Raw genomic sequence first — 72089 nt, forward strand, 5'->3', positions numbered from 1 at the left:
CAGATAAAAGCCCAGCTTGATTTCGGCACTGTAAGACCCTAAGCAAAGAACCTGGTTAAGTCTACGTGTACTTCTTACCTACAGAACTATGAACTAATAAATAGGTGATGTTTTAATTCACTGCATTTATAGTCATGTGTTATACAACAATAAGAAATAACAAATGCACAATGTATCCTCTTGGTACGTATGTTAGCTATCTCTTATGCCCTATTCTTAGTCAATGTTTAGTCCTATCATTTTTGTGGCAATCAGATTTGCATAGGTATAACCTCACAGCTCCTTTTCTCAACTACTTGCCTCTCACTTTCAGAATCAGGCTACCTCTGAAACTGGTGTTGCATGCTTATGGGAACAGGCTTAGTAGTCATTCATGTGCAACCTGGGGGTAAAAGGGACTTATAAGGCACCCTTGATTATTGGGGCAGGAGGCAGACGTAAAATGTTCTTCAACTTTTATTATCTAGTGATTAACCTATGATATGCTCTGTGGCTTATTAAAAGGTCCCTACAGGATGGTCTCAGTTGCACAGATTTTTGACCACTCAACAATGTATCCTTTTATTGATTCATTGTCAGTTACCTAGTCCAGATCTCTGGAACCATTGACCAAAATCAACAACCTTTAGGAACCCCCTACTTTCAGAGTCTAATTTCAGCTAAGGCAGTGGGAAATGAGCAATGACTCCTTTCCATGCCTCCTTTAGGCACTGGTTTCTTTCTTTTGGGAATGCAGAATAATCTCATTTTATTATATTCATTGACATTTTGGAACTGCCATTATTTTATATATTTCAATCATAGTATTTGAGTATTTAGTATTAGAAGCTGCTAAATATGTCAGCTCAGATTTTTTGTACCCGCATGATTTGAACAACATAAATTACATTACAGACTTCCTGATACCATTTCATTTTTCTATTTTAGTATACTAAATATTCCTGAACACATAGCTTTATTTGAATAATTTTTTGAATCAGTGTGTATGCATGTGAGTATAGACAAATGCATGTTGTTAATTGTTCCCTGATCAATCAAACTGAGTTCAAAAGTTTATATGCTATTTTTTAAAAGCAGTCTTTTAGGTTCTTTGTTGATATGTCTTTACATGATTATCTAAAGAGTAAAAAAAACACTATTTATATGTTCTATTGTAACTTCTCTATTTTCATCATCCTAATTGGCCAGTATGTTGGAAGCCTATAGGGTTTAACTGTATTTCAAACATCCCAATTTGTAGCAGACACTGTTGGTTACCCACAAAACAGACATACCCCAGGGTCCCTTCTGAGATCCAGAGGGAAAATTCGGCTTAGCCTAAATCAACAATGGCATTTTCATTACCTTTGTCTATTAGTCTGTTCTCACACTGCCATAAAGAACTACCTGAGACTGGGTAATTTATGAAGAAAACAGGATTAATTGACTCACAACTCTACAAGATCAAAAGGAATCTTGACTGGCAGGCCCCAGGAGACTTATGATTATGGCAGAAGGCAAAGGGGAAGTAAGCACATCTTACCATGGTGAAGCAGGAGAGGGAGAGAGAATGGGAAGTGCCACAAACTTTTAAACCATCAGATCTCATGAGAACTCACTCAGTATCATGAGAACTGCAAGGGGGAAATCTGCCCCCATGATCCAATCAACTTCTACCAGGCCCCTCCTCCGACACTTGGGGATTACAATTTGAGACGAGATTTGGGTGGGGAAACAGGACCAAACCATATCAAGTTGCCAGGTATATAATTTGGTATTTGACACAAATTTTACCAGTAGAAGGTAAGAGCACATCAGCCAGGAAGCTTCTAGGAAAATATCCTGCTCTTGAGCCCTGGACATAAGTAAAGGATTCCCCTTTTAGTATTTCTTTGAGTGGGATTGTTTAAAATTTTTAATTAAGAGACTTTATTTTTTAGACTACTTTTAGGTTTACAGAAAAATTGAGCAGAGAATATACAGAATTCCCATATACTCTTCTTTTCTCCTCTCCTGCATACTTTATGCTAAGGCTCATTCGTTGTTTTATACATTCTATGTGTTTTGACAAATGTATGGCATATACCCACCATTACAGGATCACCCAGAATAATTTCAGGGACTGAAAAATCTCCTGTATTCCACCTGTTTGTCACGCCTTTGCTCTCTTTTCCTGAGCCCCTTGCAACCACTGATGTTTCCGGTCTTGCCTTTCCCAGAATGTCATATAGTTGGAATTATATAGTACATTGTTTTTCAAGCTTAGTAATATGAATTTAAGGTTCCTTTATGTCTTTTGTGTGGCCTCATGACTCATTTCTTTTTATTACTGAATAACATTCCATTGTATAGATGGAACACAGTTTATCCATTCACCTATTGATTGGCATCTTGGTTGCTTCCACGTTTGGCAGCTATGAATAAAACTGCTATAAACTTTGACATGAAGGTTTTTGTGTGAATATAAGTTTTCAGCTCATTTCGGTAAATACCAAGGAACACGATTGCTAGACTGTATGATAAAGGTATGTTTAGTTTTGTAGGAAACTTTTAAACTGTCTTACAATGTGATTGTACCATTTTGCATTCCCACCAGCAATGAATGAGAGTACCTGTTGCATAACATCCTCACCAACATTTAATATTGTTAGTGTTTTGGATTTTAGTCATTCAAATAGGAATGTAGTGGTATCTCTTTGTTCTTATAACTTGCTCTTTCCTGATGACATAAGATGAATATCTTTTCATAAGTTTATTTTGTGTGTATATGTATATATAACATAGAAAATATATATGTATAAGGTGTCATATATAAGGTGTCTGTTCTTATATTTAATATTTTAATTCTGTTATTCATTTTCCTATTGTTGAATTTTAATAGTTCTTTGTGTATAAGTCCTTTAGCAGATGTATATTTTGCAAAAACCTTCTCTCAGTCTCCTTTTATGGAACAGGTTTTAATTTTAATAAATTATAACTCATCATTTAATTTTCTTTCATGGATCGTGTTTGTTATGAGAATAACTTAGAATTGTAATGTCCCCTCCTTCCCCAAACTGGAAAGGTGCTGAGAGATCAAAGAATGGCTTGGGTAAGTCTGGTTTGATGAGTAGATGAGTTTATTAGGACTTACATATAGGGCACTCCTGGATAATGGTAGGACAGCTCTAGACATCTATGCCACCTCCCTTCTCTAAACTGTTTTTGAGCTAATTTCCTGGCTCTTTGTTTATTGTGTTTTAACAATGAAACTGTTTTCCTTGGTAGGTTCTCAGATACTCTCCAGGATGTTTAGGTTCTCAGGGACACCTGTCCACACCTGGGCACCATTGCCTTGGTTCACTGTATAGCCTTCAGGGTTCAGGCAAAGGACACACATCTGTAAATAAGCTAGTCAGGAGCCCATCACACTACAGTGATTTTAGTGTTTTCTCTAAATGCTCATTGCCAAACCCAAGGCCACCTAGATTTTCTCCCACGTTGTCTTCTAGGAGTCTTGAAGTTAGGGAGTGCCAGTTCTCTAACTTTAATTTTCCCCTTCAATACCATGTTGGCTATTTTGGGTCTTCTGTCTTTCCATATAGACTTTCAAATCAGTTTGTTGATATTTCCAAAATAAATTGCTGGAATTTTAATTGGGATTGTGTTGAACCTACAGATGAAGTTTAGAAGAACTGACATTTTAACAATATTTAGCATTCTCCTATTTTAAACATAAAATATTGTCTATTTCCTTATAATAAATCTTCTTTGATTTTAAAGTAGGTTTTTAAAAATACTTTTGCAGCTCCTTACTTTGTGAGCTAGGTATTATTCATGATAAGTGCAGGAATCTGTCACCCTGGACATTCGAAATTTAGCCCAGGCTTCTGGTTCCATGACTAGTATATAGACTGAATTTTTATTTTTATTTAATTCTTACAAGTATCAGTGATATAACAGGGAGAGAGCTGATTGCACTAACCCTTTCTACTATACTCTCTAGTCCCAAGACCATACTTCCTCTGAACTCTTCACTTGACTGCATTTTGAGATTCATCAGGTCATTGATTGTGTTAAAATTCTTCACATTCATAGTTTTCTTGACAGTCTGATGGATTCACTTGTTCCTCACATTAGCAGTCTTTGCTACAGTGAATGAGAAAAGGAGGAAGGGAGGAAGTGTGAAAAGGTAAGCTTGAGAGTGAAAGGTCTCTGGCACCTGTGTGTGGGTTGTTATTTACATTCTAAGCACACTTCTGCAAGCTTAGTAATATTCACCATTTTGCAGTATGCCATGAAATTAACTAATGGAGAAACATTTTATGAGCATCCTCATTGAGATTCACAGACTTAACCCAAAAAACAAATAAACAACAAGAACAGCAACAACAACAAAAAACCACTAGAGACCATCAGCAATATCCCTAATAAAATAAAATAAAAGAGTTTATGAAGGTTGAGAATAATTTTACTCTTACACAGGCATAAACTTTCTATTTCAAATAAGTGATAAATAATTTTTTAAAAAGACAATGTTCATAATGTTTTCGTGGGTTGGATTAGAATTCTATTTCATGTCAGCTCTGCTTGTGAATGATGTCATTTATTGGTAAACATTTCCAAGATATTATTACATTGACAAGGAAAACAGGTCAGATATGAGTTGTCTTCCTTGATACCAGTAATCAGGTTTGAAATATATTAAAAATTGTCTCAGTTTGAGGTTTAATTTAGGATTACTTTTCTTTCTGTGTATCAAACAGGATTATTAGTTTTCTGGAGAACAGTATATATATGTCCATATAACCAGATGAATCTTCTGTGTTTGTTCCATATACCGCAGAAAAACAAGTTCATTGACAAACTGTGTAAAATGTGCAAACATGGACAATTTTGCCCAGTCTCACCTCTCTACTGGACCAATGAAATTCTCCTAGTTGCCAACTCTATACAAGCCCTGTCTGGGCAGAATTGTTCCTAATAATCCTTGTCTGAAATTAAGTACCCCGTGGCCTAATCCTGCATGATAAAACTTTCTAAAACCCAAGTACTCAAGTTACTCCAGAATTTCATGTGAATAAATTCATCTGATCAGTGGCAAGTTTCTAATGAATTCAATTTGATGTTTGATCCCTACAGATTTTCCAGTGGTCTTTGAGGACAATTTGGCATTAATTATAAATATGCCATTATATGATTTTTACACTATTTTATCTTGCAACTTTGTAGTTTTAAGAGGCTTAGAAAAATTTTATTGATGGTATAAGGTTTTATGTTTTAAAATTTTACTGCTACTCAGCATTCCATAATATTACTAGTATAATTTATTGACCAATTTCCCTACTGGGTTTATCTGTTCTCAGGCTAATGCCACTTTTTATAATATCTATACTTTATAAAATAGCTTGAGAACTGATAACTGTTCTACTTATTTAAAAAATTGTTTCTTCAATTTTTTTCTTTTACTCTTCTGTGAAAAGCTTGTTAAATTTTAAGAAAATCTTGTCATGATTTGGATTCAGATTGTATTGCATTATAGATAAATTTAGGAAAAATAGTTTTTTAACATTGAACCTTCCCATCTAGTAACAAATTCATATTATCTTTATGCAATTCTACTTATGTATTTAGAGTGAGTCTTGAGAGAAAGAAAGTTATCAATACCATCAGTTTCAGTATTGAGTGAAAGATGTAGAAAATAAAAAAATCAGCAACAAAAGCCAAAATTGACAAATGGGATCTAATTAAACTAAAGAGCTTCTGCACAGCAAAAGAAACTACCATCAGAGTGAACAGGCAACCAACAAAATGGGAGAAAATTTTTACACTCTACCCATCTGACAAAGGGCTAATATCCAGAATCTACAAAGAACTTAAACAAATTTACAAGAAAAATCAAACAATCCCATCAAAAAGTGGGGGAAGGATATGAACAGACACTTCTAAAAAGAAGACATTTATGTAGCCAATAGACACATGAAAAAAATGCTCATCATCACTGGCCGTCAGAGAAATGCAAATCAAAACCACAACGAGATACCATCTCACACTAGTTAGAATGGTGATCATTAAAAAGTCAGGAAACAACAGGTGCTGGAGAGGATGTGGAGAAATAAGAACACTTTTACACTGTTGGTGGGACTGTAAACTAGTTCAACCATTGTGGAAGACGGTGTGGCGATTCCTCAAGGATCTACAACTAGAAATACCATTTGACCCAGCTATCCCATTACTGGGTATACCCAAAGGATTATAAATTATGCTGCTATAAAGACACATGCACATGTGTGTTTATTGCGGCTCTATTCACAATAGCAAAGACTTGGAACCAACCCAAATGTCCATCAATGATAGACTGGATTAAGAAAATGTGGCACATATACACCATGGAATACTATGCAGCCATAAAAAAGGATGAGTTCATGTCCTTTGTAGGGACATGGATGAAGCTGGAAACCATCATTCTCAGCAAATTATCACAAGGACAGAAAACCAAACACCGCATATTCTCACTCATAGGTGGGAATTGAACAATAAGAACACTTGGACACAGGGTGGGGAACATCACACACCTGGGCCTGTCATGGGGTGGGGGGGAGGGGAGAGGGATAACATTAGGAGATATATCTAATGTAAATGACAAGTTGACCAGTGCAGCACACCAACATGGCACACGTATACATATGTAACAAACCTGCACATTGTGCGCATGTACCCTAGAACTTAAAGTATAATAAAAAGAAGAAAATAAAAAAATCCAGAAAATAAATAAAGGCTATACAATGTATTAATCTTTAAATAAAAAACATATGTATTTATTAAGAGTCTACTTGTTAAGTTTATTTTTGGATATATATAGAGAGAGATATGTGGATTTTACCAATATGTTCTTTAAAATTTATTTTTAGGTAGTGAAATTTTAGGTTATTTTAATTTTTCTACTCATTGTTTCAATTTTTGAAATCATTGTAATTAGAATATTTTGTATAATACAGAATCATAAAACTATCTTATATTATACTCAATGTTAATGAATAAATAATTTTTTATATTATCAAAATGGCCATATTGCCCAAAGCAATTTACAGATTCAATGCTGTTCCTATCAAACTGCTAATGACATTTTTCACAGAATTAGAAAAAACTATTTTATAATTCATAGGGAACCAAAAAAGAGCTCAAATAGCCAAGGCAACCATAAGCAGAAAAAACAAAGCTAGAGACATCACGTCACCCAAGTTCAACTATACTACAAGGATACAGCAATCAAAACAGCATGTTACTGGTACAAAAACATACAGGTAAACTAATGGAACAGAATAGAAAGCCCAGAAATAATGCCATATACCTACAACCATCTGATCTGACAAAGTTAACAAAAACAAGCAATGGAGAATGGACTCCGTATTCAATAGGTGGTCCTGGGATAACTGGCTAGCCATATGCAGAGGAGGGAAGCTGGACCCATTCCTTATACCGTATATAAAAATCAATCCAACATGAGTTGATTAGACTTAAATCTAAAACCAAATACTATACAAACCCTGGAAGATAACCTGGGTGATACCATTCTGGACATAGGACCCAGCAAAGACTTCATGACAAAGATGCCAAAAGCAATTTCAACAAAAACAAAAATTGACAAATGAGACCTAGTTAAACTAAAGAGGTTCTGCATAGTGAAAGAAATTATCAACAGAGTAAAGAGACAACCTACAGAATGAGAGAAAATATTTTCAAACTATGCATCTCACAGAGGTATTTTATCTGGAATCTATAAATAACTTAAACAAATTTACAAGCAAAGAACAAACAACCCCATTGAAAAGTGGGCAAAGGACATGTACAGATCCTTTTCAAAAGAAGACATACACGAGGCCAACAAGCATATGCAAAAATGCTCAACATCACTAATCATTAGAGAAATGCAATTTAAAATGACAATGATGTACCATCTCACACCAGTCAGAATGGCTGCTATTAAAAAGTCAAAAAATAACAGATGCTGGAGAAGTTATGGAGAGAAGGGAATGCTAATGCACTGCTGGTGGGAATGTAAACTAGTTTAGCCATTTTGGTAAGTAGTTTGGCAATTTCTCAAAGAACTTAAAACAGAACTACCATTCACCCCAGCAATCCCATTATTGGGTATATACTCAAAGGACTATAAATTATTCTACCATAAAGACATAGGCATGCTTATATTTATCACAGCACTATTCACAATAGCAAAGACAAGGAATCAACCTAAATTACCCATCAATGGTAGACTGGATAAAGAAAATATGATACATATACACCATACAATACTATGCAGCCATAAAAGAGAATGATATCATGCTTTTTGCAGCAAAATGGATGGAACTGAAGGCCATTATCCTAACCAAACTAATGCAGAAACAGAAAAACAAATACCACATGTTCTTACTTAGAAGTGGAAGCTAAATATTGAGTACATATGGACTCAAAGAAGGGAACAACAAATACCAGGGCCTAGTTGAGGGTGGAGGTTGGGAGGAGGGACAGGATTGAAAAACTACCTATCAGGTACTATGCTTATTACCTAGGTAATTCACATGTTGGAACTTAATTCTCAATATGATAGTATTAAGAGATGTGGCCTTTAGGAGTGATTAAGTCTTGAGCAGGGAACCCTCATGAATGGAATTAGTATTCTCACAAAGGAGACGTGAAGAGCCTCCTTTCTCCTTCTGATATCTCAGTATACAAAGAAGATGCCATCTAGGAAGAATGAGTCCTCATCAGACACCATATCAGCTGGCATCTTGACCTTAAACTTACCAGATTCTAGAACTGTGAGCAATAAATTTCTGTTGTTTATACATTACACTGGTTAAGGCATTTTGTCTTAGCAGCCTGTGTAGACAAAGACAGGTACTACTTCAATAGCAAAGGAATTATCTCTTTCTTCAAAGTTTGCTAAAACTCACCTGTAAAATATCCTTGTCCTGGCACCTTTTTAAGAGGTGTATACTCGACTTTTCTTTCAATATCTTCAAAAAATTTAAGCCATTCACTTTTTTTTATTTTTTGAGGGAACTTTGATCATTTAATTTTTTGAAAAATAGATGACTAATCCAGGTTGATGGTTGTCAACTCGGGCAACCCACAGAGGATGTCTAGAGTGTACGAGAGTATTTTTGACTTTCACAATAACTAGGTAGACTCACTAGATACCAGTAATGTATAGAAGGCCCAGTAAACATGATCCAATATATTGGACAGCCTTTACACAAACTAACAAAATAATCCTCAAAATTGCACCTATGAGAAACATAAACCTAATAATGGAGATTCACTGGTGTAATGATGTACATAATATTCTTTCATATGTTGAAATAGGTATCATTTAAATGTCTTTATTATTCCTTTTCAACATCTTAATAAGACTTGCAAAGATTTTTCAGACCACCACTACAGTCAAGATACAGAGCAGTTTCATCACAAGTACAGACTCCTCTATTGCTCTACTGCTTTTTAACCAACCATTGGCAGCCATTAAGCTGTTCTTTATCTGTATTATTTTCTCACTTCAAGATTTATATAAGTGAAACCATACAGTCCATACTTTTGTATTGGCTTTATGTTTCATTCCACATAATTCCCTTACAATGCATTCAAATTGTTGTGTTCATTTTTTTACATCACCGAGTATTACATTCTGTTTAGCCATTCACAAATTGAAGAGCATTAGTTGTGCATAGTTTTGGCTATTATGAATGAAAACACATGTAAAGATTATTGTGTTTTCTTATCTCCAGGACACCACCATGAAAATGTATGTACAGATTATCGTGTTTTCTTATCTCTGGGATAAATGTTCAAGAGTGCAATTGCTGGATAGTATGATAAGGAAGTGTTTGGATTGTAAGAAGTCACATATTACTTTCCAGAGTGGCTGAATTATTTTACATTCCCACCAGAATTGTTCAAGTGATCTGTTTTTTCTTCATTATTGCTAGCATTTGGTTTTGTCATTATTTTTAAAGTTACCTATATAGAAGCACATTGATACCTCATTGTGGTTTTAATTTGCATTTATCTAATGACTAATGATGTTGAAGTCTTTTAATGTATTTGTTTCTCATCTGTATATTCTCCTCAATGAAATTTCTTCTATCTTTTGACAAATTTTGTCAAATAAACATTTGTTTTTATTTTTTATACTCTAGATAGAAGTCTTTTTTTGCATATAGGTTTTTGTAAATATTTGCTCCAGGACTAAAGTTTGTCTTTTCAATCTATAAACAGACTATTTCACAAAGCAAAAGTTTTTAATTTGTCTGAGGTCCAGCTTATCGTTTTACTTTTATAAATTGTGCTTTCAGTGTTAAGCCTAAACACTACACCTAACCCCAGATTATGAATATTGCCTTCAGTATTTCTTAAACATTTTATAATTATACATTAAGTCTTTGATCCATGGGAATTAATTTTGTATAAGGTGTGAGGTTTAGATAAATCCTTATATTTTTGGCCTAGGTATGCCAATCTGTCCCAGCACCGTTTTCTGGAAAGGCTATTTTTTCCTCCATTGAATTGTTTTTGTATCATTGTAAAAAAAAATTGAACATATTTTTGTGGTTCTATTTTTAAGATCTCTGTCATGTTTTATGGACCTATGTGTCTATCCCTTCTCCAATACTACACTGTCTTAACTACTGTAACTATGTAGCAAATGTTAACATCAGAGAAAGCAACTTCTCCAATTTTGTTCTGTTTTTAAAATTTATTTTATTTTATGCTGTATGGCTTTCCAAATTATTACAGGTTTGTATAGTCTACAAAAAAACCTGACATTTTGATAGATATTGCATTAAAACTAGAAAAAAAAATGACTAGTAATTATTATTTTTCTATGTTGAGTCTTCCAATCCATAAACGTGATATGTTTCTCCACTTTTTTGATTTTTAAAAAATTTTCTTCAACATCATTTTGTGATTTTCAGGATGCACATTTACATGTTTTGTTAGATATTCACCTATCATTTCATATTCTGTGGAGACGCTGTAAATGGTATTCAAGTTTTTATTTGATTTCCACATGTTTGTTAATATATAGAAGCGTGATTGATTTTTTTATGTTGATCCTGCATCCTGTGACCTTGATAAAGTCACTTTTTAGCTCCAGATGTATATTTAGCAGATTCCGTTGAATTTCCTATGTAGATAATCATGACATCTATAAATATGAATGTTTTATTCCTTTTTATTATCTTTATGCTTCTTCTTTTCCTTGCCTTTTTGAACTGGCTAAAACACCCAGTACTATGTTAAATAAGAATGGCAAGATTGGACATCATTTCTTTGTTCATGATCTTAGAAGGAAAGCATTTGGTCTTTCACCACTAGATATCAGGTAAGCTGTAGGCTTTTGTAGGTGCCTTTCATCAAACTGAGGAAATTATCTTCTATTCTTAGTTTTTAAGAGATGTTATTGTATATGGGTAATGACAGCTAACATTTTTTGTCTCCTTTTTAACATGATTGTGTTGTGTTTTTCTCTTTTTTAATCATTATGGTAAATATTGTTGATTATTTTTCTATGTTAAATGAGTATTCATTCCTGCAACAAACCCTAGGTGGTCATGATGTAAATTATTGCCTTATTTTGCTGGACTTGTGGATGTTGGTATATATTTTCATAAGACATATATCTGCTGTTTCCTGATTTTTATAGTGTTTTTATCTGGTATGGTATGAGGGTAATGCGGCCTTATGACATTATTTAAGAAATCTTCAATACCTTCTATTTTCTGAAAGATTTCAGATTGAACTAATTTCATTTCTTGCTAAACAGTGTGATAAAATCCACCACTGAATATAGTCCAACATCTGGAACAAAAGTTTATTTTTTTGGAAGATTTTAGTTACAGGAACTATAGTGATATTCTTTACCTCTGAACATTAATAATGTGATTTTTTTCTTGATAAGTCTGGCTAATGCTTGATTATTGTATTGATCATTTCAAATAAACAGCTTTGTGCATTCTATACTGTTTGCTCATTTCCTATTTTATTAATGCTATGATCTGAACATGTCCCCCCAGATTCGTGTGTTGGAAACTTAATTCCCAACGCAAAAGTGTTAGAAGATGTTTAGGTCGTGAGCAATCCATCCTCACGAATGGATTTATGCCCTTATAAAAAGAGGGCTGTAGGAGTGGGTTGGTTCTCTCTTGACCTCCTTCCATGTGAGAACACAGCAAAAACAAACGAACAGACAAAATCCCTTATCAGATCTCGGACTTCACAGCCTTCAGAACTGTGGGAAAATAAGTTGATGTTTTGTGTAAATTATCCAGTTCCAGGTATTCTGTTATAGGAGCACAAAACAGACTATAACAATTTCTATTCTTATTTTCAGTATTTTTTCTATTGAATTTAGGATTTTTCTCTTGTATTTCTAGTGTCGTAACATAGACTCAGATTTTGATTTTAGTCTATTTCATTCCAAGTGCTAGGTTAGTTACATCTCACAAAATATAATATTTTCTGTGGTAAATTTTATTTTATTAGAAATATTTTCAAATTTTGATTACAATTTCATCTTTCACTATTAAGTATTTAGGAGAATATTGTTTAGACTGCAAATATTTGGGGATTTTTCTGGAAATTATTTGATTTTCAATGTCTAACGTAATTTCATTTTAGCCATTTTCCTAAGATAATATCCTTTTATGATTTTTAACTTAGTAAATATATCATGACTTGTTTTATGTACCAAAATCTTGTCCATTTTGGTGAATATTCCTGTGCATTTTGAACGAATGCCTACTCTGCTATTTTAGGGTGTAGTGTTTTATAAACGCCAACCTGATTAAGATGGTTATGTTGTTCAAGTCCTCTAAATACCTACTGATTTTATGTATATTGATTCTATCAATTACTGAGATAAGAGTTGAAACAAATTTCAACTCATATTTCAATTTCAAACATATTTGCTGACTAATATATTTCTCTTATTAATTTAGTCCATTTTTGCTTCAGGTATTTTGGACATCTGTTACTAAGTTCATACATATTAAGGAACACCATATCAAGTTGATGACTTTACTCTTTTTTTAATATTTTCTTTTTGAGACAGAATCTCACTCTGTTGCTCAGGCTGGAGTGCAGTGGTGTGAACATGGCTCACTGCATTCTTAACCTCCTGAACTCAAGTGATCCTCCTGCCTTAGCCTCCCATGCAGCTGGGACCACAGGCATGCGATATATATATATCTAATATATATATGTATTCCATATATGTATGGAATATTACTGAGGAAAAAGAGAAACGTATATATATAAATGAGGAAAATCATATATATATCAATCTGTATATATATAGATGATCTGTATATATACAGAATGATATATATCTATATACAGCATATATGTATATATCTAGGTTGATATATATCAATATATATACACAACGTATATATATGCATATATACACAACATATATACATATATACACACACACACACACACACACACATATATATATATATACAGATTGATACCACTTCACAAATGTGGGTTTGGGTCATCTTGCCAAGAAAAAAACCACGACCAATGGAGGTGTATACCAAGTACAAAGGGAATACAACATTGGCAGTAGAAGATGATGATTAATAAATATCAGCTATGACCACATAACCGGTTCCAGAAATGGAGACTATAATTGTCACCAGCTTTTCTTCCAATTTTGTTATGAGTATGTTTGTGTATTCATGTATAAGAAATTTTTTGTTTTCTCTCTTTTATTGTCTTACCATGTAACATAAGATGCATTAACTTTACATCATAGTAATGAAGCTACTGGATGTCAAAGAAAAGAGTGAACATCACTCAAAGATTTTGCATCCTCACTTTGCTGGATTATGGTGCCTAGTTGTTTAGTCAAGCGTAAGTCTGGTGTTGATGTGAAGGTATTTTTCAAACGAGATTAACTTTTAAATAGCAGACTTTGAGTAAAGCAGTTTACCCTCTATAATGTGATGAACCTCATTCAATCATCAGAAAGCCTGAGGTATCCCAAAATAGAAAGAATTTGCCTCCAGATTGTCTTCAAACTCAAGACTACAATATCAACTCCTAGTGGAATTTCTAGCCTGCTAATTTGCTCTGTGGATTTGACTTGTCAGCCTCCACGATTGAGTCTGCCAAAATCATATATACAGTCATGTACCTCATAGCCAGTGGTGGACCGCATATACGACTGTGGTTCCATAAGATTATAATACAGCATGCTTACAGTATCTTTTCTATGTTTAGATATGTTTAAATTCACAAATTCTTACTATTATGTTACAATTGCCTACGGTATTTAGTAAACTAACCTGCTGTACAGATTTGTGGTCTAAGGGCAATATCCATAACATATATCCTAGGTGTATAGTGGGCTATACCATCTAGGTTTGGGTAAGTACAGGCTATGATGGTCACACAATGACTAAATCACCTAACACCCATATTTCTCAGAATATATCCCCATAGTTAAGTGATGCATAACAGTTTATCCAATAGGATTTGCGTGTGTGTGTTTATATACACACACACACATATATAAAATGTATATTATATACTACATATATATTATATATAATTTATATATTATATATAATTTATATATTATATAATATATATTCACTTATTACCCCAAATTACAAAGATTATGCAAAAGTTTCTCAACGGTTCGTCAACATATTTGACTAGGATAAAGCCACCTGACAGGACTGTAGATTGAGCAGTTCAGAAATAACCCAGCTGGGAAACAGGAATCCAGTTTCCCATTCTTGTAGTCATGATAGCTTCTTTGCATGATTTTTTTTTTTTTTTTTTTTGTCAGTCTCCCTGACCTATCCTGGCTTAGAGGTAGGGAAAGACTCAGAAATGTGGTATTCTTCACAAACGCTGTTACTCTCAACTCTCTCTCACTCTCTAGTTAGGTGTTTGTTTACTTTATTTATTTATTTATTTATTTATTTATTCATTTATTTATTTATTTGAGACGGAGTCTCTCTCTGTCGCCCAGGCTGGAGTGCAGTGGCGCGATCTCGGCTCACTGCAAGCTCCACCTCCCGGGTTCACGCCATTCTCGTGCTTCAGCCTCCGAGTAGCTGGGACTACAGACGCCCGCCACCACTCCCGGCTAATTTTGTTTTTGTATTTTTAGTAGAGACGAGGTTTCACCGTGTTAGCCAGGATGGTCTCGATTTCCTGACCTCGTGATCCACCCGCCTCGGCCTCCCAAAGTGCTGGGCTTAGAAGCGTGAGCCACCGCGCCCGGCCATGACATGTCACTATATTGAATATTATGGGCAATTATAACATAATGGTATGTATTCGTGTATTTAAACATATCTAAAGGAGAAAAGGTGCAGTAGAGATACAGTGTAAAAGATTTAAAATGGCACACCTGTATAGAGAATTTACTAAGAACGAACCTTGGAGAAGTGCAAGTTGCTCTGGGTGAGTCAGTAACAGACAAGTGAATGTGAAGGCCAAGGACATAACTGTACACTGCTATAGACTATAAACACCGAATACTTATGCTGCACTCTTTCTAAAAAACCATTTTTCTCTCTTCAATAGTAAATTAACCTTAAATGATTGAACACAGCTTAAAACACAGACACATTCTATAGCTGTACAAAAATATTTTCTTTCTTTACATGCTTATCCCATAAGTTTTATCTATTGTAAATTTTTTTATAGTTTTTAAACTTTTTTGTTAAGAACTGACATAAACACAATCATTAACCTAGGTCCTTACAAAGTCAGGATCATCCATAGGACTGTATTCCACATCCACATCTTGTCCCACTGGAAGGTCTTCAGGGGCAATAACACCCACGAAGCTGTTGTCTTCTCTGATAGCAATGTCTTCTTCTGGAATATCTCTTGAAGAACCTGCCTTGGGCTGTTTTATAGTTAACTGTTTTTTTTTTTAATAAATAGAAGGAGTACACTCTAAAATAACAATAAAAAGCATAGTATAATAAATACATAAACCAGTGACATAGCAATTTATTATCAAGTATTATGTACCGTACGTAATTTTGTGTGCTATACTTTTATATGGCTGGCAGCACCATAGGTTTGTTTACACCAGCATCACCACAGACATGTGAGCAATGCATTATGTTATGATGTTATCATAGTTACCATATCACCAAGCAATAAGAATTATTCGGCTTCATTATAATATTATGGGACTATCATCATAAAGGCAGTCTGTCGTTGACTGGTCTTTGTAAGGTGCATGACTGGATTTACATAGTTTATTAAAAATAAGAACATAGCTGGCATTCTCATCTTTTTCTTTCTCATTTAATAATATATTTTGAATGTAATTTTAATTTAATTAATGAACTTTCAGAATATCATTATTTTATGGCTGTACTATATCCAATTGCCTAGAAGTAATGGAGTAAACGTGTTCCATATCTGTTTTAAAGCATTTTGGTCATAGTTTTCCAGATATTCAAAATATATGTAGAAAAGCCTAGTTGTATCTACCTTTTATGATGTCTTTACTTGTGGTCACAGGGCAATTTCACAGAAAGACAAGTGTACAGTCAAATTTTATGTATATTATTCAAATTAATAAATTATGATTAATTTTGTTTTAACAATATTGCAGTTATTGTGAGCTAAGTAGATGTGGCCCAAAGACCATTAAACATATACGCTAAAGCTCCCAGAATAGAGGCAAGATACACATGATAGACCACACGACTGTTGACATGATAACTCAGGGAAGGCAAGGGAAGCGAAAGAACAGAGAGGAAGAAGGACAAAGAGAAAACTTTAGGGATAATCCGCATTTAAGACAAGAAAAGGGAACTGGTAAGGTAAGTGAATGAGATGGTGTACTTTCCATAAAGTAAAGAAGAGAGAGTTTCAGGAAGGATGTGAACAATAGTCCGAATGATGTATAAACATTAAGGAACTATGAGTAGGCCATATGTTCAATCACTGAGAGTCTTTTTTTATTCAACGAGTATTAATTGAATGCCCATTATATATTAAGCACCTAGAGAAAGGTGCAAAGATAAACCAGAAATGCACTCTTCTTTTCAAGAAGCTTAGAGTCTAACCATTCCTATTAAAACAAGCATGCAATTAACTCTAATACTAGAGAGAAAAGTAAATATGGCAGAATAGTGACACTATTACATAGTCAAGGAATTCTGAGGTCACATAAAGGAAAAATATTTTAAATAACATTAATTCTTTTGAATAAATGTTTGGTATCCACTAAGTAAAATCCTCCCACTTAACCAGTCAAACCACAGCACTGTCTCATAATTTTATATTTCCCCAATGACAAGCTTTCCAAAATACTGTTAACTGATTTATTGATTTATTGTATTAACTTACTGTATTATCAACAACAAATCTAATAGTAATGCATTCATTGAACAACTTTAAATGTTATTGAATTGTAAAAGGTCATGAGTTTACATAAAACAAACTGAACGTATTGGTAAATGATCCAAAAGAGGAGAAAGTCAGTGAAAAAAAGTCTAAGAAATAATAGCATAATTTTAGATTGATTTGTCTTGTGTTACATTTATTAGATGAGTCCCAAATAGATTCCATATTATTTGTAGGTAGAATTTATATATATATATATGTGTATATATATATATGTATATTTTATATATATGTAAGTACGTATTGAGAGAGGGTCTGCTCTGTCACCCAGGCTGGATTGCAGTGGCGAGATCATAGCTCACAGGAACCTCTGCTTCCTGGGCTGAAGCCATTCTTCCACCTCAGCCTCCCTAGTAGCTGGGACTACAGGCATGCACCTCCAGCTCCGGCTAATTTTTGTATTTTTTGTAGAGATGGGATTTCACCATCCTTCCCAGGCTGGTTTCAAACTCCTGGGCTCAAGTGATACACCACCATTTTACACATCTTAAAGTTTATTATTCTTTCTGAAAGGCCTTTTCGGAGAACTATAAAAATGAGTGCTCAAAAACCAATTATAAATTGAAGAAAAGTAATTTCAGAAAAAAAAAATGCACCAAATCTTCACTGTTTCTACTGTTTGGATCAAAATAATTCTCATTTGTCAGTGCTTTTTTTTTTAATATATGAGAAAATAATAAAAATAAACAAAATAAAAAACCAAACCCCTCTAAAAACATTTGAAAAGATCCCCCAATATTTGTGATTTTTACATTCACTTTGTTCTCTACCCTCAACATTTTAATTTATTTTTTAATAGAAATAGTTTTTGCAATGATATTTTATTCTTCCAGTTACATAGACTCAGGCAAATAGATGCTTATATTTTCATTTTTCTTAAGTTATATAATTCTGATATTACTCTACAAATCAAAGCATTAAAAAATAAAATTTTTGAGGACAAGTTATACTAATTTTTAGGATCGAATTTTTTAAAACTACTCTCACTAACATGTTAGTTGCTTAAAACTTTGCCAGTGAAGTGACTGATAAAAGTTCCATGTCTCAAGTGACATGCTTTGGAGCTTAGCTGAGAAATTTCACAGGACTTACTATGTAACCTGTCAGCCTTTTGGTCTCGAAGCACAGCACTTATCAAATTAACAACAAAAGAAGAAGATGTTTAACATTCTGAGAATGGGGAAAATAGGAATTTTTTTTTACAAAATGTGTTTTCTTTTTAGTAACCGTAAAATGGTTTTAGACTTAGATCCATAAACCTAATTTTGTGGTTCTTTGTTATACAATGTGTCATTTGTTGTGTGAAGGAAAAGGTAATGCTTTGGGCTTGATTTTAAATTTTGGACATGATATAACTTCTATGAATACCAAAGTAAAGATATTTTAACAAAATTTCTATTTCCACAACAAAACTCTTAAAGAATAGTTATTGACCACTTGTTGACAATTTCCCTTGCTGGCATCTTCTCTCATGCTTTTTAACTAATGTGATAAACAAAAAGAAAAATCAAGATACACAATGATTTCCTGAAAACTTTTGTATTCTCACTCAAGACCTACTGAGAACTAAGGGGAGATTTCATCCCCAAAAGGAATTATAGCATCCCCAAGACAATATTTACCAGGAATTGCACACTTATAAAGTGGGGAAGGTAGAGTTTGAACCAAGCAATGTGGCTTTAGAGATGTTATTATTAAGAAGAGTTCCACAAAACCCTCAGTAAAAATCTTTTTAGTTGATTCACTTGTCCTCGTTTATTCACAAATTATTTGTAAGGTTTTGAAAATGGAACTTGACTTTGTTTCTACACTCGTCATTTGCTTTAAAGTTAGGTTTTTATTTCTGCAGTCTTGGAAAATTGAGGGAAGATGTCTTAGTGAAGGACTCTTCTATTGCATGTTGTTCAGCTAAATGCTACTTCAATATCTCTAACAGAGGTGTAAGTGTCGAAAAGCTCATTCCTTGATGTTTAAATATGCACTTCCATTACTCTTCTTTTGACAGATTCTTATCTTTAAAGCTAGATTTTATTTCTGCTACATATATTTTCACTTATGCTAATCTAACAGTGGGAGGGCTATCTTAAATCTTTAAGGTCAAAATACAATTCCAAACACCTATATCCAAGCTGCCTAAGAGACATGGTATTTTACCCCAGATACAGATATGTTTTTATATACTTAATGGCAAAGCACAAGTTTGAGAAAAAATGACCTACGTGTAATACATTGAAAAATAAAGAGAATACTTGACATGTTGGTATAATGTTCCAAGAGCCTGAATGAATTGTAGTTTCTAATATTTAAATTAAATAAACGTTTTTACATCCCCAAATTTTGATTTTAAAAATATGATTGTGATTTGCTTATAAAGATGGCATTTCAGATTTGTATGGAGTGTACTTCCCTTGCCAATCAATAATGTGTTGACTATTCTGACAATGTAATACTGTTATAAACAGAAATGTGCTACACTCACTTATATCACTGTATCTAATATTGTTTGTAAAATGCACATTGCATATGTAAACAAGGCACTATATGTTGTAATAAGGGACATAGTTACCCACTTTTGACTTGGATCTCGAGTTCTAAAATCTAATTATTTGTCCAAATCACAAGTTATTTTTACAAATGTGTAATTCTTAAAGAAAAGTGTACTCTTTAAAGAACACATGTTAGACATCCATGTTAATAAGTAGAAACATATGCATATTGAATATGCATGGTTTTAAATAAAAAGGAAAGCACTCAACAAAAATAGATTTTGTACAATGCTGATTTATGCTACCTAAATACATGTGGGGGAATTAGCACAATATAGTCTTCTGTTTATAAATAGAAATGTAAGTAATGATGTAATGGCTCACAGAATGGTTCACTTGTATTCTGGAAATATTTTGGAGAAAAGCTTTGACATGCTGCAGTAAGGTGCATAAACTATACTGCTGCTCAGGAATATTTAGAATATTTCAGATAGTAGAAATGGCATAGTCTTTGTGTATGGTGTGTCTTTAGTACAATTTATACCACCATTTGTCCTCAAGTAGGTCTATTTAAAGTATAATTGACTGCCCTAGCAATTATTGTGAATAGCAGCTGTCTGCTGGTAAAAAGGCATATATATAATGAGGGAGAAAGGATCAAATACATGCAATAGAAAAGAAAAGCATAAAGAACATATCTATATGAGGTATTTTAGTCCAGATTTTATATTTGAAAGGGACAAGGCCTATTAGCCATTTCCAATTAAGGACTATAAAAAAATGAATGAAAGTACTCATCTATTTAGGAAAAGCAGCTGGGACTCCCTAAATCCAAAACTAGCAAAAGTTTATTTGTTCTAAAATTGTTGCAGCTTACAGCATTTCATTTATTTTCATTAGCTATGTTAGGGCTTGTGAAAACCTTTCTTGTATCATGTACCTTCTGCAACACACAAAAACACCTTGCTTTGTTTTTCTCCTAAATAGCTACATAATTAGGTAGATTATTTCATGTGTCTGTGCCTGTGTTTGCTGAAGAGAACAAGCCAGATAAATTAGCACTTAGCAGAACTCACAATAGCACATAATATGTCCTTGTGTTTCATATAAAGCTTTATTTGTCATTCACGGCTGGTTGGCAAAACTGACTTTGCTTTTGAAAATGACAGGTGGTACTCTGGTGAGCTCTGTATAGAGAAAGAAACAACCTTCACCAAGACAGTTTCTGTCAATAGCTTCCGTGATTTCGTATTCAATCTGGGCCTGTGTTTCTTCTAAAGTTCTGTTTCATTTGCATCTCTTAGGTCTGGCATCACCAAAGCTCTTTAACAATTGGGATTCTATACCACAAGGCTACAATGGCAGGCTTCCTCTCTTCTCCACAGGCCTGATTAAAAGACAGGTGAAGTTCAGTATATTTCAATAAGCCTCAACATTCCATGTCAGGAATCAATAGCCCTCCTTCTTTTTTTAGGAGTTATTAAATTGCAGCTGTAACATTAGCCTTCTTTATCTAATTGATTGTCTTTTCACAGGGCTAAGAAAATCAATAGCAGTCAATGGGACTGCCCTGTTTTTACCTAATAGATGTTTTCTCCTAATTGGCTGCCTGGGTGGCTTCACCGAGCTCAGTATGTTTTCAGAAGTCCACAGTATGTTGCAACCCTTGTAAACTATTTTACCCTGTGCAACAGTTATTGATTTTATAATGAAATCTAGAAAAATCAATAGCAATCAGGAATATAGATCAGGATTCCTAGGTACGTTATGACAAAGGGCAAACTCACTTTGCTACCACTTCAAACTGTGATTCAATTAAACTTGTCCTTAAAACATTACATTTCCCAAAGATTTTGATCAAAGTCACTTGATTAGTTGTCCAAGACCTGGCTCAAAATCTAAGACTCAAAAGATGCTAATTTAAAAAATAACATACAAGTTTTTAATGGACTATTTCCTTACAAAATGAGATAAGTCAAAATTATTAAGGGTAAATGACACATTTTCTAGGGAAAATTTGACCTATCAAAAGTCATTGTACACAATATAGTTAACTATATTAATTCCTGAGAATTAACAATAAAATGCATAACTTTAAGAAAAAAGATTTGGTTGACTTGCCAAATTCTTTACATTTATATGATCTCAGTGAGCAACACCGCCCCAATATGGTGAAACACAGGTGTTTTCCAACTGGTCTGACATTACAGAATCTGGGGTGGAATTTGCATTCCTTCTCTGAATATTATTAGATTTTTGCCTCTGAATCTAGTTTGAACATTTACCTGTATAAGTAAGACAATGTTATAAGTCTGTGTTATAATCAGATGGCAAAGTTCCTAAGAATACAACTGTTTCTATTAAAAAAAAAAAAAACTTCACAAATTAAAACACATAAATATTAATTATGGCTTTAAAAATGTTCAGTTTCCCTCTGGAGAGAAATAAATGGTCTCTACTCCTAACAGGCAAGGAGAATTGCTAACTTGTTATATTTATTCCTGCACATTTGCTTTGCAATTGCTGACTTCTATTGTTTCTTGCTCAGTTTTATGCAACCCTGATTTTGCAATCTCATTTTTCTTGACATCTTGAACTAGGCTGGATATATCTTTCAGATATAGTCTTAGTATTCATTTTTATTCCCACTCTGGATAAAATTTTCATGTCTATTCTTAAATCCTACTGTTTTTTATTCATATTTAATAATAAACCAAAGAGTAAAAAGGCAGACATTTCTATATAAGGCATGCAATTTTGTAAACAATTCTCCTTTTTCTTTTGTCATAATAACAAACTGGACATTGTCATATCTCAAACTAGAATCCTTGGCTGCAAAGCAGTTTCATAATACTTTCCAGATTAGCATGCATGTAGCTTAGTCTTTATCATTCTTCACTGACTTGACATGCCCTGCTAAAGAGTCATGCCATTTAATAGGCCTAACCATGATGGGGATGACAGTTCCATAGCCAGTGACAGTCAACCCATATCTGTGGAGCTGTCTCCTGCTCTAAAATCACACATTTATGGTGTATTTCGATTTGACCTCAGCTCTACCAGTTTATTCTCCATTATCTGGCATATGAATAATTAATTAAATAAATAGCACCATAAACAAACACTCTTACAAGAATAGGACTTTCACTCATACATACTATTCTGAAAGAATCCAGAATCAAGAAAATACCAAGTAAAAATCTTTTTATTTTATCAGGATTTATAGAAAGGGGGATAGGTGTTGAGGGTGGGGGAGAGCATTGATGATAATGATACCTTTCTCAAGCTTAGCAGAGACAAATGTCAAAGAAAAGCACCAAAGTGTCAACCACACATTGTCAATATCTTCTAAATGCCTCAGAAAATAAAGCTGGTTTTTCTAGTTTAAAGAGTAAATCAGGGTCCTTCCTTGCATTGCAGCGTGGACTAAATAACAGCAAAAATTGTGAAAAAAAAAACAGTTAATTTCCAATTTCCTTTCCCCTGCCCTAGGGCAGTTTTTAATACCCCTGACTTATGCATTATGGTGTGCTTTTGCTCTCCTGTCTCCTTTTTTGTAGATTCTTGGGACAGAGCATGATAAACTAATTCATGGCAAGTACGAATGACAGATAAATGTCATCTCTCCTAAGCACAGTAAGATTTAATAAGGATCAAAACCTAATGCCAAAAGTTGCATCATTAATACTGAAAGTTTAGATCTTTCATAGAGGGCTTGGTATTTTTCAGGCTCATTTTATATACAAACTATTAAGTTCTCATGGCATTTTTGAAGTAAGAACACAGTATAACTGTATCCAGAAGGTTACAACCAAACGTAATAGAAACAAGTATACAGGAAACTAAAATATGTCAGTTTTTAATGGGTTATATATATGAGGTTATTGTTTTATTGATCAAAGCTGCTAACAAATGTGTGAAGTGCTTTTTGCCTAAAATAATTTCTGACTTGGTTTTTATGCTAGTCAGGGCCTTACACATCATCAAATGTGTTAAAGTTTATGAGCCAGTAAATTAACTTTAATTACCCCAACATTCCTCCTCATTTTGATCAGTAAGCAACAATGTGGATTCCTGAAGCAAAGAAAAAGCAAATTCTGCCAGATCCCATCATCAGTCTTTGCCATTAGAAGATTTTGGCTGGACCTTCTCTATTTCTTTCATTTATGCATGCAGTATTCAATAAATCAAACCCCTTCCTCTTTTATCCCCAGATTGATGGGAGCCCTTTTCAAACAAAAACACTATTTTTAAACCTAAATCGAAATGGATTAAACATACATGTGGATGTGTTGTATGTATGTATACATATGTGGGTATTTAGGTATATGTATATAGGTAAATATTTCACTAACTCATTGTATGCACATGTACATGCATACATTCATATAATAGTTACTATGACTATTTAGACAAGACAAATTTTAAGGAAAAGTTTATTCCCCCTACATTTATACTGAAAAGTTAATAGCAAATACAAAAATGATATTATCAAGTTATAAAATAATGTTCACGCTACAGCCACTACTTCTCTATCTCCTACCCCTACTCCATTAACACCATTACTCTCATAATTATTGTTATAAATTCAATGTGATTAAAGTTTTAATGATAAGGATGGTGATTTCATGGCTTATTTCATTTGAAGGACTGTAGTTATCTTTTTATACATTTTCTCACATCTCAATTAACCCAATTCAAGAGACCTCTTTAGATCCCAGAACATAAAATATTTGTATCAGAGAGCAGGGGTAAATGAAGGGAAACACTCATCCTTGCTCTTTTTTTCTTCTTTGAGTGCCCTTTGTAGGATTGGAAACAAGTAAACTACATTGTAATCCAAATAATTGACACAATTTTAGTTGCCTTTTAAAAACTTCTCAACATACAAAAATGGATCATCACCCTTAAACTTTTATGGAATTGCATTTTCACATTGGAGGAGAGGAATAGTTTTAAACTAAGCAATTTTACCTGTAAGCTTAAGTTGAAGTCTTATATTTCAAGTCTTGTGTGTCAGATCAGAAACACTATTTATCACTCATCCATTTTATTTGTATTTCTAAAACAGGATGCTTATTATGCTTTTACCAGAAGCATATGAATTGGTGACTGTCACGCAGTTATTCACTAGTGCCTGCTTCACCATGTGAAAGAGCAGGCTCCAGAGTAAACAAGGTCATAGGAGGTGGCTGTAAATGGACAAGGTGCACAGCCAAGGAGATGAATGAGATGCCTTAAATGAAAGACCTTATTGGTCCTTCATGGAAGCTAAGTTAAAAACAGTGTATTCCATTTGGATTCTTTCCTCTTCTTCTGTTTCCTCCCTTCATATTCTTTGCTAGATGAAAGCCATAGGTAATTTGAAGAATATAATCATTAGAAAAACATGTTTATTATGCTGAGAACTAAGAGGAGAACCCTTAAAGAATAAACAAGAATAAGGGATTTATCTGAGATCTCTGAAAAAAAAAAAGCTGGATAATTTAGGAACTGAGACAAAATAATGACAGTGTCGTGGCTAAATTCTAACCTCTGCAAGCTGGATTGTCACAGGTTATTGAAAAGCCTGTTGGCAATAACACAGTCTGTCTTGAGTTGGAAATAGTTACTGAATACAGGTCTCTCTTTGACAACATAATGAGCCATAATTGTTACAACACTTGGACTTCACATGAAAATTAGAGTAACCTTATGCAGTATCAATCCTGAAGTGGGTGTTCATGATTTTTAAATATTTCTTAGATTTTTGCATCCAAAAGAATTATAAATCATTTGTCTAGCTGGTGTATCAAAAGAGAACATGTTGGATCATGGCCCTTAAATGAACATAGGCAAGATATTAAAATAATAAAAATATTTTTTCCAATAAATTTCTTTATAATCTGCTTATATCACAAAGGGAACATGATTTCAAATGAAATTAATAGCTCCATTGGGATACAAGCTGTGACCAAGACACTTTTTGACACTATGTTGATGCCATGTATATGTTGAAAATGGAACTAACACCTCCCAGAGAACTGACATTGAGAGATGTATGAGAATAACTGAAGATGAAAATCCATCCCACCTTTCATGAAAAATCATTTATTATTTTAGGGATTTGCTTCCATGTACACTAGGTTGGTGTGACATGTAAAGACAGAATTTCTCTTTAAATATGAAATAAAAATAAATGCTCTATCGAAATGAAAAAGAAAAGCCAACTCTGCTTCCAACAGGGAAAGTGACTGCCATGTAGGCTTAAATCCCCACTAGATCTATTATTCCTTGGATCTCTAGGGATTAGGACAAAGTGAAAAGAAGTGGAAAGTGCAGGAATAGTGCAGGGGGTCAGAGTAGGGCGGTATGATACTAGGGTAAAGTGAAATTCCCGATGTTCTCTTCCTTCTGAAGGGCAATCATTCTGCTTTAAAAACCTCAACAACTGATATTTTCCAGTGTGTTATTATATCTTATTATTGTTTTAATATAATTATAATGTTTAATATGTGTGATGATTTGGTGAAATATTTGACGGGAGTTCACTAGCATTATGTATTCATTCATTTAATATATACTTATAACATGCCTAAACGCCAGATACTCTTCCACATACTAGGTAAAGATCACAGTCTCCACCCTCATAAATCTTAAATTATAGAAGGTTATTGTGAAAAAGCATATTGTCATTATTAACAAAAACTCACTGTTCAATGACCATGAGCAAGTCAGTATGTCTCTTAGTCTCAATTTTAGACTCTATGATATGTGAACTATTTTTCTACTCTACTTCAGCACATATTATTTAAATAAGTATGTATTAAGTATCTATGATATGTTAATATAACTCTATCTGGTAGTCAATCCCATAATCCACCACTTTGCCATAAGTCAGACCACTTTTCAGGTTGTTGTTATGGTATTAGTACTCTTCTGTAATCACACTTGCAAATCCCAAATGATTTGAAATTGCTCTCCATTTTCAATATCCAGAAGTCCATCAATGATCAATAACGTTTATTTCTGTAAAATTATTTTTGTATTCCATTTTTATGGCAAACATCCTTTTCAAACATCATGAATAACTTCTTCAAAAGCCTCAAATTAGTGTCTTTAGAAATTTCAAATGATTTTTCAAGCAAGTTTTCTTTCATACTAAGCAAAATCTACCAAGAAATTGAGATATGCCTAATTACCTAAATTTTTTGTAACATGTCCTCTTTAAATAAATGAATATATTCTGTTTTGAATTTATTGATAACAGTTATTTTTATCTAATGGATATACAGATTCAGTAGAGGAAATTAGGAAAAAAATCTCCTGAAATCTAGCAGAATCAAAAGTATCTATAAGAATACTGTGAATTATAATAAATGTTCATTTTTAGTGAATGAATTCTCAGCTTAATTTTACACTTACAAGTGTAAAACTTACACTTTTTAAGTGTAAATTTTACACTTAAAAAGTGTAAGTTTTTTGTAAAAACAGGGATTATGACATATATATGAAATGTTTAAAATGCACCCATTTACGTAAATAGATTGATGAATATTGAAAATTCCATACGCTTATATAATCATCATTCCAATCAATATCTAGAACATTTATATAATTTCAGGAAGCCCCCTTCTGTCATTTTTAAGTTAACACCCACTCCCAGGTTCTACCCAAGACAACCACTGATTTCCGTCACTAGAAAGTATGTTTGCCTTTTCTAGAGTTTATATAAATGAAATCATACAATATACACTCTTCTACGTCTGGCTATTTTAGCTTATCATAATATTTTGAGACTTATTCATATTGATGTGTTTATCAATAGTTTGTTCTTTTTTTTGTTAATTAGCATTCTATTATATGAATAGAACACTGTTGTTTACCCATTCACCTGTTGAAAAACATTTCCATTGAGCCAAGACTTGGTATATTTTATCTTCTAAATTTTAGCTAGTCTGGCACGTGTATGTTGTTAATATACATTTTGCTGGGAACCAGCGGAGTATTTTTTTGTGTTTATTGGACATTGATTCTTTTGTAAAGCATTTTTTAAAGTCTTTTGCCAATTTTTATTGCATTATCTGATTAATTTTAAGTACTATACATATATTCCAGAAGGAAGTTATTCTTTCAGAATACATGCTTTTTTCAATTTGTGGCTAATCATTTCATCTTCTTAATAGTGTCTATTGAAGAGCAAAGGTTTTAATTTTGATGATATACAAAAATTTCCATTTTTTTGATTATTAGTTCTTTTTGTTTTCTAAGAAATGTTCTTCTACCTCGTGGTTGTGCAGATTTTCTCCTGTGTTTTCCTCTAGAAACTTTGTACTTTCTGCTTTATATTTAGTTATATGATTTATTTCAAAACTATTTACTTTTGCATATGGTGTGAGGGAGGGGCTGAGGTTCATCATTTTATTCCATACTAATATCTAGTTGTTCCAGTACAATTTGTGAAGAAGACTTTCCTCATTGATTTTGACATGTCCCTTCAACAAAAATTAATTGACAACATGTCATATCCCTTGAATTCTCTACTCTGTCCCACTGATCTGTTTGTATTTTTTTAAATAGTTGGTTATTTGCTGTCTTTTGAATGTCTATATATGTTTCAGAATCCGCATGTCAATTTAGAAAATTTTATTTTATTTTTTTATTATACTTTAAGTTCTAGAGTACATGTGCACAACGTGAAGGTTTGTTACATATGTATACATGTGCCATGTTGGTGTGCTGCACCCAATTAACTTGTCATTTACATTATGTATTTCTCCTAATGCTATCCCTCCCCCTCCCCCCACCCCACAATTTAGAAAATTTTAAAAAGCAACATGGGAACTTGGTTGAGATTTATTTTATTTTGCATATCAATTTCCAGAAAATTTGTACTTTAATAATATGGGGTTTTTCTAATCCATGAACACAATGTATTCCTCCATTTATTTAGATCTTCTTTATTTCTCCTACCAATATTTTCTATTTTTTAGTGTAGATGTTTGCACATAAATTTTTATATTAATTCCTAGTTAATATTCTCAAAACTACTGTAAATTTTAAAATTTATCTTCAAAGTTTTGTTTTCAAGTTATAGAAATGCAATTGATTTTTGTATATTGAGCTTATATCCATTGACATTGCCAAATACCCTTATTAAATTTAGTAGTTTTTTAAATAGATTCCTTAAGATTTTCAACATAGACAATCATGTTATCTACAAATAGGGACAAATTAGAATGCTAGTTTTTCAAACTTTAATTGTTTGCTTTTATCATTATTTTTCAATGACGCACAATATTTATACATATTTATATGGTACAGTGTGATAGAAACATAAATATAATATGCAATGATCAAATCAGGCTGATTAGCATATACATCACCTCAAACTTCTATCATTTATTTGTGTTGGGAACATTCAAAATCTACTCTTCTATTTGAAAATATACAATAAATTGTTAATTATAGTCACTCTTTAGTGCTGCAGAAGATTAGAACTTATTCCTCCTATCTTACTGTACTTTATTATCTGTTAACCACACTTCATCTTTCCCTCCTCCATCGCTTTCCCTGCCTCTAGTAACCACTAGTCTACTCTCTCCTTCTGTGAGACCAACTTTTTAGCTTCCACGTATGAATGAGAACATGTGGTATTTACCTTTCTGTGCCTGGTTTATTTCACTTAGCATACTGCCTACCAAGCTCATCCATGTTGCCAAGAAGGATATAATTTTATTCTTGTATGGAATAATAGTATTCTATTGTGTAAATATAACATGTTTTCTTTATCCATTTACCTGTGGATAGACACTTGGGTTGATTCCATATCTTGGCTATTGTGAATAGTGTAGACACTGCTTCAATATACTGATCTCCTTTCCTCTGGATATGTACTCAGGAAGGAGATTGCAGGAATATATGGCAGTTCTATATTTACTTTTTTATTTTTCTTTATTGCAACAGTTTAAACCTTCAGTACAATATGTAATGGAAATGTGAACAAACATCCTTGCCTTGTTCCCAACTACTGGGGCAAGATTTATAATTTCAATGTTAATTATGTAGTTTTCATAGATTCTTTTTATCAGTTTGAAAAAAAAACCCTTCTTTTTTTGATTTGCTGAGTTATAAACAAGTGTTCAAATTTGTCAAATAATTTTCATGTGTCTTTTGAAATGAACACATTCTTCAATAAATGTGATGGAGTATATTGATTGATCTTAAATGCTAAGCAAACTTCTGTAGAATAAGTCTTACTTGCTTATGATCCACGACACTTTTCTATCTATGCTGGATTCCATTTGCTAATGTTTTCTTAAGGACTTCATTTCTAGGATTATTAGAAATATTTGTCTCTATTTTTTTTCCTGTTTTGGCTTTGCCAGATTTTGGTATCAAGGATATGGCAGAATCATCAAATTACTTTTGATTTTGATTTTCTTCTTAAATAGAATTCTCTGGTGAAAGTTAGCTTAGTCTAGAGTTTTTATGGGAAGATTTTGTATTATTAATTGTATTGTTTTAATAAATATCAAAGGTTCGGTTAAATTACCTAGTTTTTCTCCAATCAGCTTTGGAAAATTATTCTTCTCAAGGATTTTGGCCTTTTCATCTTTGTTTGCAAAAATTGTTCATAACATTTTCTCATTACTCTTTTTGTGCCTGTCAGATCTCTGAATATATTTTCTCATTTATTTTTGATATAGGTAATTTATATTTTCTCTTGTTTTTCCCTTCATTGGTCTTTCTAGGGTCTTTATCAGCTTTTGCTTTGTTAATTTTATTTATTATCTGTTTTCTATTTCACTGCTTTCTGCCTTGTAATTATTTCTTTCCTTCTACTTACATTGGGTTTAATTTTAATTTTCCTTTTTGTGACTGTGTTCTTCCTTCCCCTCTTTTTTAAAAATAATTTTCAATTGTTTCTCCAGAGCTAATCATATGCATCCCTAGCTTCCTAGAATTTATATAGAGTAAATCTTATCTTCCTTCGCACTTCACTTCTGGCCCGTCTACCTGCCTGCTTCATGCTTCTCAGTTCTCAATGCCGACTTGACATTGCCCATTGTCCAGATGTAACAAATTTAGTGTCGGTCTAATGACAACAATTTTTCTCTCAACATTTGTTCATCAAAAAATGTTTTTTTCTTTCTCATTTTGAAAGATATTTTCTCTACTTACAAGATTTTAGGTGACATTTTTAGCATGGTTTTTAGCAGTTAGACTAAGAATTGCTTAAGTATGGTTTTCTTTCTACTTTATGTTTTAGGGTTTTGCTGAAATCTTGAGTCAATCAGTTAATATTTTCGTCAAATTTGGAAAGAATTTGGGCCATTATTTATTCAAAATGTTTAGCTCAGTTTTTTATTCTTTTCACTATTGAGACTTTTAAAAACTTATGTTTTGACTCTTTTTGTATCTTAAGTGTCTGTTCATTTTTCTTCAATCTCTTTTATCTGTTTTTCAGATTGGAGTATTTCTATTGATCTTTTGTAAAGTTTAGTGACTCTTCCATCTGCTTTCTTCGATCTCCTGTTAAGCACTTTCAGTGATTTGTTTTTTCATTTCTGTCTTATAATTTTCAGTTCTGAAATTTCCTTTTGAGTCGTTTTACACAATATCTTTGCTGATATTCCTTGTTCCTCACTAAGACCATATATTCCTTTAATTTTCTGAACATTTCATCCCTTATTTCTTTAAACGTATTTATAATAGCCTCTTTAAAGACTTTTATTGCTAAATCCAACGTCTGGGCTATCTCAATGTTGATTGCTACTGAATATTGCTATGAATATATATATATTTTTTTGATTATAGGTCACATTTTCCTGTTTCTTTCCACGTGTTACTTACTTCACATTATACTTTGTTAATGACGTGTTTAGAAATTCTAGTTCTATTTTGTTCATCTGAAGGAATTTTTTTGCAATTGTCAGCATATCTACAACTGACTGATCATCTTGAACTGATTGCAGCCTAATTATGTTTTTTTAGGGCAATTCTATAGACATCTAAGTTTTCTCAAATCCCTCTCACTTGAGGAACTAGATGTCCAGAATCTGTTTCCCCAAAGATTTTTCCAGAATTTGATTTTAGACTTAGTTAGAGAAGAGGTAGACTAGGCCTTACCTGAACATATTGTCTTTACTCTTTAATTCATAGCCTTTCTGGTTCCTAAGCTGAAGGCCCAGATTTTTCACAGTGTGTTAACCTAACAATGTCTGCACACTGCATGCGCCTGAACTGCAAAGATTCCTAGCATTATTTAATCTGTAATACCTCTGTGCTATTCTGTTCCCAAGCCCATAGGAGACACTTTCTGTTAAGTCTTATGTAGTTTAGCTCTGCTTTTGGCCAACGACTCACAGAAATTTTCTGATGCTTTTCTCTTCACAGATCTCTACCATCTAGAGCCTTGCCCAGCCTCCTAACCTACTTCAAACTCTTGCGGTGTGTTTAGGCTCTACTTTGTTGTGACATGGCCAAGAGATTGTTCCCTGGAGGAGTCTTGAGGATCATAGTCTTATTCTTTCTTTTCCAGTATATTGAAGCAGATACCTCATGTAGTTAATCAATGTTATACTTTTCAGTAGGAGAGCTAGTCCCATAATAGTTACTGTCATAGGTCAAAACAAAAGTCTATATTTACTATTTGAACATTTTCTACTTGTCAAGAGATAATGACTATTTTATCCATGGCAACATGATTTTTTAAAGTTTGCCTACTATTCTATTGCAAAGGTGAACTCATCTATATATTTCCTCTATGTTTGGGTATGTAGGTTAAATCTAGTAATTTTGAGTGTTTTCTAAGTGTCATGCATTGAAACAAGTGTTTTACAGACACAAAAGCATGTAATCGTCACAACAAACCTGTGAAGTACAAGTATAATGGCATTCTTAACATTCCAGGTGAGAAAACAAAAGCATGGAGAATTAAAATAATTTACTCAAAATCATCAAACTAGTAAAGTGAAGCTAACATTTAAGATCAATTACAATATACAGTTTAACTCTTATATGTTCAACTATTAAGCTCCACAATCATTTTGGTAGATAAAAATAATCTCTCACATTTAATTAATAATTTATTAATGTTTAAAATTGTTTATAGTTCAACTGGCCCTAAGTGTTTCAAATTTTATGACTTAGATATTTATCTCATTTGATCAATGTTCCCTGGGATGTTCATATTTTATTTGTTTCTATGAGTTCTTTATATGTAAAATATTCACCTACTAATCATTTCTTATTTGCTTGTATACTATCTCTTCTTTTGGGGAAAAAATGATCATATTGTGAAATTACATAAATAGTCACCAGCATATTTTTAGGGTATTTTTGTTTGATTGATTGATTTAATTTTTAATCTTTCTCCCCTCCCCCCAACCCCAAATTTTTAGTTGATTTAATGTGATAACAATTGCATTTATAAACCATTTAAATATTTGTAGGTATGTTTCTAAGCTTTCTATTTTGTGTGATTGATCTGGCTATGTTAAGTCTTTAGTGTATTGTAGTACATTTTTTGATTTTTTTATTAATACATCATAATATCTGAAAGTAAATGTCCCTTTTCAGTAATTTTTGTCAAATCTTTGATTATTTTTGTCTTTTCCACATTTCATTTGAATCTGAGGATAAGTTTGTCAAAGTATCTGTATATATGTCTGGGCATTTCTTTATATTGTGTTTCATGTTTACATTTCTTGTGAAAGAATTAGCCTTTTAATTTCTCAGAGGAGAAAACATGCATTTCTTCATATACAGTATTCAATATGTTTTAAATTTTATTTATACACATCTGCCATTTTTTATTAAGGTTATTCCCTAGTTTATATTTTTGATAGCTAAGACAAATGTGATTTTCTTCATTTTCACTTTTTACAGATAACTAATAGCGTGATGAAAAGTTATTTCATTTAGGATTTTAGAGATATAGCTAGTCAATTTACTGAGGACTCAATTTTTCTTTTAAATTTTAAGTTGATTGTCTTGAATGCAATACAATATATAATATTCCTAAATGAAACAGATTATATTTATAAATGTATTTTTAGCAGACACTTTATTTTTCTTACAAATGTGCAGTGGCTAAAACTTAGAAACATGTTTAATTACAGTTGTGGTAGAAGGAATGATTGTCTAATACAGTCATGTGTCACATAACAACATTTTGGTCAAGGACAGACCCCATATACAATGATGATCCCTTAAGATTATAATGAAGCCAAAAATTCCTATTGTCTAGTTATATCTTGATGATTAACTCCATGTAGGCCTAGGCTAATTTGTGTGTTTAAGTCTTCATTTGTTTTATGTTTAAAAAGTAAAACAAAAAAAAAATTTTGAAGCAATTAAAAACTTTTATAATTAGGATATAAAGAAAAATATTATATTTGTACAGCTGACCAATGTGTTTGTTTTTTAAGCCAAGTATTATTATTAAAAAGTTAAAAAATTAAAAATCTTATAAAAAGTTACAGTAAGCTAAGATTAATTTAATATTGAAGAAAGAAAACTATTTTTATAAATTTAGTGTAGCCTAAGTATATAGCATTTATGAAGTCTACAGTACTATAAAGTAATGCCCAAGGCCTTCACATTCACTCACGACTTACTTACTCACCCAGAGAAACTCACAGTCCTGTAAGCTTCATTCATGGTAAATGCCCTACATAGACATACCATTTTTTAAAATCTTTTTTTTTTTTGAGAAGGAGTCTCACTCTGTCGCCCAGGCTGGAGTGCAGTGGCACGATCTCAGCTCACTGCAACTTCTGCCTCCCAGGTTCAGGTGATTCTCCTGCCTCAGCCTCCCAAGTAGCTGAGACTACAGGCCCATGCCACCACGCCTGGCTAATTTTTTGTATTTTTTTAGTACAGATGGGGTTTCACCATGTTGGCCAAGCTGGTCTTGAACTTCCGACCTCAGGTGATCCGCCTGCCTCGGCCTCCCAAAGTGCTGGCATTATAGGCCTGAGCCACCACACCTGGCCTTGAAAAATCTTTTGAGTCATATTTTTACTGTACCTTTTCTATGTTTAAAATACCATTGTATTACAATTGCCTACAGTATTCAGTACAGTAACATGTTGTACAGGTTTGTAACCTAGAATCAATAAGCTGTACCATATAGTTTTGGCATGTAGTAGGTTCTACCATCTAGGCTTGTGTAATACACTCTATGATAGTCACACAATAGCCAAATCCCATGATGACACATTTCTCAGACTGTAACCTTGTCATGTAGTGATGCATGACTGTATTTGATTTTAGTAAGCATGTTGCTAAAGTCGTATTTATAAAGATAATGTAGGCTGGTAGTTTAAAACATAGTATTTACCAGGTTAAAAGTATATACCCAAAGGATTATAAATCATTCTACTATAAAGACACATGCACACGTATGTTTATTGCAGCACTATTCACAATAGCAAAGATTTGGAACCAACCCAAATGTCCATAATGATAGACTGGATAAAGAACATGTGGCACATATACACTATGGAATACTATGCAGTCATAAAAAGGGTGAGTTCATGTCCTTTGCAGGGACAAGGATGAAGCTGGAAACCATCATTCTCAGCAAACTAACACAAGAACAGAAAACCAAACACTGCATGTTCTCACTCATAATTGGGAGCTGAACAATAAGAACACGTGGACACAGGGAGGAGAGCATCACACAGCAGGGCCTGTCGGGGGGTGGGGTACTAGGGGAGGGATAGCATTAGGAAAATACCTAATGTAAGTGACAGGTTGATGGGTGCACCAAACCACCATGGCACATGTATACCTATGTAACAAAACGGCACGTTCTGCACATATACCCCAGAACTTGAAGTATAACTAAAAAAATTTCTAGATAGATTCTTCTCTATCTAGTTTCTATCATAATGATACATGAAATTTACTCAAATTCATTTTAGCATCTATTTGGATGGTCTCATAGATTGACATCTTCTATTTTATGGTGTGGTTAATTTTATTAAAACATATGTTGGGCATTCTCAATGTAAACATTAAAGCTTAAAATATCCAAAATTTTTAAACAAAAATAAAATAATTTTATTTTTATTAAACTGATGAGTGTAATATAATGAAATATTATAAAATTAAATTACACATTGAAAAAGTCCCCTTCATATTTTAAGTATATTATATCACTCTATGTTGTAAGTATATTCTTTTACTCTTTGTCGTTTATATTTTCTTTGTCAATGTGTTTTTTATTATATTAGTTGTTTTGTCTTTCACAATGTTTTACCTTTTACCAAAAATTATATCAAAGTGCATTTATCAATTTGTAGTACTGTCCTTAACCTGCTTTTTTAATTTATACATCTTTTACTCCTGCTTCTTTTAGGTTTATTTTGTTGCTCCCTTTCAAAGTTCTTTAGATGGATGTTTAATTATTATTTTATTTTAATGTATTTTTACTTGATAAAATATCACATTTGTGTCTTACAATAACTTTGTATCTAGCTCATAGATTTTATGTAGTCTTATTAGTTTTTATGTGTATTTTTTATTTGATGAAAAATGCTTGAAAGTAGACCTAACTATGAGAAATTTTCTCTTAAAATTCATATAACTTGTTATTTTTGTTCATCTTCTTAATTCTTAATTTTATGTCACTAGTGCCCACATAAGTATCTTGTAAATTTTGCTATTTGATTTTTGTGGCTTATTACATGCTCAATTTCTGTAAATGTACGATGAGCATTAGCAGCAAAATTATACTTTCTGCTTGAAGGACTTTTCATTCAAGTCACATACCTGAAATTTCAGCATGTTAATTAAGTTAATTAAATCTATTATAATTTTATTTATTGTTTTACTGCTTGATCTGTCAATAACTAAGAGACTCTAATGAAGTATTGAAGTATTACTGTGTTTCTATTATTTTCTTAATTAATTTTTTTCTTTTGCTTTCTATACTTTGCTGCTAGATTATTTAGGAAGACTGTGGGTAGTATAGCTTTCTGTACTTGAATAGTAGGAAATGTTATCTTCACGTGGAAATGATTATTTGTCTAAGAGTAAGCTTATCAGATTACAAATTTTCAGTTTGCACAGACCAAAATTTGTAGTCTTCTGATCTTTGCTGTTTTAAGTAGTAATTGATTTATACATTAGGATGATAGGTTACTCTTGTACTTTAATGTGTTTTTCACACTATGGAGACATTTTAATATTTCTGTGAGTATTATAACCATATTTCCAATTTCACCTCCCTTTTCAACCATATAGACCTCAAACTGCTCTTCACCTGTGACCCTGCAGGAAAGCCCTGTATTTGTTGCTCTACTCAGAGCTGATCACAATTGCATGGAATTCCTAATGTAGCCAATCCCTCTAAGTCAAAGTTGATCTCACTGTTATCTGTGCAACACATCAATGAGTACAAAGAAGAATAAATTTAGTGTTTTCTTTTTTATTTTCTTTTTTTGTTTGTTTGTTATTTAACTTTTATTCTAGGTTCAGGGGTACCTGTGCACATTTGTTACGTAGGTAGATTGTGTTCACAGGGATTTGGTATACAGATTATTTCATCATGCAAGTAATAAGCCTAGTATCTGATATGTAGTTTTTTGATCCTGAGCCTCCTATGAACCTCCACCCTGAACTAGGCCCGCGTGTCTGTTGTTCCCTTCCTTGTGTCCATGTATACTCAATGTTTAGCTCCCACTTATAAGTGAGAACATGTCGTATTTGTTTTTCTGTTCCTGTATTAGTTTGCTTAGGGTTATGGCCTCCAGTTCCATCCATGTTGCTGCAAAGAACAAAGCTATTTTTTATTATTGCTGTGTAGTATTCCATAGTGTATATGTACCACATTTTCTTTATCCAGTCTATCATCCGTGGGCATCTTGATTGATTTCAGGACTTTGCAATTATGAGTAGTGCTGTGATTAACATAAGCATGCATGTGTTTTTATGGTAGAAAAATTATACTTCTTTGGTTATATACCCAGTAATGGGATTGCTGGGGTAAATGGTAGTTCTGTTTTAAGTTCTTTGAGAAGTTGCCAAATTGCTTTCCACAATGGCTTAACTAGTTTACATTTTCATCAGCAATGCACAAGCATTCCCTTTTTCCTGCAACCTCACCAGCATCTGTCATTTTTTGACTTTTTAATGATAGCCATTCTGACAGGTGTGAGATGGGATCTCATTGTGGTTTTGATCTGCATTTCTCTAATGATTGGTGATGTTGAGAATGTTTTTATGCTTGTTGACCATGTGTATGTCTTCTTTTAAAAAGTATCTTTTCATGTTCTTTGTACAATTTTTATGAGGTTCTTTGGTTTTTGCTAGTTACTTTGTTCAAATTCCTTATAGATATTAGACCATTGTCAGCTGCATAGTTTGCAAATATTTTTTCCTATTCTGTAGGTTATCTGTGACTCTGTTGACAGCTTCTTTGGCTGTCCAGAAACTCTTTAGTTTACTTAGGTCCCATTTGTCAATTTTTTGTTATTGTTGTAATTGCTTTTGGCATCTTTGTCATGAAATCTTTGCCAGGGCTAAGTTATCTTCCAGGGTTTTTATAGTTTTTGGTTTTAGATTTTAGTCTAATTAACCCATATTGAGTTGATTTTTGTATATGGTGTAAGGAAAATTTCCAGCTTAAATCTTCTGTATTTGGCTAGCCGGTTATCCCAGGACCAATTATTGAACAGGGAGTTCTTTCCCCATTGTTTGTTTTTGTCCACTTTTTGAAGATCAAATGGTCACAGGTGTGTGGCTTTATGTATGAGCTCTCTATTCTGTTCCACTAGTCTGTGTGTCTGTTTCTGTACCAGTACCATGTTGTTTGGCTTACTATAGTCTTGTAGTATATTTTGAGGCTGGGTAATGTGATGCCTCCAGCTTTTCTTTTTTTGCTTAAGATTGCCTGGCTATTTGAGCTTTTTCTTGTTCCATATGAATTTTAAGATATTTTTCTAATTCTGTGAAGAATGTCATTGATGATTTGATAGGAATAGCATTGAATCTGTAAATTGCATTGGGCAGTATGACCATTTTAACAATATTGATTCTTCATATCCATGGGCATGAAATGTTTTTTCCATCTGTTTGTGACATATCTGGTTTCTTTGAGCAATGTTTTATGATTCTCATTGTACAGATCTTTCATTTCCCTATTTAACTGTGTTCCTAGGGATTTTATTATCTTAGTGGCTATTGTGAATGGGGTTGTATTCTTGATTTGGCTCTCTGCTTAGACGTTTTTGGTATTTAGAAATGCTGCTGATTTTTGTACAGTGATTTTTGTATCCTAACACTTTGCTGAAGTTGTTTATCAAATCTAGGAGATTTTGGGCAGAAACTACGAGGTTTCCTAGGTATACAGTCATAGTGTATAAAAACAGAGATATTTTGACCTCCTCTCTTCCTGTTTGGATAATTTTTATTTCTTTCTCTTGCCAAATTGTTCTGGCTAGGACTTTCAGTACTTTGCTGAATAGGAGTGGTGAGAGTGGGCATCCTTTTCTTGTTCCATTTCTCAACAGGAATGCTTTCAGTTTTTGCCCACTCAGTATGATGTTGGCTGTGAGTTTATCATAGATGGCTCTTGTTATTTTGAGATGTTTCTTCAACGTCCAGTTTGTTGGGGGTTTTTAACATGAAGGGATGTTGAATTTTAGTGAAAGCCTTTTTTGCATCTATTGAGATGGCCATGTGAATTTTGGTTTAAGTTCTGTTTATGTGTTGAATCACACTTATTAATTTGCATAGATAAACCAGTCTTGCATTCCAGGGATAAAGCCCACTTGATTGTGGTAGGTTAGCTTTTTCATGTGCTGCTGGATTTGGTTTACTAGTATTTTGTTGAGGGTTTTTTTTCTATGTTCATTAAGGATTTTGGCCTTAGACATGCACCACTGTGTTGATTAATTTTGTGTCAACTTGACTAGATGCAGTGATACCTAGTTAATTAGTAAAGCAGTACTTCTGGTATGTCTGTAAGACTGTCTCCAGAAGAGACTGGCATTTGAATCAGTGGACTGAATAAAAAAGATGTCCTCTCACCCAGTGTGGGTGGCCATCAAGAAACTGGCTGAGGACTCAAATAGAACAAAAGGACAGAGGAAAGACAGATTCACATTCTCTCTCTGTCTTCTGGAATTGACACTCTTCTTCCGCTACTCTTGGACTTTAGAACTCCACGTTCTCTGGCCTTTGAACTACAGAACTCATACCAGCAGCACCAGTTTCTCAGACTTTCAACTCATGCTTCCTTCCCTGCTCTTGGACATTAGAACTCCAGGTTCTCTGGCCTTTGGACTCAGGAATTCGCACCAGCAGCCCCAGTTTCTCAGACTTTCAACTCAGACTGAAAGTAACACCATCAGCTTCCCTGACTCTGAGGCCTTTGAACTTGGACTGAGTCATGCTTCTGGCTTCCCTGGTTCTCTAGCTTGCAGACAGCCTATGATGGAACTTCTCAGCCTCCATAATAACATGAGCCAATTCCCCTAATAAATGCTTTCTCATAGATCTATTCCTCTCTCTCTCTCTATATATATATCCTATTGGTTCTATCTCTCTAGATAATTCTAATACAACCAGCATAGATAAATAATATGCTAAATAATTAATTTTGTTGGGTCTCCACAACTGGGGACTTGTTGCTTTTGAATAAAGGAGTATATTATGTTTGGAAGTCACATTTACTATTCCCAGGAAGAACGATCTTGTTAGAATATAGTAAAACACTCCAAAAATAATTTATGCCCTCTTGGTACCAAAAGGCTGTATTAAGGACCAATGTTTTAAAATGTATATGGTAGACAATAATAGGCCCTTAATGGGCCCAATGAAAAATCAAACATGAAACAAACTAACAATGATATAAGTGGAAAGTAAAGATATTAGGAACCCCCTTGAGTGATGACATTGTTCATTTTCCAACCTAAAGGTACAAAGGACAGAGATCGCTTTGATCTTTTCTTTCTGACTTGGAGAGTTTTTCTCTCCATTCAGGTTGCTTTCCTCATTTAACTTCAGGCTCGGCTTCATGAGGAACAAAGGAAGAACCAGAAAACTGCTCCTGCTCCCCAGTCTCCATGCCTGGTGTATTTTACATGCACCACTTTGACATGACTTGATAACAAACCAAAGGAAAAATATCTTAATGAGAAACCTTGTGAATTTTAACAATTTTCAATGTAGGACCAGCCCATTATTGTTAGTCCTACATTACAGCATTTTAAAATGTGATTTAGAATTATATTATTATTTCATGTTTGCAATGTTTATAGATTTCTGATATGTACAAAACTATGTGATACGGTTGGTATTAGTTTTATTTCTGCTACCACAAAGAGAAGTTATTGCTATCAGTTTTGTATCATAACTCTGTAATTTCAAATATAATAGGCTGGCCATTTGCAAACCAGGTTTTATGGAGCCTACTGAAGGTTTACTGTTTGAGGTTCATGACAAGTTTTACAAATTTTGAATGAAGATATTTCTAAAGGGAGGATTTAAAATACTTGTGGTATACTAATATTTAATCTATTTTTTCTTCTCTACAAATTACATTTTCATTTATTTTTACCAAGTAGCTGAACATGAAAGATTAAGCATAATATTCAACCTGAAGTAGACAAAATAATGCCTGCCCTCTCCCCACAAAAGATATCCACATCCTAATCCATGGAACCTGACAATATGTTACCTTACATGTCAGAAAGGATATGGCTAATGTAATTAAATTGAAGACTTAAAAAGGGAGGATTATCCTCGATTATCTGGTGGGCTCAGTATAATGATTTTAAGTCTTTAAAAGGAAAGAACCTTTCCCAGTTGTGGTCAGAGGAAGATGTGGCTATGGAAGAGTGGTTGGAGAGATACAATAATGTTGCTGGCTTTGCAGAAAGAGGAAGTAGGACATGAGCCAAAGAATGTGGGGAGCTTCTGTAAATTTGCAGTGGAAAGGAAATGGATTCTCCTTCAGGATTTCCAGAAAGAAAGGCAGTCCTGTGCACAACTTGAACTTAGCTTAGTGAGACCTATGTTGAACTTCCGACCTGGAAAACTATAAAAAAAAAAACTTGTAGTGCTTAGGCCAGTAAGTTTGGGGTAATTTGTTATAGCAGCGATGAAAACTAAATACATCACTATCAATAGAAAGTTTATCACATTTATTTAATAACTGCTCAATTTATATCTCTAATATTACCACATATTAAAATATTTTAATACTAATATTTTAATCTCCTTTCAACACTAATTTTCTACATAAGGATAAAAGAGATTCTACATATAAAGGACCAGTTTGGTTCAGAAATAATTCAGGTGAAAACACATGGTATTCAGGAGAAAGTGTTTCCTTGGTTGATAAGTGCTGTGGCTGAAATATTGCTGATCATATTGATAGACATGAATCCCTGCATAATGCAATAGTAAATACTAGATGTAAAGGGAATTTTCAGTGCCTGGTAAGTAGGCACTGAGAATAATGACTTGAAACATGCATGCAATTGCCACTTTAGTACAACCTGCTACATGGCATAGGATAAGATAGTCAAGTTTAAAAAAAAAAGTAAATATAAAAATAAACCATCCATGTTTTAACCCAAATGACATTTCAATAGGAAAGCCTTTCCCAATCCCTCCAACTAGATTAGGAACCCTGTTACATATTTCTAAATCCTTTGGTACTTATTAAGCATATTTCTCAAAACTTCTAATTATTTGATTACATTTATCTTCTGCAACAGAATGTAAGTCCCATGAAGGCAGAGACAGCATTTGCTTTGCTTACAGTTGTATCCCCGGCATCTACTGTAGAATGGCATATAGAATGCACTCACTAAAAGACTTTAGTCTAATAGATTGACTGAGTCAAAAGACAGGGTTTCTAGTGCTGGCTCTATCAAAACATACATACATGAACTTTGGCAATACGATTGATTTTCTAAGCCAGTTTTCTGGTCAAGAAAATTACAGGGATTTGAAATGTTGAACATATTAATTCTTACTTATGTTTTATGTATAAATATGGTATGTTTACCATGTAATTATACAATTATAATTTTAATATATAACTATGGCACTCAGTTATAAAACCAATAGTATAAAAGTAAACATATTGAGAACTCAGAAATTTTAGGGCCTGACTTTTATAATTTTTTTCTAAATGCAAAGATAATGCAGTTTGTTATAAAAATATTAACAATATAAAATTGAAAATATTTCTCATTCTCCATCTTTACTTTTTAGAGATAAATATTATTAATTATAGATTCTGTTATAGCCTTCATGAACAATCTCTTTGGATGACATTCTCAGAGAAAAATACTATAAGAAAATTCAAAAGACAATTTTTTCCTAGCAATTTGGAACTTTTTAAAAAGCTATAGATCATCTAGCTTAAAGATTTATGATTTATTGTGTTTTGTGGTAAACATTTTGTGGTAAATTATACATTTTTTGGTAAGCTCTCTGTCACCAAATTTCTTTCTTCATAAATGTGCATAGTATATAATATTAAACATTTAAATAACTATCTTTAATCTTTCAAGATTACTGCAAGTACAATATATGCAAAGTATATTCAATCAGTGGATGAGAGCAGTGCAAGGTAAATGTGGCCCTGGATGACTACCTTGATGCATCAAAAATGGTGGCAGCTGAAAGCTGTCAGCTAAATTTGCTTTCTGCAGAAGGTTCTTTTGAGGGGAATTCTGAGCATGGAACGTTTGTGGTTGCTTCACCCTAGGAAAATCCTTTTCAGAAATATATTGACTGGCAACATTCTGGATTGAGAATATAAACATATTTATTAACATTAACATGTAAGTTGTAAATAGTTCCTTTAAAATTCTATTTTAAGTATTTGAGTAATTTAAAACAATAATAAAGGCATGACACAAAAGTTGAAAAGAATATTTAAACATTGCCAACAATCTCCAATTTCATCTCAGGCAGAGAGCACTTTTTTCTCTCTGCCCAGCTACCAGTTCTTCTTTAGAGACTATTCTAAGTTCTATCTTTCCTCGAGTCTTCATCTAGCTACTCCATTTACCTTGAAAATACATTTTCCCAACTCTTCCACACTGACATGACCCCCCAGGGTTGTATCACTCTCTCCTCCTTTGTTAGCTTTCATTCTGCAAAAAGTTACTACAAATGAAAAACAAAGACAAATTCTAATACAATTCAAACATAAATATGAATGCAATAATGGAAAATATTTTGCTGAAACCAATTACATAAGCACTTTGCAAAGGAATATTGTCACTGCAGTTTCCTTTCATCACTATTTTATAGTGAGTCCCATGCTGCTTTAATTCCTCCCACCCCTGACTTTGGTCTATTTGATTTTTTGTGAAACTTTCATTTGCAGTGTTGGGTTGTTGTTTGGCCTTAATCCCTCATGTATACCAGTCATCTCAGGTCTTTACTTTAGAGCCTGTGGTTATTAAAGAGTATTGATAAATTCCAATTTGATTAAAAATAAAATTGTTAATACAAACACTGACATCTGTTATAAGGTCACTAGCTGAATGATCTAGAATATGTTTACATATTTTAGTATTATCATTAATATTAAATAGATACAATGATTATAAATATATAAATAAAAATCTATAGCTATCTAATCATAATAATAGCATTACCTTACCGACTTCCCTCATGTTTTGCCTCTGTTACCTCAACAGCAGTAGCCCCATCATCTCTTTGATTTTAGAATTTGTTGCCTGCATAGAGTAGGCAACACATGCATGGTATCTTCTCTTCCAAAGTATTACCAAAACCTATACATTTATATGTTTCTAATTCCTAAAAGTCATAAAATCCTAAGCTTTATCCTGGTTCTGTAACTTGTTTGGATTGCATCATTATTATTTGAAAAGTTTAGAGATTATAGCCATTTAATGATAAAAGAGTGATCTTTAAAATTATCTATTTCTGCCATCTTGTTCTACCACTGAGAAAGGTACGATGATATGCCTTTAAAGAGTCACAAATTTAACCTTTGGAAAAGGAGAGGCCAATGTGCCTGTCTCCTGTGACTCTTTTATTATACACTTGAGCCACAATGTGCAGTGAAATAATTCAAGGGAAGTAACAAACTTTTTTTTTATTATTATTATACTTTAAGTTTTAGGGTACATGTGCACAATGTGCAGGTTAGTTACATATGTATACATGTGCCATGCTGGTGTCTGCACCCATTAACTCGTCATTTAGCATTAGGTATATTTCCTAATGCTATCCCTCCCCCCTCCCCCCATCCCACAACAGTCCCCAGAGTGTGATGTTCCCCTTCCTGTGTCCATGTGTTCTCATTGTTCAATTCCCACCTATGAGTGAGAACATGCGGTGTTTGATTTTCTGTCCTTGCGATAGTTTACTGAGAATGATGATTTCCAATTTCATCCATGTCCCTACAAAGGACATGAACTCATCATTTTTTATGGCTGCATAGTATTCCATGGTGTATATGTGCCACATTTTCTTAATCCAGTCTATCATTGTTGGACATTTGGGTTGGTTCCAAGTCTTTGCTATTGTGAATAGTGCCACAATAAACATACGTGTGCATGTGTCTTTATAGCAGCATGATTTACAGTCCTTTGGATATATACCCAGTAATGGGATGGCTGGGTCAAATGGTATTTCTAGTTCTAGATCCCTGAGGAATCGCCACACTGACTTCCACAATGGTTGAACTAGTTTACAGTCCCACCAACAGTGTAAAAGTGTTCCTATTTCTCCACATCCTCTCCAGCACCTGTTGTTTCCTGACTTTTTAATGATAGCCATTCTAACTGGTGTGACATGGTATCTCATTGTGGTTTTGATTTGCATTTCTCTGATGGCCAGTGATGATGAGCATTTTTTCATGTGTCTTTTGGCTGCATAAATGTCTTCTTTTGAGAAGTGTCTGTTCATATCCTTTGCCCACTTTTTGATGGGGTTGTTTGTTTTTTTCTTGCAAATTTGTTTGAGCTCATTGTAGATTCTGGATATTAGCCCTTTGTCAGATGAGTAGGTTGCGATGATTTCAGATTTTTTTTGAAACAGGTTCTCACTCTGTTGTCCAGTTTGGAGTGCAGTGGTATCATCACTGCTCACTGCAGCCTCAGTCTCCTGGGCTCAAGCAATCCTCCTGCCACAGCTTCCCAAAGTGCTGGGGTTATAGGCATGAGTCACTACGCCCAGATAACTTCAGATTTTAAATTTTTTATAAAGACCCTTTGTGGTGAAAAATGCGATGCCATTTGAGTTAATCTATTCACATTTTCTTAGTGCTTCCATTGTGATGAGAACTGCTGAGACCATACATGCCATTTAGATTCAAAATTCATTTTTAAATATTGTACCTTATACTGGGTTTTAAGATCATAATTACCATACCCAAAAGGACTGGCATGTATAAGATACATTTTTTCTCTATTTTTATCATACTTCTGTTTGGTAGACATGAGAGGAAAATCATATGATTAAGTTACTTCAAATCTAGAATGTACATATATAGATGATTGCAAAAATAAATTTAAAAGGAGGATACTTAAGAATGTTTGTTTGCCCTGCCAAACTCCAGATATGTACTTATATGTAAAATATAACACCTTCAGCTTATTGCTTAGCTGATAACATTGACAGGCTGTTTTTTAATATCGTAAAAAAAATCAGATATCTGAAACAATTGAACAGCAAATAATTTATGCAAAATTGTATTTTATTCACTCATATTAATCTAGTTTCTAGAAAACTTCATGTAACTGATAAAATCTTACTGTACAGATTATATTTGTTATGCAATATGAATCCAGAATATCCATTTTTCCCCTCCTGTCTCTGTTTTTTCTATAACAAGGTCAACTGTAGAAGAACAGTAAGCTGCTAGTGTGCCTGCCAAGTTTTAATTGAAATGTTGTGATAAATTTCACTGCCAGGTCAGATGTTATTTTCTGGTTAAGGAGGGTCAAGTTGGTCTCTTAAAGAACCACTTTTGATTTTTATAGTGTCCAGTGATTTGTTCCTGGAAGTTGATTTACCACAGAGTTGACCTCTGTCCTTTCAGTTGACCTTTGCCAGTATTGTCAAGTCTCCAGTTCACCTATGGCCACTGGTAGCAAAAAGTATTTTATTAAACGAGCCTTCCCATTTTATTAGTGTGAAAATAGGCCTTTCCTAATCGATAGGACAGGAAGCATTCACTTTATTGCTTTAGACTAGAGACTAAAGGTCATTTAACACAAATAGAATGAAGCACATAACAAAAACAGCAGTAAATATTTGATAAGTCAGCATAAATAACTTGGTTAGTGTAAAAAATGCCTGCCCTCTTCAATATATGTATTAAGTTAATAAAAATATTTAAAACTGTTGAAATTTAGAACAACTATATTTTAGATGATAATCTTTAAAAACAGTTTATATTAAATCACAATTTTGGTTTGATTTTTGAATACATCGATCTCGAGTTCCTACTTAGGATTTAAATAACATCAATACTTATAAAGAAACTAGCTTCTATTCCACAATTTCCAAGTGCTTTATTATTATAAATACCATAAAACTTCCTTAAGGAGACAGCGTATTTTGGAGAACATGAGTAAACCGTATAGTGAGAGAAACAAGACGAAAATGGCAATAGCTTTGCATTCACTGATGAAAATATTGTGGAGGTGACGTTAGGAAGCAAGGAATATGCCTTTATAATCTATGTCTTGGTGAAGTATTGCTCAAGGTTGGTGTGCTGGCTGTAATCACTCAGCGTCATCTACATCAATTTCACAGACTGGCTTTGCAAGACCTACATTGTTCTATTGCAAACATACATCTTAAGCATCTTTGCTTAGTAACATTTTCTTAGTAACATCTTATTAACATCTTAGTAACATTTTCAACTTTTCATTAACACTTGAAAAATCACTTATATTACCTGAATAACACCTTTACTTTTACCATTTTAAGACAAGTTATTTAGGTCCTCTGTATAACATATAAATGTATATAAATGCTAATATAATGACCACTTTAATATAAATTTACAATGTATTATCAATATTGTTTGGCACGCGATTTATTGTAATATCATTTGTTCATACACACTGTAGCAAAAAGTTTCTACAGTGAGGGTTTTAATCAGCAAGACAACAAAAAAGGATGATAGAAAGTACATAGAAAAGCCCCTTTTTGAATAATGGATAGAAGTTACTGCTAAGAAATGTAGACATTTTAAACAACTTACTTAAAGCTTATGGTTCTTCTTAAGCAAGTGATGATGGCAACTTCAGAATACATACCTTTTAGAATTTGAATTTGAATGATTACTTCTGAATTTAGAATTACATGAGCTAAGGTACACAAAAACATAAAGAACAATCTGTGTGTTGTTATTTTTATGATTTCTTGGTGGATTTTATTCAGGATGCTTACTTACTAAGCTAAATGTAATGGTTCTTTCATTCCCTAGAACTGCAGTGTTTGCACTTTAATGCTGTTGTTATTTATGTAAATTATTGGCAGTCATAAAAAGATTAGAAAAGTTTACTATTCGACAGTATAGTAGTGAATAGAGTGCTGTGTCAGACTAATTCTTTTATCGTGAAAGGTAAGCAAGAAATTTGACTGCATAACAAAGGAGCAGCATTTTACAGCCACTGGCATATGGTTCTTCAGAAATAATCAGTCTCTGAGGCTTCAAATATGCAAATTCAGTTTGATTAACTTCCATGAATTCCAAAATTAAAAAATAATTATGCTGGTCTACATGAGAGGACACATAAGTAACAATAATAAACTTTTCATTTTTCACCCACTAAGCATGACATCATTACAAGCCTGAAGCATGTGGTGGGGAGCCCGTGGCAGCGAATAGGATGACCTTGGGCTTTATTCCCTTCTGAAAGTGGGCTGGGCTGGAGGCCTAGGGAAGTCGGAGGTGGGAGCTGATTTCACAAGAGCTCTTATGGACATAAGGAGTTACAGGCATGAGGAGTGTTCTAGGCCAGATGACAAAGTGTGACAGAGAATTAAGGAGGTATCCTTTTCTCCATGTCTGCTAGAATCCCACTACAAGAACAGGACGCTTGAATGGCCTTGAATGACAGACACTTGAGATCCTATAACAGCAGTGGCAACAGAGAAGCCTTTTCAAGTTACTTTGCCAAGACTTTATATAAAATAGGGTGAGGCAAAGTAGGAGGGAAAGTACATGGAGAGTGTCACGTGGTAATTGTAGTGGGCATACTGATGACATTGTCTTGTAAGTAAATGTGAAGGTAAACTGCAAAGTCTCTCAGAAAAGCACTTGGAGGATTGACAGCATGCCATGTGGTGGCATCCATGAGCAGGTGGGGATTACTACTAATATTTACTATCACAAGTAGGTAAGGTCTCAAAAGGAGCTCAAAAATTCCTAAATAGCTGGTAATAAAAGCACATTATAGTACAGATTTCTTATGTTCCAAGCACCATTTTAAGGGCTAGTGAGTGACTCGGTTTTCCTAACAATCCTATAAAGTAGTTATAATATTTGTTCCCAGTGTAAGGTGAGGATACTAAATCAGAGATAAGATAAGTAACTAAGTAAATTGTGAAACTGTGATTCAAATTTAGGTAGTTCACGTTCTAAAGAGGTTAGACCTGTACATCTCACTTTTTAAGTGAAGAATATGAGTTAAGAAGTTTAAGTCATCTTTCAAGGCACACAGAAATAGCAACCCACAAAGAATGGACTTGAATGTAGGTCATTCTGAAATCTAAATTCACTACTTTTAACCATCCCATTATCCTGTAAAGCATGTGAGGAATGCCTGAAGCACTGAAGATTCTGGGCCTCAGAGCTTTTGAGTGTCCTTGCCTTAGCTGATAGGGTATCTACTGGTGGAGAGTATGACTTGCTTACCTGCCCATACTTACCAAATCAGCTATGATTCAGCCCACTCTGTGTTTCTTAGTTGTCTTAAATAGCCAGTTGCCTCAAACATGAGTAATTTATTCCAATTGGCTACCAAAACCACTATTTACTGAAAGCGTAGTATGCATTGGGCACTATGTTAAATGAACGTATACATTACATCTGTGACTCCTCACACCAATGCTGAGAGAAATGTATGATTAACTTTATTTTACATATGAAGAAATTGATTCTAGAAGTCTAATTCACCTAAGGCCATGCCCCAGGTGACAAGAAGCTAACCAGATCTATCTAATGATGCCATTAATGCTACATCACTCTCCCAAAGACACCCAAATCCACTTGATCAACTCCATGTCCTGCAATTGTATGGACATAGGATTCTATGACACAATCTCATCTGAGCTTGACATAATCGTGTCTGCCACTCCACTCCATTTAACTACTTTTTTTGGTTGATTTTCATGCATAATCAATGAAAATCAGAATAAAAAAGATAAAAACAAAATGAAAATACATATATACATATATATATCATATATGAAATATAAATATCAATATATAAATAACATTCTTATTAAAATTTCTTTTGTGCTATTATATTTCAAGGTAGGTCACAAATAAATAACATTCTTATTAAAATATTTCTTTTGTGCTATTATATTTCAAGGTAGGTCACAAAAGCCAATGATTATTTTGAGAAATATATCTCATATTTTATTTAATTCATATTTATTTAATAAGGGACCTAAACAATGTACTTCCATATTTTTCACCTGCTTTCATGTACTTTGTCCTCTGGCTTATCAATTAATAAATTACCATTTGAGAGCATGTCTTTTTCTTTTCTATTTGATGTTTAGCAGATGCCACCTGTTTCCAGAGGACAGGTTGTTTGTTGTTAGTAGAGCACAATAGTGAGTACAGAGCGTATAAACACAGTTGTTGGAGTATAATTACTTGAGCTCTTTATGGAGGTGGATCATCTCACAGTACAATGCTCAACAGGACAAAGTAAGGCCAACTGTCTTTTACAGCATCAGCTGCCACACTGAGTTTGGTGTTTTGCCACGACACCAAGTCCTTTTTGTTTATCAGGTAATTAACAGTAATGATGTCTTGCTGCTTGGCTTTGTTTCAGAACCAAGGCTCCTTCTTTGCAGATTTGGGTGGACTCTTAGGCTCAGGCCCATGGCCTGAATGTCATAAGCACCAGCAGGCAATTCTAGGTTTAATTACTTCCCTGTTTTGTTCTTTACATTGGGCAATAAACATCCAGTCTACAGGCAATTTGTAGGAGAGAGGGGAGAGGAAAGGGAGGGGGTGCCTCCTCTCACAGCAATGCATCCATCAAATAAACTAACTTAAAAACTGTTTTGACCTTGAGTTCTTAAACATTATTGTAATTCCCCATCTTATAAGGAAAAGCATTTTAAAGAAAGTTATTGAAATAAAACACAACCCTACAGATAGGCAGTCTGTTTATGAAATATGAGGGAATTCAATTACCCATGAATGGATGAATGGCTTTTTTTTCCCCTCTCTTTGTCTGGTCATCATTGTTACTGTGGATTTCTTTAACAAAAGATATCAAAATAAACAGAAATGTCTCCGATGAACTGTGAGCCTGCAGTTAAGTGGCATATGTATGGGAGAGTGCCTCTCTTGGATGTATTTAGTATAAGTATTATTTTTTTAATGGTACATTATTGAATTTTTAGCAAAATCACACTAAAAAAAGAAATTACTACATAAGAATGAGCAAAGCTCTAGAAAAATACACATGTAGATATTAATTTTTTCTTACACAAAGCAGGAACACATTTCATTAGAAGTAATATAAAATTTGAGATAATTTTGGTTAAATGTTGTTGATTATAGATAAATGTATGTGGAAATTATATACATTTGTTTTAGTACTTGTAACTTTTGAAGCTCATTGAGTACTGATTGATAGCTTTTGTGTTATGGAAACTGTATTTTTAAATAAACTTTAATATGCAGTATTTGTAAGTAATTTTCAGTGCTTGTTAGTGATACTTGGCACATTTTAAATGCCAAAATCCTAAAATTGTTGATGTGATTGTATTAATTATATAACATTCTGACCCATATTATTTTTGCTAGATAGCTCTTTTGGATAAAATGATCAAATATTTAAAATGAAGTTTGCCTATTCTGTATTTACAAAGCATTTAATTATCCTACAAAGTATTCCATATTTTGGTCTCTTTTCTGCTTAATAAAATGTCTGAGTTACAAATACCAGACTAAAAGGTCCAATACATAGTTCAAATAGCAATAGTAATTTGAAGTATGTATTGGACCTTTATGATAATAATTTTTCATTACATTTGAAGAATTTAAGCAAACCATATGGAAGGTTTCATATGGAAAGGATGGGCATGGAAAGTAAGGAAAAGAAAAGAATGGGTATAAAAAGGTGATTTTTATGTTTTCTAAAGAAATTTTGCATTAAATACATTCAGTCTTGTGAAATTCCTCCAGCATAATTTTTTGGAAGTGTTCCCACTCCTTACAAATGTTTCTCAGATTTTTGTGGATAGGATGTTCTACAGAGATGATGCATGGCCTTCTCTCCAATATAAAAGCAAAGAAACTACTGCTTTCCTTGGCATTCAAGTAGTCTTTTCCATTTGTAAGTACATTTTGAAAAAATACATTTTACATGCTCTAGTAATTTTATTCCACTTTTATATGTGGATTGAAAAACAAATATTTAAAAAACATTAATGGCACTCAATTTTTTAAATACAAAATATCAGAAATATCAGATTTTCACTGATTCTGTAATTTACCAGGTTATAGTAAGACCACTGGGAACATTTATATTTATAAAGGGTTTAAATTATTTTTCCACTAAATTTGCTTATTACTGGGTTAGCATGTTTAAAATTGATTTTACTGAAAGAAGAAATGAATAGATTGTTTTTTCAAGTGGAATAGTATGAGGAAGTATATAGTAGTAGTGATTTTGAGCATTCCCGTAAAGGTGACAGGAGATTGATAATCTACCAGAATTTGTCTACAGAACTCTTAAAATATAATGGTTCTCTTCCTCTTTTAATGTGAAAATTTTTCTAACCTCAAAGTTCGTAAAAGAACCAATGAGCCCTTCACACCATTTTTTCATGTTTCTTATGCATGTAACAAAGGACTCAGACTAATCTGGCACTTAATAAATTATAGCCATCTAATTATTATTAATATCACAATGATTGTTATTATGCATTATTAGTTTCTTTGGGGAAAAAGAAGCGTTATAATAATTATCATTGAAACTATATTTTCAACTGGATAAAATAGTTTTATATCTAAGAAGAATAGTTGTGACTCTTACCTCTTAGAAATAGCATCAACATCATTGTGGGTCTGGATGAAGGTTGGAAAGAGAAAAATGTAACTGTTCTTTTCCTAGGACCTATCAATTATTATGTCAATTGACATGATTCGAGCAGAGTTCATTTTTTTCACTCTAAAGCACAAAACAATACTAGGAATGGTAAAGGATGTGATAATTTTTAAACTAAGAACCTATAATACACTCTAAATGCAACAAAGAGGTCCCTAAACTCACTTCTACCTTAAGCCACTTTTTCTGAGCAACGAAATGTCTTGGCAATCAAATAATTCATTGAAACAGTAACGGCAGTCTAGTCAGATGATGTTTCTTTGTTTAACCCAATTTTGCAGGATGAAACTGTTTAGACGTGGACTTAGTGACTTCATTTGAACCTTTGTAGGCACATGCCTTGTTGAATTGGATGGTAAGAGGAGATTCATATGCACCAAAGCCCATATTCACACTCTTATTTCAATATTTTTTAACTGGAATTTAATTTTAAACTTGAATAGAAATCTGAGAAAATTAACATGTGGTCAAGGTTTTAGGTGAACATAAAATTACCTAACTTGATGAGGACAGTGTACAAATTCTTGATAATCAGCAAATATTAAGCAGAAAATTTGAGCACTGTTTTGGGTATTTTTTATCTTGTTCTTGCATTTCAACACCAAATTCCTTTAACACTCTTTTCACAAATCATGGAAGGAAAAGGAAATAATAATAATGATGGCAATGATCTATTTTGACCGTCTTATTATTTTCACCTTATTCATCGGGGAGCTACAGTGCAGTCTTAACCATCCCATAAATACTGATCTAGCCAAAGGAAACAGACTGTATTTTCCCTCGACTCTCTGCACTGATATATTGAAATAGCAGGGAAGAAAAAAAAGGCCCATAATGCTTCATTAGTTAATTGTGCAGAGTACAGCTCTTTAGGGGTAAACAAGTGAAGGACATTTGCTGAATGGCCCATCCTCGTCATGCATATTATGGCCTAATGATGCTAGTAATGGTAGGAGGCTCCTGGAGAGTCATCTGTCAAATTAGCACATTGAATTATTTATTGCCTCAGAGTAAAATTGTTGAAAGGTAGCAGCTGAGACATGGTTTTTATAAATCTAAAATTCAGAAAAAAATACTAAAAAACTCATACAGCTGCTTTGAGGGTATATTCGTTTTTTAACACTTGCATTTATGAACACAATAGTCTTTACTGAGTAAACAGACTGAGTTTGTTTCTACCTTTAAATCTGATCTGTTGTGTGTTTGTGTGTGTGTATGAAGTCCTGAGTATTTTATGTCATTAGTGATATTGTAATAACCTAAAATTCAGGTCAATTGTTAAGTCTTCATAACTCATTTCATCTATATCACCAATGATAACCATAAGACAAAATGCCAATTTTTACTAGGCTGTGTGCCCAGAAACTAACATGGAGAGTATTGTTCTTGACTTCCACGTCTCAATTGTTCATGTTTTTGTTCTACCACAGTGTTGTCTAAGACAGAAAATCTGCCTTCCTAAGACTTAGGGAAAAAGGCAAACCTATGCTAAACTCTTAAAAAAAAAAAAACAGTAAATATAAGAAACATAAACTCAGAGGACTCTAAACATTAGAAAGCCTAATACAGTCAAGGTCTTTCAAAACGTATTAATTATTTGTTCAGTATTTACTTAGTGGATACCGGCAGAAAGTGTTTTTTCTATTCATAAATATTACGTACAGAAATAAATTCACTTACTAATTTCTTCCACTGGCCAATGAAGAGTCACTGTTCTGAAAGAAATTAAAAAAAAAAAAAACAGTTAACCAATTCTATGTGGACCCTATTACCTCTTTATTTCTTTTCTTTTTTCTTTTTTTTTAAAATTCCTGCTCTAAACAGATAACTAACTTGGGAAGACTTAACATTTTGATTATAAAATAGATCACTAATTTCAAATAAGCAGGGTTACACTATGTATTATTTGGCCTCAAAGTAGCAATGTAATGAATTTCTTAATAACATTAAATTTAAATCACTATGAGTAATTGAGAACATATACGTGTGTGTATATGTATCCATTTGGTCAGAAACAACTCCAGTTAATTCTAGTAATGTTCTGAGTGGTAGAAGAAACTGGCATCTGGCAACTTCTGGGTGGCTGGCCTGCTACTGGGAAATGATCATAGAGAAAATAGCATCAAATCAGGGTCTTGAAATATGAATGGGCTTTCAATACCCAGGAAGAAAGACATAACCAGTTATCTTGGAGAAAAAACAGGTTGGAACAGGATATTGGGAAGATATAAAGAAAATTAATCTAAAAACCAAGTCGTATAAGATCATGGAAGGTCTTGACATGTTAAGAAGCATATAATTTAAGGGAAAAAATTCAAACAGATATAGAGAGATAGATTCAGCAGAAGAATCTTTAGAAAAAGTTTAAATAATGTTGGATAAATGCTAAATAATATATATATATTCCAGTTTTCATCATTATCACTACCATAAATATGGTATGTGGTTTTCCACATGGGAAAGGTGAAGAGAGAGAAAGAGGAAGAGTAGAAGTACTAAATTAAGTGGCCACTGTCCTGGGAGAATGGTGATGCTAATTATCAAGTAAAAGAATCAGGGAGAGAGGGTCAAATTTAATAATGAAGACAACAAAATTTCATTATTGACATTTGGAGCTGAAGATTTTGGTGAGGTATTTAAACCGAAATGTCCAGAGAGTCGTTGAAAAGTGAAAGTGTAGCTCAAAGAGAAGTGAGTTAAAAATTTACAGCTGATAAATGGAAATTTCTTTCACGGGGATAGAAAGTCATGCGAATAGCTAAATTGCTTATTTGGTGTGGTTTGGCCAATGCAAATGTTGTCTGCCTGCATATTTTACTTTCTTTTGATAAGATGGGCATCGTGTTGAACAATTACTGTTTTTATTACCCCATCAATTTTCTCATCAAGATCTGATTTTTCTTATCGCTATTGCTATTTTAATTCTTTTCATCTCAGCTCTTCTTTCCGAAATTCTTTTGTATTGACCTTTCTTTTCATCTTTATTAATTTTGTATTTTTCTTTTAAACTCTTTATTGAAATGAAAAATGTTTACTCTATGTTTCAAGAGCTTCAGTGTTTCATAGATACTCTCTAACTTAATAGAAGTAAAAAGTATGGGGCAATTGTTATTCTCAGCTTGTAGCAGTTGAAGCAGACCTGCTGATGACCCAGGTCTATGCAATTCCAAAGTTTTGATTTTGCTTTTTTGTTCTTTCTATATCACATTGCCTCCTCCATAGACACTATCTCAGCTTTTTACCTTCATTTCCAATAGCTATCCTTAATCCCTTACTCCTATCCCATTTTCTCTTATCAGTCACCTCTCTTACTTATTATGGATCTACTCCTCCAGTTGGCACTCTTCCTCATGCTGCTGTTCTGTGTCTTTAAATCCTCTTCTCATCTTTCCGTATGCTCATCTGCTCATACCATTAAGTTTTATCAACCCAATAACAATTATAACAATTTTACCTTTAAAATTGATGATGGAGTTGTCAGTGGTCTCAAATTCACCCTTCATTCAATACTCAAAAGATGGCATTGAAATCCCTTGCTATGTTACAAAAGTCCACACTGTGACAACAGCATGGAAAAGTATAATTTTGGCTGTATGCCATTTGCCTAGACGAATCACCAACAGTTTTGCTGCTTATATGAATACATTTTAAATTGTAGTATTATTTTTCTTGTTCACAAACTTGTAATATGTGGTCAAAAAATATTTCAAAGGTGAACACTTTTTAGACAGTAAAACTGCTCCAAGCATTCAAATTTTTTAAATATCATGCTACTTTTTTTTTTCTTTTAGAGTGGTTATCTATTAGGTAATAGCTGGGTTTGATTGCGGCAGGATATCAACTGATGCCTACCTGGCAATTAAGAAAACCAGAACTTTGTCTATCACACCCCCAAAGAACTGTAGGATTGATACCTGGAACAGGGAGGATTAGCAGCTGACGGTTGAAGCAGGTCATATTGAGCTTACTTCAGAGGAAGAATACACTAATTTCATATCTAGGAGTTTGCGTTGAAATAAATGTGGGAAGGTATGTTATTTTAAAGGAGCCATATTTACATCGACCATAAAACCTGAGGGAATGGTGCTGGTATTCCAGTAGGTGGCAATCTTCCCCCAGAATATGCAGCTAACCAAGGTCCTAGTGCAGGTTTGCGATGTGCAGCTTGCCTAAATTAACACCAAGGATTCTGTCTCTAAAAGTTCAAAACTTCAACAAAAGAACAAACCTCTTTGTATATTAGAATACTTTCCACGCTCTTAGTAAACCAAATCTTAGTGGATTTACCTTGCATCACCAAACTAAATCAGGCATTCTTTGGGCCTTATCTTTCCTTTTCATGAGTTATATATGTACAGCCATATAAGTATACCATCTCCACCATCCTTCTCAAATTATTCGTGTATATTAGAAACTGCTCTTTGCCAAACATCAATTTATAACACTATCAAGACAGTTAATGAGAACCTGTAAAATGTTATCACCCTTGCAATATGTTTAAGGCAGAAAATTTAAATGATTCTGTGGACTACATGTGACTCTCCGCTATATCTATCCCATCAATTAAGGAATTGTAAGTTGAAGGTTTTGTAAAGGCTTTTGCAAAATAACAAGTGTTTCTCAGTGCAAAGTTTGAAAAATAGATTTTATGGGGAGATGCAAAGCAATCAGAATGCCTTATCTGTGGAGAGAAAGTTTACAGGAATATTTGCTATGCTGTGATACTAGATTTTTGTTGTAAAATCTTCTAAGTGATGTGTAATATAATGGTTACTGCTGTCATTCTGGGATTTTAATGCCATTCTTCCAAACAACCACAGCATAGGCTAGGTGTAGTCTTTGGTCTTCTCATGTTTTTTTGTTTGTTTTGTTTTTAAATAAATCTATTATTTTATTTTAAGTAATTATTTTCTAATTTGGCAAATAGTCTCATAAATATGGACTAAAATGGTAGCATTACTACTGTTAGGTAATATTAGGTTCTTCTTAACTTCTGAATAAAAGAGAAATGTGTGTTTCCCTGTTCCCTTGATGTCATATGTGTGTGTGACTTACTTTAGCAAAGAAACAAGTGTGAGAGTGATCTATGTCACTTCCAAGCAGAAACATGGAATTGTCAAAATGATAGTTTCCACACTGTGGCTTCTTCATCAGCCTCAATCATTTGGTGAAGTCAAAGTGGAAGAAAATCCCTAGTTTACCAGAACAGATATGTAGCATGGTCCAAAAATAGATCTTTATTGTTTTAGGCCACTGAGATTTTGGACTTGTTTGATAGCTTAATGTAACTTAATCAATCCTAACATTATAAAAAGGAATTAAACTTAGTACTATAAAATAGATGATAAGTACTATTAAGTCATATATTCTGCTCAACTCTCCTCTGTTAGGACAGTAAATAAATGTAATGCATGTATAGACAAAATATACTATGGAAGTATATACCTGGGCACTAAAATTATCTCAAACTAATAAAATGCTTTCCTAATATGGAGCCAGCTTCTACATTCTCCTCCTCTGGGTGAAAGCTGGACTCCTCTATAATTGGGAATCTTCTAGTAAATCATTTTCTAGATCAACATTAGAAAATCAAAGGTTTAACTGAAAGTGTAGACAAGTTAAACTTCAGGACTTTCTTAGGTAAAAAATGATTATAATTGGTATGTAGCTAATACATATGCTTTTCAGATCCCTACCAAGCTGTATCTCAACTGCAAGACTTTTCAGATACTTCAACATTCATTGTGAATTTCCAAGAATGAAAGATAACATTACTGGCAAAGTCAGTTTATTTACTAATAATAAATTCCAGGAAATGTAATGCCACTCTGTCTTATGCTTAAACAAAAATATTTCCTTATGTAAAAAACAGTAGTGCATTTAACCATTATAGAGACAATTTCCTTCATAATCATTTCCTTTTAGAAGCATACCTCTGAAGGAATTACAAAAAATTTAGAAATGATTTTCTTATTTTTTAAAATACATATTCATGGTTATTTCTAAAGATCATAACTCTTACTCACCTGCATTGTGGTATGCTTCCTGATTAGAAGGGGTAAAAGAGAGGAGTTGGGGTTAGTACCACGCCATCCTGGGTACACTTTTGCTGTATGTGGAGTATCTAAATCCCGTCCTTCATTCATCAGGACATTAATCAAAGGTTTAAACCTACTTTGCTGGTGCATGGCTTCACAGCTCTCATTGATTTCTATATTTGGTTAATAGTTGGTGGTCTAATTTACTCATTTACTCAACAATCCATTACTGCATTCCTAATAAAGACCAGGTTCTGTGTTATGCACCCAAGATACAAAGTTGAAGGTAACATGATCCCTGTTCTGAAAAAGGTCATTATTTATCAGAGAGTAAAAGTTATTTGAATGTACTATAAATGTCAAAAATAAGATATTTTCAAATACTTTGAATACCAAAGCAATAGAGCAATTAATGACATACCAGGAAATATAAGCAGAATGATCAGAAGCACATTGTCAAAGTTTATGTCGTATTTGGAGAACTATGTGTGATCCGGTATAGTTCAAATGACCCAGGGGCATTTGGAATACAGGACTTAAAAAACAATATTTATTTATGTAAAATAGTCAAATGTATAGCTTGCTTAAGATGAAACACTTTAAGCAATTAAAGGTAGACAATAAGGATATTTGAAACTCACCAAGTAATATGTCTTGTAAAATACTAACCTCAAATGGTCCAAATAAGAGGCAGATTAGAAAAGTAAGGTGGAAGGAAGGGGACATAGTGGAGATGAGGTGGAGAAATAAGTATTTATTGATCACCTAAATTTTCTAGGCATATTGGTGGTAGTTTTCTCATATCATCACATATCTTATTCACAGCCAGCCAGTCAAGTAGGCATTACAATTCCTACTTCATGAACACTCTTAAAAGCTCTTGGACACAAAAATGAAAAAAAAATTATTTTCCTTAAACTAGGAATAAAGTCCTTTTTCATAAATTTTATATTAGTTAAGTAATCTCCTTTTTTACTTATGATTCTTACACAATGATAATCATAAGTAAATGTAACTAGGTTATTGAACAATTTCAATGAAAAAAGTTAGCACTATATATTTTCTTGAAAATAAAATATATTTTCATAGAAATGATGAAAATATATGTATCATATTTATGTTTCACTTAGTTAACCATATCTCAGAAATTTTTCTGGCCTTAAATTAATCTAAACAAACTCTTAAGGGCAGAAATAGCAGTTACCTTTTTAGAAGTGGAAAGGTGTGATACCTTTCATCACCCATCATAAGGGTCACAACTGATACTCCTATGACAAAAGATTAATAAGAGAAGACTGTAAAAAATGTATTTATTCAAAGTTTTACATGACATGGGAGCCTTCAGAAAGGAAAGACCCAAAGACCCAAAGAAAAACTGCCCTTTGTTATGCTTAGGTTCAATGACAAATAGATAGTCATGTAGAAATGTGATTAGACAAAAGGAAATAATCGAATGGTAATAGACTGAGGGGGGAACCAGGCAAAGCCTGGCTATTCATGTTCTTCTTGGCCTCTCTGTGTAGCATTCCTTCCCCCCACATATGGTATGGAGCAGGGTCCCTCTGGAACAAGGATCTTCAAGGGAGAAGAAAGAAGGGAGGAAGTGACCTTTCTAGGTTTTATGGATTGCTTTGGGGAAAAAGACTTCTAGTTTCTATGATCCCCCTAGGGGAAGAGGAATTCTGGTTTCCATGACTCTCTTCTGATGGAAAAGAGAGACAGGAGACAAGAAGGCAGGAGAAGGCCAAGAGAACTTGCTTCTGAGGCCTTCTAATCTCCTTTAGTTCAAAGTACTCAGCATGCCAAGACAACGTACTTTGGGGTATCATGTTCTGAGCCCCACCACCTTCGTAGACATACTCCTTAATCCAAGATACATTTTTTCATAAAAATCACTCAACTCTATTTTTTAATACATTCTATTTTTTTTCTGGCTAATATGTCTTGTTATCACAGTCATTTAAGCAGAAGAAATTACTGTTACCTATCTTACATGTTTTGATCCAATGTAAAAATTGTTCCCTAATAAATATCTACCCCCAAACTTCTGTTCAAGTTTTACACAAATGCATAGATATAAACCTTTCTGATATCAGACTAAGACTTTTAAGTTATCAGGCTTTTAGACTTTAACATTGGTAGATTGATAACTTATCTTCCATGTCTTATTCTCATTTTCTTCTACTCTCATTCACTGACTCCAATTCCAACCTGAAGCACGAAAACCTCCTGTAGGCAACACATTCCCCATAGTCACACAAACTTTGGCCATGGGTATCAATCCTTGTTTCACTGAAATGTCTTACCTTTGGTTAATGCATCACTAAAGTTGTCTTACCACAGCTTGCACACACTGAACAAAATCTCATGATATGTATAAAGTAATACCATTGGCTGATAGAACAGCCTACAGAAGAGGTAGTATCAAGTGGTGGTTATGGCTATTGACTGCCTCCACCCTAAAATATGGTTTTATAGCAAAGGTGATAATAGAATTCAATAGTCTAGTTGGAGTAGCACCCTCCATACATAATCCATACATTGCCAAAGCAGCATAGCTCACGTGGGAAGAGGTAACTATTTCTCAAGTGTTGCCTCTATGACAGTGAACTCCCTAAACAGTCAGTGAGCTCCTGGAGTCCAGATTCAGCCTCTATCTAGCTTCAGAGAAGATGCAACAAGATATTCCACATCAGGAACAGGTACTTAAAACCCTTAAAGTTAAAAAAAAAAACAAAAACAAACAAAAACAAACCAAAAAAAACAGCCCTTAAAGATCTGTTTGAGATTGCTGGAAGGTTTTGCTTGCACCAATAAATGTTTTTACAGGTGATACATAGGTGTTTGTGGTACCTGATGAATCCCTGGAGAATGATGCCAGCCCACTTCATGGGCAGACCTATGAAAAGAGGACAAAGGAGATTCATACAGACATTAAAATAATGCACTAAAAATACAAATTAAAAACTTGATAATTAAATAATTCCCTCTGATTTACTCTTTCACAGCAAATTTAACACAGATAAGGATTACACAAACTGTCTCCCTTCAAACCAAAAAATAAACAGCAACCAAAAAATAATTTTATAACACATCACACTCAAATATCTAAATAAGTTATTGATAATAAGTACAAATTTGAACACTTCATTCAAACAAATTGAAAACAATTCAAGGAAATGATCGAACACAAGAATCTATGGCCTTGGGGAGCACTACAGGCCCTAAAACAGATTTCATAATATTGCTCTAAGAGATCTTGATTTCATGTGCTACACCATGCATTCCTCTGTGTTACTCAACTCTGCAAAACCAAATAACAAACTTTGGTGGAAAATAAATGCATAAACTGATTTATTTGTATAAGAAGGAAAACATAAAGTAAAAATTGCCGATCTGAGAACATTTAATCACCATTTACATTGCTAAAAATAAAAATTGTCAATGGCATTAAATTAAGAATTTCTAATCACCAACATGCTGCAACAGCAAATTTAATTTCTACTTATTTTTAATAATCAAAAATATACTAGTTTCACTAGGGTTTATAGAATGGGTATGTCTAAAACCCCATTTTACTAATCAGCTACATTAGCCCAATGTACTATAAGAGTATAAAGAGGAAGGTGTGATTATACTGTAATAGGCAATTCTCAGCGTATTTTCAACAAATGTATTTTGAGTCCTTATTAAATACTAGCCTCAAAGGGACCTAAACTAACATGGACTAGTCCTCACTGGAAGCAGAGAATTATAGTTCAAACAGATATGAAATAAGTTTGATAAAGCTTATATTTGAGATTATAAACCGGCAGCCCACAGGCTATGATGGAGACTACAGATATTTGGTGGGGAGGAGGGGCCTATCACGTTTTCAAACATTTGAATGAAATTTGAATAATGAATGATTTCACAAGCTAATCTGGCTTTCTGGCTTCTTTTGAAATACCATAAGATGACCACAAATAGGTGGATCTGAATAGCAGGCCACGTGCTTTCCAGTTTTCCAGTCTCTACTTCTTGCCAACAACCAGCTGATTTCACTCCTTTATATCACAGGCCTGGCCCCCTGACACACTTGAGTTTTAGTTCCTTGTCTTACGTAGATTCTTTCACAAAAGATAAAATGAGCTATGCACCAAATATGTGTGTCTTCCTCTCAGGCATCTACCTCTGAAGGAATTTTTTCTCTCTCTCCTCCTATCCCAATTCTCGTTCAAATATTCCCTAGATTAGAAGCTATATATCTGTTAACAATATATTCAAAAGTCTTCATGTGCTACTTTATAATTAAAATGAATTAAAGGTATTATCTACAAATTAGTTGAATATATGCTAGAAACAAAATCAAAATAATGTAATCTAAAGGTTTCAAGAATTCAAACTGATTTATCACTTTTTATTAATTATTTTTATCTCCATAAGTATTTTGATGTAAAGATTTAATAGTTAGTTAAGAGTTGGATCAGGTTAAATTGTTTGCTGTATTGTCTAAAAATTTATCACTGCTGTCTTTTTCCTGCTTGTGCCCAGAGCTGATCCCAGAAGCAGAGGCTGCAACTTAAATCCTACAATATCAGGGGCAGTGGCAAGGTTGCAATTTCTCCTGAAATGTCCATCCCCAAACTTATTTTACACCTAAACCTTTACAAACATAACTTCGTGTGTAAAATTTACCGAAAGCACAGCTTTTTTTTCATGCCAAAAGTTAAATGCTTCATAAGTTGTTAGAGTGACTAGTGATCAACAGTAGATAGACACAGCAGGAAAGACTGAGACAGTGAACTTTATTCTGGAAACAAAGTTAGTGGAGAAACTTTAAAAAATATATATATTTGTCATTATACAGACAAGTCTAGTCAGATGAGTAGGTAGAGCTATGTATAAGCAAAGTAATGGAATACAGATTTACTTGCTCAACAAAAAGGAAAAAAGTTAGCCAGGTTGCGGTCGCTTATGCCTATAATCCCAGCAGTTTGGGAGGCTAAGATGGGCTGATCACTTGAGTCCTGGAGGTCAATACAGAAATTAGCTGGCCACGGTGGCACACACCTGTAATTCCTGCTACTTGGGAAGCTGAGGTAGAAGGATCACTTGAGCCCAGGAGGTGAAGGCTGCAGTGAGCCATGATCGTGTTACTGCACTCCAGCTTGGGTGACACAGTGAGACCTTGTCTCTAAAAATAAGAAAAGAAGAGAAAAAGAATGAAAGAAAGAAAAAGAAAAGCAAATGACAATGACCAATGACCAACAAAAAAGAACAAAAAACTGAATGTTAGAACAAGTGAAGAGGGTGTTGCGCATCTGTGACAACAAAGAATAGTGAGATTAACAACTGAAGGGAAAATTAGTCATACAGCCCAGGCTGATCATTTCTTTTTTTTCTTTTTCTTTTTTTTTTTTTTTTTTTTGAGAAGGAGTCTGGCTCTGTCGCCCAGGCTGGAGTGCAGTGGCGCAATCTCGGCTCACTGTAAGCTCCGCCTCCCGGGTTCTTGCCATTCTCCCGAGCAGCTGGGACTACAGGCGCCCGCCACTACGCCCGGCTAATTTTTTGTAGAGACGGGGTTTCACCGTGTTAGCCAGGATGGGCTCGATCTCCTGACCTCGTGATCCGCCCGCCTCGGCCTCCCAAAGTGCTGGGATTACAGGCGTAAGCCACCGCGCCAGGCCGATCATTTTTTAATAAATGGAAGGAACAGCCAAATGGGATACTCAAAAAGCAATAGGAACTACAGGTATTCAGGTCACAGATACCACAATATAGAGATTCACAAAAGGTGGAGTTGAGTTCAAGGAAGCTGTGTAAGCAAAAGGGATTGTTGGATTTGAACACTATTTGGTATGTGTTTTATTCAGTCTAACTAAATAGCAAAGTTACCACAACATCTGCCTATGTTCCTCTTCTTAACTTGTAGGCCAGTACAATGGATTTACTCCTGTGGAGCTCAAATAGCCACTTCCATTTGAGATTCATGGTAGGTATTGCAGATGCCAGAGCAAGGAAAGCAAAGAGTCTTCATTTTATCACCGGGTAATGAGAGCAACAGGTACACTGAGTACTAGGTTAGCAGGGCTTTTACGATTACTCATTGATGTCTACTATGAGTTTGGGACAGTCTCATGAGACACAAATGTCTGCTGTTTCAACACTAAAGGGTATTTCTTCCCCATTTGGAAATGATGACTCCAATCTGTACAAAATGGAAGAGAAGTGTAACAAAACACTTTGAATCTCAAAAATTATTCCTGCAGGATAGAACTGTTCATCTGATTCTTCCCTAGGAGCCTAGGGATGGGCTTTATTGGCTAAGAAAGTCTGAGTATCTGGAGGCAACCTGGGAATGAACTCTCTGAGTGGAGAATAGCGTACAATAGGGAAGACTCGGGACATGGAACTTTTGCTCCCCCTACTTCAGGCTCACCTGTCACTGAAAGTACAAAAAGAAACATTGAGTCTGTCACCATATGTCTCCAGTTTTTAAGATTTTACCAATTGTATGTAGTTCTCTTTTGATACAGTGTAACCTTTTATCAGGAAAAATACTTACAGGAAAAACCTTTAAATTTAACATAAAATCTAATTTTTTTGCTCCTATTGAAGCTTGGAAGACTGGATCCTTATTAGAGTGCATTTCTACAAAGAGATAAACATTTTAAAAAAATAAGCATGAATGGAATCCAGGATAAAACGCATCCATTTGTGCAGGAAAATAGCTTTTACTGAAGAAAATGGCACAAATTCATTATATGGAGAAAAATGTCATTTCAAAGCCTATTTCCAAGATCAAAATGCAGAACTTTTAATACACTATATTAGCTTTTTTCTTGTTCTAAATTTACAAATTTTTAAAGCCAAAGAGTTTTTAAAATCTTTTGGAAACATCAGCAATTAGTTATCCCTATTAATAGAGATTTGTCAAAACCAGTCTAAAACTGGTCAGGAATGTCACCAAAACTGCGTTCTTGAACATTGCTGCATATCATGGACCCTACTTTGAACAATAGTTTCATCAATATATTTTAATTAATCTCTGTATATACCTTAGTACTAAATGCAAATTGCAAACTCTATGAAACAAGCGATCATGTCTGTCCTACTAGTTATTGTCTCACTCATGTTGAATCCAATTCAACATGCCGTGACATATAGCTAATAAAAGGGCATCTGTGACAAGGGACTAAGTACCAAAATCAACAATTTGCATAGTGAACAAGGTTTATATTGTGGTGACTCATGTAGCCTTGTACCAAACAATAGGATGAACACTCCCTTATGGCCTCTAGTAAGTACTAGACATGTGGCCTTAGAAAAAGAAATCCCCTCTCATCCCACTTTTTCCCAGTGGTGCTTTGTTAGATCACAGCAAGGGTTTGACTTCATGCCCTGGTCTCTGTCTGAGAGGAAGTCCAGCTCAATTCAATTTGCATCTCTCTGCCTTTTAGTAATGAAACAGCATCCATTTGAGCAGGCCCCATGATAATGCAGAGCAGATGGGCAGAGTTTTGTCTAATTAGATTGTGGGCGGCCTGTTTGCTATAGTAAATGTGCATGTATTTGCTTATTTCACACTTATTTCAGTAACAACAGGTTAGTGGAGACAAGACAGAAATAAATATAGGTAGACAGACTCACTAAACAGATTCTTAATACAAATCAGTAATTTTAATTCAATTACTATTTGCTCTACTCTAATGAGTAGACTGATTGCAGGCTTTTTAATTTTTTTATTGCAAGCTTTTTATTTTGTATTATTTTTTAGATTGCAGGCTTTTTCATTTTTATTATTTTATAAAATATTTACATTATATTTATAAATTATTTAGAAATTCATTATTTATGAAATAATAAATTATTTTATGCTTTTCTCCTTCCTTCCTTCCTTCCTTCCTTCCCTCCTTCCCTCCCTCCCTCCCTTCCTCCCTCCATCCCTCTCTCCTTTCTTGCTTTTTCTTTCTTTTTGGTCCAAAGATTATTTGTAAGGCATTTGGGTCTGCAATGTTTATAGTTAATTTTTAAATCCAATTAAATTATCAATTTTTAAAAATCTAATACCAAAAGAGCCACCCTGTTCCTTCTACTTTTAGATTTCTCAAAAGACGTGTGGATATTACAAAGTATACCTACAGACTTATATTTTATACATCTATCCAATTGATACTTATCATCATCCCCATAATCATCACTTTCAGTTTCCTTCTGGTGTACCCGTTCACTATCCTGTCCAGTGAGAGAATCATCAAAGAGTGTACATTCAGGTTGTGACAGTTTCAGGGGTTTATAGTTTCAGAAACAGGATTTTGAAACTCCTGTTCTTGACCTTTTCCCATTAACCTTGCTGCATTTTTATATTTCCTAAACTCTTTATGCACAAACACACACACACGCAAAGTCTGGAGGCTTAGACTGAGAGATAATAGAAATAATGAGATAGAAACAAAGTTTATATTTGGGAGATTATAGTCTTATTCTTACTCCAGTTGTCTCCCCTGATTCATTGTCCCCTCAGGTATCCATGGCCTAAGGACTTTGTCCCTCCACCTTTTCAATCAATTGCATTGTAATGTAAATTTAAATCAATATCTTAAAGGTAGAAAATTAAAGACTGTATCCTTGTATTGCATAATAAAAGCTCACACCTAAAACAATTTTATGCTTTAAAAGGGTCATATATAAAGGTTTTAGGAAGAGAATCTTCTGGATAAAATCTTACCACATAGTAATGACTTGATATGTCTATGAAGAAATGACACATACATTCAAAAATACACATTGGAAAAGCCAGATGTTTAATTTGGATTATGGCTATTGAATCACAAGAGAAGATCTATTTCCTGAATACCTGAGGGCCTACAATACAAGTATGATCCTTCTGAGTTGCTTATCTGTGAATATTCTCAAATCCACTGAGCTGACAACATTAACCGGATCCTGAATTTCAAATGCTCAGCTCACCTCTCCTCCCTGTGGGCTCTTTCAACAGAGAACCATAAATAACTAGCTCAATTCTAACAACACCACCGAAAGAACAATCAGTGGTACAAAAAAGTACAGGACTAGTTCAGGAATCCAAATATTCCTTATGTAAACAAAAAAGATGAAGGGCCCTAAAGCAATTAAATTGCACTACTGACCCTGGTAAAAACTAAAGGAATCATATTCCCGTACTGCATCTTTGGATGCAGAGAAAAATATAGACTAATTGCCCTTCCTTCATCAACTTGAAGATGCAGAGCAGCCATGTCTCTGGAAATGTCCTATAGAGCTCAAAGTAGAGTGCTGTTTGCAACTCATTTTTAACATATACCAACATGAATTTATTGTCTGCCCCTCTTCCACCTGAGAACTGCTTCTCTTCCAGTCTTTCATATCTTCCCAAATGACACATCCATTTCATGTCACACAAACCAGAAACCTTCCAGTCTTCTTTGATAGCTTCCATTCCCTCTCACTTTCTCCCTCTATCACATCACTTCTTTCTGGTGATTTAACCTCTTAAACAGCTCCAAAATCTGTTTCTGTTTCTCCATGTCCTCAGCCAGCCCGAGGAGGTCCTCATCATCTCAGTCTCTCATCAGAAGAGAGCAAGATTCTAGGCAGCCTTCTCACCCCTTCACTCTCAGATCCTACCACAAAATTAACCTTTCTAGAATGTAAATATAATCCCGTTATTCCCCAGCTCTACAGCGTTCACTGGCCCCTCATTGCCTATGGAACGAAATCTGAAGTTCATATTATCTTCAGCATCTTCGTTCATCTTCTTCCTCTCCAGTAGTTCCTTGGTACTGGGATGCTTGGATCTAATGTCACCAAATTTTTCAACATGACTCAGAATACTCCCTAATTTTGGTTTCCTCATGGCTGCAAACACTGCTATGTTGCATTTCAAATGGTTTTGTTTTTTTTGTTTTTTTTTTTTTTTTTTTTTTGAATTTCTGGCATGGTGAGCTCCTATTTTTTTTTTTTTTTTTTGAAACGGAGTCTCGCTCTGTCGCCCAGGCTGGAGTGCAGTGGCGCGATTTCGGCTCACTGCAAACTCCGCCTCCCAGATTCACACCATTCTCCTGCCTCAGCCTCCTGAGTAGCTGGGACTACAGCCGCCCGCCACGAAGCCCGACTAATTTTTTGTATTCTTTAGTAGAGACGGGGTTTCACCGTGTTAGCCAGGATGTTCTTGATCTCCTGACCTTATGATCCATCCGCCTCGGCGTCCCAAAGTGCTTGGATTACAGGCGTGAGCCACTGCGCCCGGCCTCCTATTAATTTTTAAATCCCATCTCGAATAGACCCTTTTCAGTGACAATTTCTCTGATTTTTACTTCACCAACTTTGTCTTACTCACAGCTTTGTGCTTATAATATTGTATTTGCAATTGTTTACAAGGACAGATAATCTCTCAGAGATCCTGAGCACCTGAACAGCGGAGATTATATTGTTTCCATCACTGTACTCTTGATGCTTGGCTAACTGCACAAGGTAAAGAAGAATATCTGAAAGTGTTTGATGAATCAATGGATAAATTATATCAGTGTCTCCTTTCTAAAGTTTTCTTTCTTTGTTAATATTGCCACCCTGTTATTAGTCAGCCTAGCAGAGAATCCTGCAGTTGTTTTGTGGACGAACATTTTCTTCATGGCCCACATCTTTGCTGTCTCTCTTTATCATCTTAAATATTCTTTCTGACATCCAAGGCTGTCCACACTTCTGAATCAGCCACATTTAATGATTTCCTCAAACTTCCACTTAATTCAACTTTCCTCTCCATTTTTACTGCCCCTGAGTTGATAAAAGGGCACTATTGCCTCTTGCTGGAATCACTCAATGTTCTGCCATATCAAATCATCTGCTGCAGATGCTGGAATTTCACTGCTACTTAGGCAGGGTCCTCACCATTCGTGTTCATCCAATAACACACTGAGTTCTTTCCTTGATGTATTAGATGTTTCTAAACTTATTTTTTTCTATAACATTTTTCTCCTAAAATATAGTCATTGCCTTCTTCTGCCTGTCATGGAATCTACTTACCAAAAATATTTTCTGTTTCTATTTGCCTATCTATATTTTGATACAAACTTAGCTTTCCTGGGCAAACATTCTCAGGAAATTCTCCATTCCTTGTCCTTTTTCTTTTCTGAAATATATGTGCAAAAAATTTATAACTTAATTGTCCATTATTCTATATGCAAATTCTTATAAATGATAATATATTCAGGACCAGCAAAATTCTGCGATATGTAGTGGACAACCTTGGATATCAGAGGACAATTTGCTGTGCCAGCTGGCCATTGATCCCAGCAAGAGACAATGGTGCCCTATGATCAGTTATCTTTGGTTGTGCTCTGTCTATATCCTCTAAAGTCTTCCACAGATAAAATGAACTTACTTCCTTTCATCATTAAGGGGAAATTGCCCACCCAGCACATGAATTGAAATAGTCCTGTCCATGGATGCTTTCCACTTACTCTCAGATTTTTTTTTTTTTTTTTTTGAGACAGACTCTTGCTCTATCGCCCAGGCTGGAGTGCAGTGGCATGATCTCAGCTCACTGTAACCTCCGTCTGTGTTCAAGTGATTCTCCTGCCTCAGCTGCCTGAGTAGCTGGGACTACAGATGCGCGCCACCACACCTGGCCAATTTTTGTATTTTTAGTAGAGATGGGGTTTCACCATGCTGGCCAGGATGGTCTTGATCTCCTGACCTCGTGATCCACCTGCCTCGGCCTCCCAAAGTGCTGGGATTACAGGCATGAGCCATCGCGCCCAGCCTACTCTAAGATTTATTGTAGCCTCTAGTTCCTTTAAAAATTTAACAAAATTCCTAACTCTCAGTAAGACTAAACTTCCTCACTGTTCATTAGTTTGTTTTTCTGTTAAAAAAAAATTTTAAAGGCTTTGTTAAAATTATTAGCAAAACCTCAAGAAGAATCGTAATTGACATCTAATAACATTTCTGGAGTAAAGGATAAAATTCCTCTTTTTATACTTTTAAAAAGATATAGACTTCGTTTTATTTGGTATCCATGATAGAGACCAGGAGACATTTTCTTTTGGTCAGAGGGAAGTTCTTGGCTCAGGGAAGCTGTTTCTCTGAGTCATTTCTGACTCCTTAGCCCACTCTCTTGACCCTCTCCCCACATTACCTCACCCACGAGGTGTGACACTTTATCTTTCAGAGCAACTGATGTTTATTGTGAATAGATGCTTTGCTCCTTCCAGCTTTTTCTCTTTGCAACTTAGATTAAAATAGCCCTACTGCCAAATTAATTTGACTGCTTAATATCAACAAATAAATGCCAAACTCTTTAGCCTGTCCTGTGGAAGCACTCCCTGATCTTTCCTTTATTTGACATTTTAGCATTACTATTTTATCTCTATCTGTCTGTCTATCTATCTGTCTGCATATCCATCCAAGACTACAATCAACAAGATTACTTACCCTGTTCCAAATATATCTGAGTTGTCTTCACAGTTTCCCACCTTTGTTTACACTATCCACTCACTTTACCCATGTGCCCTCTTGTATCCTATTTTTTAAATTGCTATATAATTCACACACCATAAAATTAAACCTTTTAAATGTGCACGTGGTTATTAGCATATTCATAAAGTTGTGCAACCATCACCACTAATTCCACAATATATTTATCACCTCAAAAAGAAACCCTGTAACCATTACAGTCACTCCCCACTTTTCCTTCCTCCTAGTCTCTGGAAACTACACATCTACTTTCTGTCTCTTTTTTTTTTTTTTTTTTTTTTCTCATTTCTTGAGATAGAGTCTCACTGTCTCCCAGGCTGGAGTACAATGGTATGATCTGGGCTCACTGAAAACCCTGCCTC

The 72089-nt window shown here is 34.0% G+C and overlaps 1 long non-coding RNA gene across 1 annotated transcript; it reads right to left on the bottom strand.

Moving 5' to 3' along the window:
• Positions 1–20996: 20996 nt before the first annotated feature.
• Positions 20997–56717, bottom strand: LOC115931219 (uncharacterized). The gene is made up of 4 exons (XR_004067752.3): positions 56670–56717; positions 54896–54930; positions 53144–53175; positions 20997–21288 (listed from the first exon to the last, which is right to left on the bottom strand). It is a non-coding gene; the product is annotated as an uncharacterized lncRNA (long non-coding RNA).
• Positions 56718–72089: the final 15372 nt, after the last annotated feature.

The sequence above is a fragment of the Gorilla gorilla genome, chromosome 19 (genome assembly GCF_029281585.2).
Source record: "Gorilla gorilla gorilla isolate KB3781 chromosome 19, NHGRI_mGorGor1-v2.1_pri, whole genome shotgun sequence".
Classification (NCBI taxonomy): Eukaryota; Metazoa; Chordata; class Mammalia; order Primates; family Hominidae; genus Gorilla; species Gorilla gorilla.